This window comes from Cupressus sempervirens, chromosome 6 (genome assembly GCF_028749045.1).
Source record: "Cupressus sempervirens isolate cs-2001-9-10 chromosome 6, ASM2874904v1, whole genome shotgun sequence".
Taxonomy (NCBI): domain Eukaryota; kingdom Viridiplantae; phylum Streptophyta; class Pinopsida; order Cupressales; family Cupressaceae; genus Cupressus; species Cupressus sempervirens.
The window spans coordinates 304,295,945-304,368,033 of record NC_143123.1 but is presented as its reverse complement, the minus strand read 5'-3'; the positions used below and the strand labels follow the sequence as shown (position 1 = coordinate 304,368,033).

General features: G+C 32.9%; 1 protein-coding gene, 1 long non-coding RNA gene and 1 pseudogene across 2 annotated transcripts; all 3 read right to left on the bottom strand.

The window, feature by feature from the left end:
* Positions 1 to 21,995: 21,995 nt before the first annotated feature.
* Positions 21,996 to 42,579, bottom strand: LOC149552415 (zinc finger/BTB domain protein). The gene is made up of 3 exons (XM_089787969.1): positions 42,314 to 42,579; positions 42,102 to 42,216; positions 21,996 to 22,385 (listed from the first exon to the last, which is right to left on the bottom strand). Exons 1-3 carry the CDS (start codon positions 42,536 to 42,538, stop codon positions 22,312 to 22,314), a joined length of 414 nt encoding a protein of 137 aa, XP_089644095.1. The 5' UTR covers positions 42,539 to 42,579; the 3' UTR covers positions 21,996 to 22,311.
* Positions 38,996 to 39,455, bottom strand: LOC149552416 (uncharacterized). The gene is made up of 2 exons (XR_016352922.1): positions 39,331 to 39,455; positions 38,996 to 39,238 (listed from the first exon to the last, which is right to left on the bottom strand). It is a non-coding gene; the product is annotated as an uncharacterized LOC149552416 (long non-coding RNA).
* An 11,534-nt stretch (positions 42,580 to 54,113) lies between the features above and the next one.
* LOC149552414 (protein SOSEKI 3-like) lies at positions 54,114 to 55,868 on the bottom strand (annotated as a pseudogene).
* Between the last annotated feature and the right edge of the window lie 16,221 nt (positions 55,869 to 72,089).

Sequence of the window (72,089 nt, the reverse complement as noted above, 5' to 3'; positions counted from 1 at the left end):
CAAAACTCATCCCTACTACTAAAAACTACACCTATACAAACCATTTTAATGTCTTAAAGCTTGGAGATATTGATGTGATCCTTGGTATATAGTGGATAAAGCAAAGAGGTAGCTTCAACTTTTAACTACAAATCTTCACATTCAAGGTACAAAATCAGAGATAGACATTGCATGGGCTGCCAATAGATAAAAGCCCAAGGAATTGTAGTCCACTTCTGGGAAACCCAAGCCTATCAATCCCGCACATCGGAACCTTTGTAAAAGCAGCCGCCTTAAAAACATCATCTCGAAACTAAAAGAGATCACATCCAAGATAAACAAACCACAACATAAAAAGATGTCTCACCAATCGACAATTGAGGTCTTTAGTAAAAGAGATGGAACCACTAGATATGCTTCAACTATGAAAAGCCATCAAGATCAGAAGTATTAAATGCTTGTGAGCAAGCATTTTTGGAATAGAGGAGACTCCGATATACCTAAATTTGAATCATCTGCATTTTCAAATAAAGTTTTGGCAAGGTATAGCAAACCTTGTATCTTGTATATAAGATGCATTTGTAAAATTAGGAATAAAACAAAACATAAAATGGATTGTGATTACTTGAGTGATTGAAGTGCATAGACAATTGCCATGTCATCAATTGTCCCTGTCGCCAGCACATTTATGATGCAATTTGTGAGTGACCTACATGTTCACTTATGAATGGCACCATGTCGAATCAACTACATGAAGGACCAGTGACACGAAGGGTGGACTCGTCATCATGTAACCACCTTTCATGTTTGTATTTCAATATATTGACATATACTGCCATATCACGTCCATTACTTCGGCTTATTTCATAACTTGCAGACCATCATATCTCATACTTATCCATTTGCATTTCATCATTACAATCATTTCATTATTTCATCATATCTCATACTTCTAGTCATGATGAAAAGGTCTATATAAGGGCACCTATTAACTGGAAAGCAAAAATGTTAATGACACAATTTAGAACTAGTTCACATCAGCTGCGATGTGAAACTGGTAGATGGCAAGTTCCAAAGGAAGAGTGGGCAGACAGAACATGTTTATTCTGTAATATGGGAACAGTTGAGACAGAGCAGCACTTTGTCAAGGAGTGTCTGGCTTACAACGACATCGGATCTGATTATACAAAAATACTGCAGAACAAGGACTTCAACTATTTATTCGAAGAAGATCAAGTGAAGAGAACAGCGGATTTGATTATCAAAATTCAGAGTAGGAGAGACAAGTTAGCCAAAACTTTGCAATTGACTAGTTTCGCTCCTGCCTCGGGAGGGTGATTGCATGGGTCCCATAGACTACTTTAGTCTCGTGAATGTCATTAAAACCTATCATATCATATCAGTCTGCAATCATTTCATAACCACAATGCAATCATGCTTCATGCTTCCATTGAGTCCCTGCTATTCACATTAGCATATTCCATGCGTACATTCGTAGCAAAATTCAGGTGCCATAAGCAACATCCACGTGCCATAATACATATATTTGTAGCAGTATTTGTATGCCATAGTGCATACTTGATAAATCAGATCACACAACAGCACTAATCAGACATTGCATTTTGCTGTTGCGTATCAGCGCCATACAATCATATTTCCTATTTGCATAAACAACTATTACCCCAGTTGGCATTGTTCCTTTACAAAAGAGTCATTAACAGCATGAATATACTCGATCGGCTTAGTCAATTTTTAATAATGTATGATGCGTCACGAATTAACAAGTGGTTATGGCATTAACAATTCACAACTGAAGAAGCGCAATTATACAAATGGAAGTATGTGTCTCGTCCTTATATTCCTTCATTGGAAAATGTAAGAATGTAGTGACAGACGTCTTGCCCTCTACAAGAGCATTGAAGGAATTATTCTTATTTGTCTATATGTATGTCAGATCCGCACTGTTTTAGTGATCAGAGAAGGCACACAGATTTGCATAAATATATTGTTAGATTATGTTTGGATGGGGGAATAACTAATAAGAATATGGGAATAGGAATACGTAGTGTGGAATTGTTATTCTAGAATAGAAAATAAGAATATGTATTCATGTTCTTGTTTGGTTGAAATGGAATTTGATGAGGAATTTACGGACTCAAAATTTTATGTTTTCTAAAATAAATAAAATTAGAATAGGAATACATATTCCAATTCCACGTATTTAGGTGGAATTGCAAATGCTCATTTTTGGCCAAAATTGGAATACATATTCCTATTCACAATTTCGATTTGGTGCACCCAAATGGATAATTTGAAATTTAAAGAATTTACATATGCTTATTCCACTCATATTCGTGTTGGCAAATGGACAGATACAACATCAATAAGCGATACATTTCTTGGTGTTGCATTTATTGAATGTTAATTAAAGAAATAGCTAACTATATTGCAACACAATATTATAACACATTTAGATTTGCAATTATTCGAAGAAGCAAATTAGAAACAACATATATAGCAAAAGTATTTCAATCCACTTAAACATATGTTTCATTGTGTAATACATCCACTATTACATTTGGGGTCAAAATGTGACGGTGGTATAATTTGTGTGTGATTTTTGTGGGTTTTTTCAAGTGTCCTCGACGCCATCGTAATACCGACAATGTGGTCATTATTGCAATGCTCGCATAATTATAAATATATTAAAAAAACATTTCTCATTTTCCCTAAATGTTGGGAAGCATGAATAGAGCTAGGGTGAATGAGCCAAGAGGAATTCCTCTGCAAAAGATCGGTGCCACAAATTGTGCTGCTCAAATCTAAGTGGATAACTTTTTTGTTAGGGATTGATAGTGTTTTTTGAAGGACTTGAGCAATATGCAATACAAATATCCAAAACCCGAAGAACGCCTCCATGCAAGAACCTATCATAGAGAAGAATAAGTAAAGAAGAGGCAAGGATTTTGCTCTAAAAATATAAGAACTATATTATCAAACTGAAAAGATGAGAGATGATTACAAAAGATCAATCCTTATAGAAGGAGATCAAAAACCTAAAAGGGAAACCCTAAGACATAAATGATATTTAATAATTACTAATTAATTATTAAATGAAAATGCAAAGTGCATAAAGTGAAATCTTAAGAAGAAAGTAAAGGTAATTTAATAAATTAAATTAAATTAATTTTTTACTCTAAATTTTTGTTTTGTTTCAAATAGTATTTTTTATATGTTCTCCTGTCTTTCAAGTATGATTTCATTCCCCTTCTTCCTTTTGATCTTGATGTCTTAAGTATACCTATAACCCTCATCTTGTAAATGGAAAGAGATGTCTCTTTCTATAGTTATGTTTGTTTGCAAAGTTGTGCATGTTCATTGTATTAGTGTTTCCTAACTAAACAGGTTGTTGCTTGTTACATTTGTTTCTCCTTTATGAATGATTGCTCTTAATAAGATCACTTCATTAATATCAGATTGTTGGTTTTGACTCTAAGTGCTACTGAGCTTGTACAGATTGTTGTTACTCTTATCATAGATTTCTGATTATTATTCATGTGCTAGAATAAATTGATTGTCTCTAGAGTTTGTTGCCTTGTTTCTTAGTCATGTCAGTCTATCAAATACTACATATTATACTGGCCTCTATGATGATGTTCTTTTGCTTTGAGATTTCTTCTGTTATAGCATATTAGAAAACAAGGAAAAAGGATATTAAAACTATTGCACTCAATGCTTACCAATAGATTTGAGATTGGACCTCTTGAATAATTCTTCATTGTAAGTTTATGTAATCAATTCTTAGTTTAGAATAGTGGATCCCATTCCACCACCTCATAGCTTTGTAAAAAATAAGACTTGTGTTGTAGGTTTCAAAACCTAAATTTGTGTTACATATTATATTTTTCTTGAAAATTTGTGTGCTACAGTAGTATGATTGACTTTCATTTTTTTGTACAAAAGCTATATCTGCTAAAAGATTGGAAATGGAGAAAAATACACTATAGGTGATTTTAAAATGGTTAATGACAATTTTGTAACCATTATTTCAATTTGAAAAGCTCATATCAAATTTTCTATTGAGATTAGTGATTTTGCTTGATTTTATGAAAATATCTAGTGATGTTTTTTTTTCTTGGGTTCATCATTGTCTTCATTCATTTCAACTTGTAAAGATTTTATAAGGCCTTGCAAATATATATAGATTCATGTTCATCATTGTCTTCATTCATTTCAACTTGTATAGATTTTATAAGGCCTTGCAAATAAAGTATCCACTAAATTGAAACAATAGTAATGGGGACTAGTGTGGTGAGAATACTTGTAGTTATAATAGTTTAAGGCAATAATATAAGCAAAGATAGGGAGATTATGAAAGAGTTGTAATTGGTCTTAGGGACATTAATATTGTCATGAGAGCTCTTGTGATAACTTAAGGGTAAGAAACCAAACATGTTTCTCATTGGAATATCAAAGTCATTATGCACTCACATATTCATAAATTTTTTATTTGATGTGGGATTTTCATAGCCATCTTAACGTTTACTCTAGTAAATTTCATCTCTCTTCTTCTCATTATTTATGATATTTTAACTTTCTTTAAAATCATTTCAACTATCTCTATTAGTTTACATAAATAATAATAATAATTTGTGTTTACTAAATACTTATTGTCTACTCAGCCTATGTTTTTTGAATTAAAAAATGACATGAACTTTTTTACTTCTAACTATTATGACTATTGCAAAATCCTCTTCAACCTTCAAACCTCAAAAAGTTCTATGGTGCATTGCTATCAAGTCTCTACAATTCCATGCCTCAACATTAGTCAATGTTTCTCAATCATGACCATCTTTAGTGGGGATGAGTTTTCCATAGTCCATATAGTATGTGCCAAATGTTTCTGGACCAACTATGTTATCTGTAAACATCGATTAAAAAGTATACATCATTTATCTCGAACTACTTGGCATGTGACCCTCATTCTTCTTCATTATCATGCTACAATGGTAACAAACACAATCGCCAAGTTCTCCTATCCATGAATCTACCTACGAGAAGACCACTAGTCACTACTTAACCATTTACCTTCAGTCTTTGCTTACCCAACACTTCAATTACTAACTTCATAAAAACCAAAAAATAATTATTAAGAATTCATTAAAAAATATCATGTACAAATAGCTTCCCACTTGTACCACTAGTTAAAAAAATTGAATGATTGTTGGGACATTCACTACAACATTTGGGGTCAAATTGTGATGGCAATTTGCAGTGGCAGTGTGATTTGTGGTGATTTTCATTTTATTTTTTGCAATTATCCTCAACGTCGTCACAATACCGACGTTGACATTGTAATTGTGACATACATGTGATTATAAACAAAAAAAAAATACGACATAACTTATTCCCCATTTGTTTTGATTGTGGATAGCTCCGAATGAGGGTGGAGAGCTCTAAATGTTGTTCTGCCATTGTGATTGGTGAATTTCATTGTTGTGATCTCTACACTTCATTGTCATGCCCTTGCTCTATGATTTTGTTGTTGTGATCTCTGCATTTCATTGTCGTGCCCTTGCTCTACAATTTCATTGTCATAATCTCTACATTTCATTATCGTGCCCTTGCTCTATGATTTCATTGTCATGTCATGCCCTTGTGATCTCCATGCCCTTGCTCTGTGATTTTCTTCAGGGGGAGAAGAGGTACCTATGTAAATGTTCTTTTCTTTTCCTTCTAAATATGTATGTCTTTATATTTCCTTCTAAACATGTATTATTTTATATATGTATAGAGAGATCTTTTTTAAGGTGCTTATTACATATTAGCTCACAATAGAAAAATTGATCCAGCTCCATACATATTCTAGAATCTAAATAATAAAGCAATAAAACTCACTCAATCCATGCTAAGTGACTTAAGTCAAGATCCTGCACAAAAATAATGCAGACTAGGAAAAATGGATAGAGTTCACAAGAAATTTTACAAAAACATATCATAGTAGATATTTTTAGAACGAAACAAGTCATAACCTAGTTAAATTGGTCTAGTTGTTGATTAGTTGGGTTGATTACAATTTCTTTTAGAATTGTCATCAGATTAGGTACAATAAAATGAACAATCAAGTGTTCCTAGCTAGCAGGATCAAATATAGTTTTTCAAAGTGATAAAATTGCATATGCAGATGCATCACTTGCATTCTAGGCATGAAGTGCATTCACCAACTTATAAAAAATGGTTGGATATAAAGGCTCCATATGCTGGCCCAACAATGGAAGCCAAGGATGTAACCATGCATGTATTGGCACAGTCTCCTTGTGAGGATCCCAAGTATCTATTGTTGTTATTAATTTGGGCATCACTGTATGATCCAAAATGTTATGAAGTACTGAAGCCTGTAGTCACTTCTCCCATGTCTCCTAGAAAATGTAACATAGGTTCAAGGTCCCTTGGCTCCCAAGATTTTTTAGCAATTGTTCTCACTGCTAAAAGAATAACTTTAGTGAAGAATTGAGTGTAAGGAGTTGAAGAAGCAAGTTTTGCTTCTGTGTAAATGCCATAATCACAAGGCTCATTCCCTTGCAGAAGCCTCCACCACAATGACATTACCTCTAAACCATGCAAAGGATGTTGAAGTGGTTCCCAACCTTGAAGCACTCTTAATTATAGGCAATGGCAAAGCATATGCATATGCATATGCAATACACACGACAAATTGCACAACATGTAGTCCTCCTGATATTTGGACTGTAAATTCTCAAAGACACTTGCAAGTGATTCCAATGTCATAGTACCTACCACAACATTTTTCTAGATTCTATCTAGTGCTCCCATAATATCCTCTATGTGATCTATTTATTGTTTCTGTCGTGTAGTCTCTTTCTGAAGCCGCTCCTCCTTTTTGTATATTGCCACAGACTCTCTATCGTGCCTTAAATTTTGATCAAACTTCTGAATATCTTCCTCTACCATATCTAAAATCAAATTCACATTGTATTGTAACTCTGGCATAGGTGTTTGATCCTTGATAGCTTTCATTTCAGAATTCAAGTTTTCAATATTGGTTAACACCCTCACTTGTGGACCTCTCATGTCAAGCAATTTCTATATTGTTTCAAAATGTTCTTGCTTCTGAGCTAACAGTTCTTCAGATGCATTTTCTTGTAAAACATTAATTTTGTTAAACAATTGTAAACTCTTAGAAAATGCATTCTTGATTTCTATTACCATTAACGAGCTTCCCTTGAACAAAATCAAAATGAAGAGGCATAAATACACCAAATTTTTCTTAAAACCATATGTGCAGATATAAACATTAAGTACATCTCTAATATTTTTGCAGATATACACATTAATTACACCAAATTTTTCTTTTAAAACCATATGTGCAAATATAAACATTAAGTACAACATGTTCAATATTTGTATAGATATACATATTAATTATACCAAAATTTTCTTTTAAAGCCATATGTGCAGATATAAACATTAAGTACAACTAACTCAATAAGGGTACAAGAATAAGTTATTCCCGTGAAGAAGGATCATGTCAAATAATACAAGGGAATTTGATCAAAATAGGAAGACAATCGCTAGATTGTTGTCTAACTTTCAAAGAGAAGGCAATGACAGATGTTATTGTCTTTGCAAGAGTTGTTATGGCTTAAAGACAAGAAGAATCAAAATCAAAACAACTAAGAGACATTGTAAGGAGAATGGTCACACTGAAGAGGGGTTTGATTATCATCCATTGGCAAGTTGTTTGTTATATTATTTTTAAAATTAATCACATATGAATCACGAAATTGGGGTTTGATTATCATCATTTTTATATAGGTCAATCTCCACGTGGTAGTACGTGATATGGACCACCACATCTCGAAGGAACATGGAGGTGTGAATATGGAGGTTTGAGTATTGAAGGAGAAGATCATGATCCCATGGAATATGACACTATTATTGGTGATGATGATTATGATGATGAGGATGACATTGAGGCTATCCATGATATACCTCTACTTGAGATGGCAAACACGGACCTTTACGAAGGATCCCAATCAACTCTTCTCTCTGTTGTATTGTTGTTGGTGAATTTGAAGGTTATAAATGGTTTATCTAACATAACAATATTCTAAGGTTTGTGATATATGTCATTGTAGTCTATAAAAGGTGAAATATATACCATTAATATTGTTTATACTAATGACTTATATTTTTTCCTCTAGATTGATAGGTGACTATTTGTTACCACCATCAAATGTTCTCCCTCGCTCGTACCAAGAATTATGTGCCACTATGAAACATATTGGAATGGAGTATCAAGCAATAGATGCTTATCCTTAAGATCATGTAATTTATCATAAAGAACATGAAAATGCAACTAAATGCCCTGAATGACATACAAGCAAATATTGAGATGATCGAGTGACAAAAAAGGTGTCTCGCAAAGTTCTTTGTTACATCCCCATTATTCCATGTCTTAAACGATTATTCAGGTGCAGTAGTTTGGCACAATTTATGGGTTACCATGCACACAATAGAAGTTGAGATGACACTATTCGAATGTTTGCGGATGGTTCAACATTTATGGACATAGAGGAAAAGTGGCCACACTTTAAAGAAGAACCTCAAAATCTTAGGTTTTCGAATGGTTCAGCATTTATTCTAATGAAATGATCAAATTACATAATGTGATTCATTATTATGATAATCATATTTGTAAGAAAATAACTAAAACCTGATAAGTTAATAGATATCTTGGTTTCATATCGATGTAGAATCTATAAACATGTTCAAAACACCACATATTGCTTCTTAAAAGAATATGGCAATTCATCCAAATTGGTCTCCAATGCATATATGACATCATTAAAAGAAAAAACATGAAAGGCCATTACAATCTATCAACATACAACATAATAACAATAATTTATATTTTTTTTCATATGTTTAATAGATTGTTTACTTTGAGAAGTTCATGAAGTCTCGTAGAAACATAGGAGCAAAGCAATAAAGAGATTGGTTGTAGTATCTAACTTAATTTATTTTGAGAAGTTGAAGAAGTATCATAGTAGCAAGCGAGCAATATCAATAAAGGAGGAGTAGATTAATCAGAGTTGGGATAGCAGTAGTATCCTCACCCATCAAACTTTCTCTTCTTGTAGCACACATCCTTATGTTCCTCACAGTCACCATATGTGTTGCACAAAACGCCACCGTAGGGATCAATGTAACAACAATATCCCAACATCTTACCACCACATTTTCCCATGTCACAACATACATCAATCTCCTTCTCACGATCACCATCTTCATTGCGTACAACATTTTTGTCACAATGATCTTCTTGAGCCACTGTCAATATACCTATCATACACACTAAACAAATAAGCATCACTGTAATGCATAAAATTTTCATGAATGCTCCCATTCTCTTTTTCTTTCTCTTTCTCTTTTATAGTATGTTGGCACAAACTCTTCCATTCGAATTTATAACCATCCAAAACCTTGCATATATCAAGAAATTTGTAGAGTTATGAACTTTGGCTATAGTTATTGCCTTTTTGGAGAGGGCAAGAGTGGAGTCTAAGAATATTATTGTTTGAGTGTGTTATCAATAAAGTCTCCAAAAAATTTGTTCCAAGCATCATTCTCCTAGTGTAGTTATCTATAAAGTCTCCAACATTATTGTTCCAAGCATAATTCTCTCAATGTTGGTATCTATAAAGTTTTGTCCTCCTAAGCCTCGATTTGATCAATAGGTTGCATTCGTCATGGTTGAGAATAAGCATCCATCTATTATATTTGTCTTGGCTCATACAAGAAACAATAGTCATAGGAATCCAAATACAGATTAGAAAATAGGAAGGGATTGCACCACCAGAAGATCTACTATATATTTGTCTTGGCTTGTATGAGAAAGCAAAAAAAAAGATAATGTCAAATTATAATTCAACGTTTGACACCAATTTTTTTTTTAATTATTCAACAAGTTATCACAATTGCGACAACTTGTCGTCGCTCCCATAGCATTGTCATTAGATTCATGTCACCATTGCGATGGACTAATCTGATGGGTAGTCATTGCTCCCATAGCATTGTTGTCGCATACCTGTTGCAATTGCGACGATAGACTAAAAATTTAAGTTGTCATATTTGCAACGATCTACTGTCATAATTGGGATGGTGTGAAGATGAACTCTTGCCCTTACCTTCTTCCAAATTGTGATGGCTTTAGGCATCACAATTGAGAAGGATGACCTTGTCATCGCAATTTGCGATAGCAAAAGTCTGACGCCCATCCAATGGAAGCCAATTCATGGTATTGTCACTTGGGCAATGAGTTTGCATCACAATTCAAACCCAAATGTAGTATTGATTTATACAAGTTTTGATAATTTGTAAATAATTATTAGCACATTTATGCATAAATATTAACAAATTTTGAGATGGTTACAATACGCAATTATTGCAATCACCAGCTTTTTAGAAACTAAAACAACAACTTTGAACACACGGTTGAATTATATATAGAAATTATATGAAAATCCATTGTATTGTTGAAAAGTGTGTGCGCATAAAATTAGCTATAAAAAAATACTAACACGCTTCTACTATATTATGCTGATTTCTATCTAAAGAAGCTAGATTTTTGGTTAGTAGACAAGGAGAAAAGATAGATAAAAGTGGTCTTCATATTAGATTTTGAATGGACGGATTGAATTAAAGAGAAAATGAAAAGAAAAGTTGGGTTTTTGGGTTAGGTCTCGAATGGACAGACGAGAAAATGAAAACAAAGATTGGACTTTTGATTACCTTGAATAGGTAGAAGACATTGAAAACTTCAAAAATCTGCCCTAGTTTCTTACACTTTCTAGTGTTTCTATCAAGCTCATTTGCTAAGAAATACCATGATTGTCTGGTGCTTGAGCATGACTGACGCTTGTGAGTTTCACATCAAATTGTGGCATTGAACCCACTACCTTAAAGTGATCATGCTAATCATTCACTCTAAATGAAACCAAGGAAATAATTCATACTAATTTCTACGTCAGACGCATTATATTTAATTGTAGCTTGAAATTGGTCTATGATCATTGGCATTTTGCTATGAAAAAATATATGTTAGTCACATAAGAAGAATGTGAGGCATTTGGTTTCAATGGCATGGCTATTACTAAAGTTTCCCGCAACAAATATGAGTCGTGTGCCCTCTGTATACTCAAACTCCTTGACATGCTCATCTGCGTTGGTGTTTTCCTACACATGAACACAAATAGTTTTTATTCATATACCTTTTCGAATTAACATAGCACTTATTCATAACTCCACGCATGTAATTCTACGAAGGCAAAATAGGTGAAGAGTCTTCTTATTAGCCATTATTCTTCCCAATTCTTCTTTAGACCTTGTTAATTTTTTACTTTGTGAATGATCCTCAATTCATATCATTCTAGAATTCTAAAAATCTTCAGGGTCTCTCTATTGAATATTATGGTGATATCTAGAGTACATCTTATTTGTTCTGAAGAAGTCTAATGGTGGTACTCATACTAAAAAATCAAAATGGGTAGAATCCTAACCTCATTCAAATGAATTGAATGTCTCTAAAACACAATCCCATCATGTTTGGTGGGTGCATATCATGTCCTCTAGTTTTTGGAGGCGAAACGAAGAATAATGTAAAACAAGATCCTATAAATGGTCGCCCAACCAAGAAGAGATGTCAAACTTACACATTTTCTCATTTCATTTGTACTGATTGAAAAACTAGTTAAAACATCAGAGCGATACAAGATACAAAATACCTCGTCCCTGTTGTAGTTGTAGTTGTAGCATACATCTCCTGAATATTCATTCATGATCATATCTTCATAAGAATACTTGATTGTGGAAATATAATGCATCCACTGAAAATATGATGGAATACACTCTCGTGGAATGAAGAAACCACAAAAGAGATAGATAAGGCAGGAATAGGGGAGTTAAATTAGTAATTGGATCCATTGATAAGTTTGTGAAGTAAAACATTGCTAAATGTTGAAAAAGACTAATATATTATTTTTAATAAGACGGGAAATGGTGAAACAAGGCATCTAGATAGAACATACCCTTATAAGTTTATTTTTTGTAATTACCAATGAATGTGATGTTTATTGTTAATCAATACAAGACATTACTTAAATTTTAGTCACAATGAGGTGTTCACAATGCACAATAGACATAAATTTTAGGTAAATATGAGCAATCACCATGAAATATTGAAGATATTAGAAAGGAATAGATTAGTTGTTCGCTTTAGTACAGAAGTTCCAAGGCTAGCTAGTGAGGTTCTAATTGTTTCATTTCGTTTCCAGATGAAATCTTTGGATAGTGGAAATTTATAATAATAAAAATACTTTGGTAGGCATAAAGCCAGTTTTACAACCTCTTCCAGCATCCTCTCATGTTGTAGGAGAACTACACCATGTCATAGAAATGCATCAAAGTATAATTCAAATTTATTTTTTCTCAATAGTTGCTAGTGCCTTAGAAGACATGTATCTGAACTATGGAAGCATAGAAAAGCCACACGAATTGTTTGGCAAAAACACCCCAAAGTTGTCATTTCATAGACCAGGGAAAGTCTAACAAACAAAACCAAAACTTAAACCACAATAGGATGAGATCCCTAAACCTTTTATTTATAGATTATCTCTAAGACACTAAATTATTCTAATGTGTGAGGCAAGAAAAATCATTTTGCTTGGGTACCCCAACTTGCTTAACATATGGAAAAGACTTCTATTCGTATTGAATTCATCTTTAAAACACCAAGATCTTCAAAGTAAAGAACATAAGTTATAGATAAAATTCTTCTTGCTCACAATGTTATTTTGTTCTATTGGCTTGATCACAATATCATTTTCTTCTGTTGATGCTTACATTGGCACAAATGTTCTTCTTTCTTACAATGTTATTTTATAACCCTAAAATTGAACAATATTCATGACCAATGCAATCTTAGAAAAAATGTAAAAGTACTTGATAAGATCCCAAAATTATGAGTTGATCAAATATATATTTATGATTTTTGTAGGGAATCAATGTGTTTTATGTTGGCTACATATAATATCTCAATGTTGTTGCTCGATTCATTTTTATGAAGTGCTTGATACAATTTGTTGGTCACCCAAAGTCACTTAAAAATATGCTATATATTAGAAGCTAGAGAAAATTTCCCATTTTCATAATAGTAGTATAGTAGATAGTAAATGAAATGGTTGCTTCCAATGATTTCTAGCTTACTGATATTTGTAATCCTCGTGTACTTTCTAATTGTTGAGTTTGGTTCATCCACTAAGTCAATGAAATCCTCCTCTTTTCAACTAGCCAAGCCGCAAAAATATAATGTTTACTCACAAAGTAGTTTTTATTCATTGTTGGTTGGTTTACTTGAATTTTGTAAAATCTTATGCTATAACTACTAGAGTTCAGTTCATGTTTTTTGATGGCATAGTTTGATGTGAGGTTTTTCTATTTTCTTTGCATGTAGAGATTTTCCTTTAATGTGAATTAATCTATGTCTCCTAAATCAAAGACAGGAGACTTGAGCATTATAAATGGAAAAGCTATAAAAGGCCCACTATATACTCAGTCTTCTTTCTGCTTTGGTTGTTCTTTCATGGGTTGCTACAGTCAACATCCCCTACAAGGAAAATAACTAAATATTATGTGATCAATTTTAATACATTCATGAGGTAATATGTATGCATATTCTCCTACTCCCCCATAGAAGGCAGCAAACCTTGTTATTCTATGCAATTATCGAGAATTCATAAATAAAACATCTATCTCTTTTCATTTTTAATTTTTTATTTGTGAAGAAAATATGTATCCATTATGATAAACTTGTCACATCACTACACCTTTGATCTAAGCCTCGCTCATGATATAATATTAGTCATCCATTTAACATATTTATGCTAGTCCTTGAATTTACCTCTTAATGCTACTATTTTTAGAACCTTACATCTTTTAATTTCTTAATTGCTATTGAATTCACACTTTATTTTTTCATGATCGATCCTATGACCAAGTTCTAGATAGTAGTCACATTCTTGCACACAATAACAATTTCAATAAGGTGGGTTGGAAGAATGATAATGAATCATCCCCCATAGTCCATTATGCGTATAGATAGGCCCTCTCGACCAAGCATCCTTTGGAGTCATCATTTGCCGATTATTAGTTAACAGAAATTGGGCCTCTATAATCTCCACAAAAAATTCTAGGGCAAAACAAGATTTCTTCTTGAAAACAAAATATTACTACAGCTCCAAAGATGATACCCTAGTCAATAAGGAACCTCCAACATCAGAAATAAATGATTGGATTTTTGTTCTAAAGAAGGAAAAACACAAAACAAACATCAAAGGAATTTGTGGCTCCAAAAAAAATTATATATATATATATATATATATATATATATATATATATATATATATCTTCAAAAAGAAAGGAAGCGGGCACTTTATTCGAAAGACAACAGTCATCTGTGAAAATGGAATGGATGATTTACACATTATTAGAGATTATAGAAATAAACCTTCATAGAGCACTAATCCTCCATCCAACAACAAGAATCCTTCACCAAACACTATAACAAATCACTCCAAAAATCCCTATCAAGCAATGCAACAAATCTTGAAAGAAGAAATCAGGTCTAATACAGAACAAACTAAGACATTATGGTCTAGATATACAGAACAAAGTAAGGCATTATGAGTTAGATAATGACAACAATTGAAAAAAAGCAGGAAAAAACAAGATTGTGAAAACAATCTTTTTTTCTATTTTAGAAGAATAGTTTTTCTCTTCAAAAGGAAACTTTAAGTTTTTTGAGAAAGAAATCAAGTTTTATTCTATGTTGAGAAGTTTTTCTCTTATCTTCAAGAGGTTATATCTTTCTTCTTTGTAAAGGCATAAATATTAATGTCTAAATAGAAATATTGTAGCAGCAACTATGAAGTTGAAGATGTAATGAGCTTCTTCTGAGCAATAAGAATAACAATACTTGCCCCGTGGATGTTTCCTTGACATATTGTCAAGGTTTTACTACGTATATATGTGTATTGTCATTTCTCTTATTATTGTTATTTAGTTATCTTATTATTTCTTTGCATCTAACTTGCGTTGTAAAGTATATTGTTTTTTGTTAATGCTTTCGCTTCCATAACAAGTGGTATCAGAGCAATTTCTTTTTTTATAGTAGTTGTGTTAGAATTTGATGTTGAGTTTTTTGCAGCATCAAATGGCAAAGGTTTCGAATGCAAGATTCAAGTTGGGGAAATTTAATGGAAAAAACAACTTTGAGCTATGGAAGCTCAAGACACGTGACTTGTTAGTGCAATAGGGATTGCATAAGGCATTAGCTAGAAAGTCAAAGAAACCGATAAATATGACAGAGCATGATTGGGAAGATTTGGATATGAGAGCCCTAAGCACAATCTAGTTGTATTTCGCAAATGAGGTTCTTTTTAATATTGTTGAAGAGGATACAATTGTAGGTTTATGGGGTAGAATGGAGAGTCTTTATATGACAAAATCCTTGACAAATCGAATCTACTTGAAGAGGGAACTGTATAGCCTGCGAATGAAGGTATAAAAATTGATGATCATTTAAATGTTTTCAATACTCTAATTTCTCAATTGGGTAGTATGGATGTAAAAATCGATGATGAAGACAAAGCAGTTACACAGTTATGTTCTCTATTGAATCTTGGAATCACTTAGTTACTTATATTAGTTTTAGTACAGCTGACTCCCTTGAATTTGATTCTATTGTGGGAGCTTTTTTGTTTGAAGAGGTGTGAAGGACGTCTAATATAGAAACCTCCACACCGGAAGCAATGGTGGCTAGAGGTCATTCCACAGAAAAATAGGAAGGTTCAAGAGATAAATCCAGATCCAAATCAAGAGGCAAAAAGAGTAAGGGAAAATCTTGGTATTGCAATAAAGCAGGGCATCTCAAGAAAGATTGTTGGAAGAGAAAAGAAAAGAATGATGAATCCAAAAAGGAAGCAAGTCCAGCTAAGGCAAATTCAGGTACAGTTGGTGAAGTGTTATCTGTTTGTAATATCTTATAAAATCAAGATAAATGGATTTTAGATTCTGGTGCTTCTGATCACATGTGTCCACATAGGAGTTGGTTTTCTTCTTACCAACCTATTGATGGAAGTGTTGTTTTTATGGGAAATAATGCTTCTTGTAAGATTGTTGGTATTGGGAGTATTAGAATCAAGATGTTTGATGGTATTGTAAAGACACTAACAAGGGTAAGACATGTACCAGAACCAAAAACGAATTTAATTTCCTTGGGTGTTTTGGATTCTGGTGGTTATAAATTCTCTTGTCAAGGTGGAGTTCTTAAAGTGTCTGATGAAATTTTAGTGGTGATGAAAGCTACAAAAGTTGGAAACCTTTATAGGCTAGAAGGAAGTATAGATGTAAATCATGCGACAGTGGTATCTAAGGAAAGTGATGAATCTACTTGTTTATGGCATCAATGATTGGATCATATGAGTGAGAAAGGGCTAAAGGTACTGGTAAATCGTAAGTTGCTTCCAAACTTAAAATCTTTGAATTTGAATTTTTATAAGCATTGTGTCTTTGGAAAGAAATGTAGACAGAAGGTTAAATCTAGTAGCCATACAAACAAAGGTATTCTAGACTATATTCATTCAGATGTTTGGGGTCCATCCCCTATAGTTTCTTTTGGAGGAGCGTCATATTTTGTGATATTTATAGATGACTACTCAAGAAAAGTATGGGTCTTTTTTATTAAAAGTAAAGCTGATGTGTTTGGTGTATTCAAACAATTTAGAGTTTTTGTTGAAAAAAGTACAAGAAAATCAATCAAGTATTTGAGAACAGATAATGGAGATGAGTTCACATCTTTCGAGTTCGAGAACTATTGCAAAGAAGTTGGGATCGTAAGGCATAAAACCACAGTTTACACTCCTCAACAAAATGGTGTTGTTGAATGCATGAATAGGACTCTTCCATAGAGAGCAAGAAGTATGCTCAATAATGTCAAATTGCAGCAAGAGTTGTGGGTAGAAGCAATTAATACAATATGTTATCTAGTAAATTAGTTACCATCAATTGTAATAGATTGCAAGATTCCTAAAGAGGTATGGATAGGGCATTCGTATGATTTTTCAAATCTGAAAATATTTGGTTGTGATGTTTATGCTCTTGTTTCTAAAAATCAATGTTCTAAGTAAGACCCCAAATTCAAGAAATACTCCTTTGTAGGCTATGGTGATAGAGTTAAGGGATATAGATTGTGGGATCCTACTACCCATGATATCATTAGCAGAGATGTAGTATTTTATGAATCCTCTTTAACAAAATCAAATTTTGTAGAAAATAATTTGGAATAGAAAGAAGTACCACAATATCAACAAGTTCAGTTGGAAACTCATCCTTCTACAGAAGGAAAAAGGCAAGATGATCTCTCTAAAGAAGGTACAGATTTAGAAAATATACAGGAAATTGTGGAAATACCACAACCATCTTTTAGAAGATCTACACGAGCTAAGAATCCTCCTAAAAGGTACGATGATTTTGTTTCATCAAATGCTTTGATTTATAATAATGGGGAACCAAGTTGTAATCAAGAAACAATAAGTAATGCTAAATGGAAAATAGCAATAAAAGAAGAAATGAATGCCTTAGAGAAGAATAAGACATGGGACTTGGTAGAACTTCTGAAGGGTAGAAAGGTTGTTGGCTGCAAGTGGGTCTATAAACTGAAGAAGGGTATTCATGATAAAGTTGAAATGTACAAGGCAAAGTTGGTAGCAAAAAGATATTCTCAAAAAGAAGATATTGATTTTAATGAGGTTTTTTCACCAGTTGTTAAGCTTGTTTCAATTTGGATTGTATTAGCATTGGTTGCATTACTTAATCTTGGTTTAGGGCAACTAGATGTTAAAATAACATTTCTACATGGAGATTTGGATGAGGATATATATATATATATGGAGCAACTAGAAGGATTTGTTCAAGATTGCAACAGAAAATTTGTTTGCAAACTCAAAAAAATATTGTATGGCCTGAAACAATCACCCAGGCAATGGTACAAGAAGATTGATTCCTTCATGTTGGTTAGGACATTTGATATGAAGGTTCTAGGAGCAGCAAAACAAATTTTGGGTATATAGATACATAGAGATAGGGAACATGGTAAGCATTGGTTATCACAAAAGAAATATGTAGAGAAGATTCTCATCAAATTCGGTATGCAAAATGTGAAACATGTTAATATCCCTTTGGCTTCCCATTTTAAGCTTTCTTCAAGTTTATGTCCTAGTACTAAGGAAGAAAAGGATTATATGTCTCGTGTACCTTATGCAAATGCAGTGGGAAGTTCAATGTATGTGATGGTATGTATAAGATCAAATATTTCACATGTAGTGGGTGTTGTCAGTAGATACATGGCAAATCTAGGTAAAGAGCATTAGGCAACAGTGAAATGGGTGCTTTGATATCTTAGAGGCACAAGTAATTATTGTATAACCTATAATGGTTGTAGCGATTCAATGTGTGGTTATGTTGATTCTAATTTTGCAGGTGATTTAGACAAAAGGAGATCCTCTTGCAGATGGAGAAATTAGTTGGATGTCAAAACTCCAAGCGACAGTTGCTCAATCTACAACTAAGGCAGAATATATGGTTGTCTCACATGCACGTAAAGAGGCAATTTGGTTGAAGGGTTTCTTGGGTGAGTTTGGAAAAGTGCAGGATAATGTGATTATATTTTGTGATAGTCAAAAGTGTCATCCATTTGGCTAAAACACCAACTTATCATAGTAATACTAAGCATGTTGAGATTAAGTACCATTTTGTAAGACATTTATTGAAGAAGGTGGAGTATCTTTTGAAAAGGTCCATACACCTAAAAATTGTGCAGGTATGTTTACTAAACCAATGCTGGTAGGGAAGCTAAAGTAGAGTGTGGCTTCTCTTGGTTTGCAAAAGGGGTGATACATGGGCATGGGCAAGTATTAGGTAAATTGTTGTCAAGGTGGAGATTGTTAGATAATGACAACAATTGAAGAAAAGCAGAACAAACAAAATTGTGAAAACAATCTTTTTTCTATTTAAAAAAAAAAGAATAGTTTTTATCTTCAAAAGGAAACTTTTAAGTTTTTTGAGGAATAGATCAAGTTTTATTCTATGTTGAGAAGTTTTTCTCTTATCTTCAAAAGGTTATATTTTTCTTCTCTGTGAAGGCATAAACATCAATGTCTGAATAGAAATATTGCAACAACAACTGTGAAGTTGAAGATGTAACGAGTTTCTTCTGAGCAATATGAATACCAATACTTGCCCCATGGATGTTTCCTTGACATATTGTCAAGGTTTTACCACATATATCTATGTATTATCATTTCTCTTGTTATTGTTATTTATCTCTTATTATTTCTTTACATCTAACTTGTGTTGCAAAGTATATTGTTTATGGTTAATGCTTCGACTTCCATAACATTATGGTCCAAATGCAAGGAGTCGGGTCAACCAATTATTTGGGAGGGATCAAGCTCATCAATGTGGAAGATTGTAGACTGTGTAGATTCAAATCTCTAAAGAAATGTAAGTACAACAACCCTTATGGGAAACTCTATTTATGTTAATGCCCTAATTTAAATCTTGAAAAGAACTTCTAAATGGGGAAAAGTTAAAATCTTGAAAAGAACTTCTAAATGGGAAACTCTATTTATGTTTATGAGGGTCGTATATTCAACTTCTTCAATTGGTTTCCAAATTTTTACTTTGAATCTTGTTCAGGAATCACAAGGCTAAGATGGATTAGTATTCAAAATTTTCCTATAGAACTAATGCATCATAGTATAATAAGGAAAATTGGGGAAAAGATTGATATCTAGTGCAATTTGAATAATCCTTACTTAAAGATTCAACCATTAAATTATTTTTGTTTTTATATCTCCAAATAAAAGAATTCAACCCTATCCAAATTATCACAAATCAATCAATCTATACTTTGAAGCAAGAGATTTATAGAGATAAAACATTCCTACTCAATTTTGCTCATGTTCATTAACATCTCCTTTAGACTTTCACATGACATTTCCTGACGACAAAAAATAGACAAAGGAAGCAACTAAGAATTCAACCCTATCCAAATTATCACAAATCAATCAATCTATACTTTGAAGCAAGAGATTTATAGAGATAAAACATTCCTACTCAATTTTCCTCATGTTCATTAACATCTCCTTTAGACTTTCACATGATATTTCCTGACCACAAAAAATAGACAAAGGAAGCAACTAACTCTGAGCCCTCCCATAAACTAAAAGAATAATGATTTTCTGCAATCCAAATGGCATTCAGATCTAGTGATTGAGGAAGGCAAAATAGTGGAAAACCAACTTCAGAATCTCAAGTAATCTCCTAATGTCGAACAATATCCTCCTAACAAGGAATTTCTCTCTACATTGGGACATAGAGAATCTAAAATCCGTTCCCCTCCATTAGAATCATCAAATTTTGATCTTAGGGAACCCTCGACCAAACTATTTAAACAATATTTTTAAAATAAAACCTCCCCTATTCCTACCTTATCCTTTAGAGCTGGTCAATAGAAATCTATGAACAAACCATACAAACAATGCCAACCATAATGTTTGCAATATTTATTTTTAACAATTCAACTAGTCGTCGCAATTACGACAGACTTACCTTGAAAGCGACAATCAGTTCCGACAGATATTTGTCCCTTGCACAACATAGTTGTCACAAAGCATCATAACTACGACGACATGCTCCAAAGGATAAACGTCACTTCTACAGCACAGTTGTCACATTTATGTCGCAATTGCGACAACAGAGTCAAAGTTTCAACTGTCATAATTACAACGGAGGACAATTACAATTGCGACGTCATGAACATGAACTCTTGTCCCTCCCTTCTTCCAAGTTACGATAGTGTCTATCGTCACCATTACGACGAACGCCCTCACACAGCAAAAGTCCGACGAGAGCCGACGAGCGAGTTTATCACTAGGGCGACAAATGCACATCGCAATTACAACAGTTTACTGTTGCAAAACGACACCAAATGTCGTAGTGATCTCAGACAACAAGTGATTGATAATTATACTTATTTTGCTCATAAATTGTCAAATACATAACTGTACTTAAATCAGAAATATAATGATAAGTAATGTTAAGTCATAGTTTGCAGACTCGGCGAAAAGCCCAAATATTTCAACATGACAAAAAAATCATAGAGAGTACTCAGCAACTTGGGGAGCACTCAGAAAACTGTGTTAAGTAATTGCCTTTAATATTGAAAAAGGGGGCAACGCAGCAAGTGTTTCTTCAAATCCCGAAGTGACATCTATGGTGGAATTCTAAGCGTTGACTCTTGGTCCACTTGTTGACTTCTAGAAGAAATTTCTATGTTATTGCACATAAGAAAATCAATATTTGTATCAGTGGGCTCGGATAAATAGATGAGCTATATTTATAGACTACAAAATAAAAATTAGAATGTTAGATCCAATTATGGTGTGACATGCATAGATGAGCTATATTTATAGACTACAAAAATAAAAATTAGAATGTTAGATCCAATTTAACAAGAAGAATTATGGAGTTGAAAAGTGGAACTCGATTATAAAAGGGTATGTGACAGCATTCAATAATTTTCATGAGAATCTGGCATGCCTGCTTATGTAAGATGTGAGATCTTATAATTGTAGCAAACAAGAAAGATACCCATCATTATAAGGAGTCTGCAGCTGTACTTGCTAATGTTATTGCTTAGAATCAACATGATTTTACAACGCGAAGAGTTATTACAAAGATCCACGTAGACAAAACAGTTTGGAGCTATGTACGGATGCTTCAAGCAACTTAGTTTTTGTTTGGACTATTTAATTTTTCAGCTTCTTTAGTATAAAAATGTCACTCGACACACACTTCAACTTACTCAGAGTAACTTCACCCAATTTGATGTGGATTCTATTAAGTTTATGTAAGACTACAAATTTTGAATCTTCTCATGGTTGCTTGCTTTAAGCAAATTTCAGAAGTACGAGTATCAGAAGCATTTTATTGATTCTTGAACCGAAGGCAAACATTAAAAATGCAAAGAACATAAATTATAAGTAAAGCCAAACATCAAATATCTTGTTGATGATGCCCAACTCGACCAGTGATAAGTATGGTCTACTGTAGGTGACTATTGGTTCTTGGAAACATGAAAACATCAAATATGCTAGGTAAATTTTGCATTGTAGATGTAAAAGCAGATGATCAACGAACTCTCCTTATTCTTTCCTCCTTTCCTAGCCCCATTGATCTTTGGGCCTTCTCAATGCCCTCTGGATCTGCAGAAAGAAACACATTGACAGTTCAAGAAATTTTGCCCATTAAATGGACTAACTGAACTCTATTAATGCTCAAAATCTGATATGAATGTCAACTATAATATTTGCATTATATAAAATTACTACTGAAAGACTAATTTATTTTTCTTCAGTACTTCCTAATTGAAAAAATAAATATTTATAATGACTAGAGAAAAACGGATACAGGAAATAATAAATTTTATTAACCCACTATATATAATTTTGTGTAGCTATTATCCAATATATATGTGTGTGTGTGTGTGTGTGTGTGTTAAGTAGTCAATATTATCCAAGTACTGCCTGTGGATGCCATAAAAGTCTGGAACCTAGATGCAATTTTGAATGAGGTCCAAACTTGGAAATGTTATCACATATCAAATGCAAACATTCAGAATAAGGGTTCTGTATGAGTAGTGTTTCTGAATACGTCACTGCATATCCAGAAATGTTTCTAACGTATTTACTTCACATCTGTGCCTTCAACTGAATGAGATATGAAGGATACACAATGTGAAACTCTTCCCAGAGATGTCTTTAAGAATTATTAAAATTTCAGTTGTCATGGATGTAGTTAGTTACACTGTGTTAGGGTTATCTAATGGTGAAGTTGTCCACCTATTGACCACGTCTTGCTATAACTAATTGTAGAGAGAAGCTGATTTGGATGACAAAATAGGTCAAGTTACAACTACTCACCTCAGTATTCTACTGTCTTTTGAAAACAAATACATCTCTGATAGATGTAGCATCCAGCCAATATGTAAATTATAAAGCTAACTCAAAGGGCAGAAACACAACAAATATTTATCCAGAACTATAATGGCTGCATACTGGGGCTTCATTTGTCTGTGCATTTGATAAACAAAATCTATTGTAGTATTGGCTATCTTTGAAGGGAGACACCCCTATACTTAATTCACCTTCATTAAATAAACTCTTTCCATCTTTCATTCTGTCTCATTTCTCTATGCTATATATCAATCGATATGTTGTATATTCACAGTGTTCCTCTAAATTGTAGTGATGGGGGAATGGGCTTCAAGAATAGTAACTCTTTTTTTCAGATCTTGCGGATAGCAAGGGGTAGCTATTAAATAATACACTGCTACAAGATTCTTCCCTGGTGGCCAAGGGTTCTGGTCTGGTCAGCTCCGGCCAAAATTCTAGTCCAGATGTTGTCATTCTAAAATTCACGCAGGATCCTGCAAATTCTCTGTAGGTTGGCGGTGAAGGACCCAGGCAGAATTTACAAGAATTTTGAGCTAATTTGTGCATAAGCAGCAGAACCTGGGATTTTATCTATTTTAAAGTTTTTTTTCCATCTATTTTGGTCAATTTTGACCATTTTGATAGATGTAGCATCCAGCCAATGGATAAAGCTAAAACCAAGGGTAGAAACACAACAAATGTTTATCCAGAACTATAATGGCTGCATATTGGGGTTTCGTTTGTCTGTGCGTTTGATAAATAAAATGTATTTTAGCATTGGCTATCTTTGAAGGGAGACACCCCTATACTTGATTCCCCTTCCTTGATTAAATATACTCTTTCCATCATTCATCGTGTCTCATTTTTCTATGCTATATATCAATATATTTGTTGTATAATCACAATGTTCCTCAAGTTAGGTGATGGGGGGTATAGGCTTCAAGGATGGCAACTCTTTTTCCAAATCTTGAGGATAGAAAGGGGTAGCAAGATTCTTCCCTGGCACCCCAGGGTTCCAGCCCAGTCCAGTCCAGCCAAAATCCTGGTCTAGATGCTGTAATTCTAAAATTTGTCCAGGGTCCTGCAAATTCTTTATGGGTTCACAGTTAAGGAACTAGGCAGAATTTACAAGAATATTTAGTGAATTTGTGTGTAAGCGGCAGAACCTTGGCAGAATTTGGCTACTCTTGATCACTTTTTAGAACTTTTTAAAAGCTTTTTTCCATCTTTTTTTTTTCTACTTTTTAAAAACTTTTTTCCATCTAAATTGCCACAGCAGGACCATATGTTTAATGACTTGCGATGATATTAAATCAGTGATCGCTGATTGTTAATTTTGACGTTATTATTTTTTAACTGAATCATTGATATTATGGTGTATCTTAGCATATTCCTATATAATTTAGTCTTTGGATGAAAACTTCAATATATATCGTGGTGTATTTTGATATGTTGCTTTACTAGTAGCATAGTGCTGTATAAACTTGCTGCTATATAGATATATATCCACACAAAAAAAAATGTTTTTGTAGGAATATACCCAAACCCGAGCCAAAAAAATTGAACGAATCTCAAAAAGGAACTAGTACTGCCAATTTAGAAATAATATATAACATGCTATGTTTGAAAAATTAATTACAAAAAACAAAGAAAGATTTGTGAACATTGATGTAAGCGATATCAATGAAAGAAGCTGTAATTTCTACAAAATTGTATTGTGGTACAACTTTTTATCAGGCAGCAAACCTAATAGGGTAATTATTATTAGGTGTGAATTAGAAATAGAAAAAAATGGAAAATAAAGAACTCTGAAATATCACAAAAACACTGTTATTTCAAGTCGAAGAAGAAATCTGGCACAGCCCATTTTTTTTAATTTTTTAGCTTTTATAAACTTGAGCAGGATCTGGGTGTTGCAGTCATGGTCATTTTTCATTATTTTTAAACAATGTGAGCATCAAGGCTGATGGAGAAATCATTAGAGATTACAGACATGATTAATGTATTCTGAAAAGTTGTGCCCAATTTGCCAAATGCAACGATAATATCTTCGCAGTGCACCTGTGCTAGTGAAAATACAAATTTGAAGTGTGAAAATTAGGAAAAGAGAAACAAAAGTATTCAAAGACAGAAAAGTGAAAAGGAAAAAAAAATTGGGGTTCTTAACCTGTTTGATTTTTTAGAACAATGGATTGAACTAACTTTTTATGGATGCCAGGGATGGTCAAAGGACATACGTACATCCCTATGCTATTCTAGGGGATATAGGGCATCCCCAGACATTCCTCCCAAATGGGAACGTCCCTAGAGATGTTTCCACCCTCTTGGTCATTGTGAGCAATTTCGTAATTTGCTAAAGCAACGCCCAAGAACTCAGACCCAAGTCCTGGTAAACTTGCTGAATCCATATGGGAATACTCAGTCATTGCGAGTATGTGAAAATCAGAATTAACACAGGAAAAATATAATAAACAAAGTGAATAAATGAATAAATTTTATTTTTGTAAAAAAGGAACAAGTAGAAGGCAATTACAAAACCTCCACAAGCCATTCATACCATTTGCAAAGCACAAATAAGGTAAGAACAAAAACATTGAAGCAATAAACAGCAAGTCTATTGGCAACATATGTTGGAGCTTGAGCTTGAGCCGGTTGTAGCAGCACAAAGGAAGCCCCTGGTTTTAATTTGGCCAAGCCAACAGTTAATTTAAGGCAGCTCACTGTCAGTTTCAAATAGCCCAGTGTCCCATTGCATCAAATTTGAAAAGGCATTTTGAATCTTCTTTTTATTTCTTTTTTAATTTGACACATCTTCTACATTCACTATTTTCCAAGGTTACCAGGAGACTGGGGTACTTGGAGACCTTGGAGACTGGTACTGGTACTGGTACGGCTAATTTTCAAAAATAGGAGACGGGGTACTTGGAGACATTAATTGTTGTTTAATAAAGAAATAATTATACATCATTGACAAGTCTTTCTAGAGGCAATTAAGCAAATTGATTGGAAAACTATAGTGGCTATCATTATAATTACTAACATATATGATATAAGTAATAACAAATTTTTAAGGGGTGATGATAGAGGATAAGATTTAGGAGTTTTATGATGCCTTATGCTCAATATTTTTGGTGGGAGACATCAATTGTTGGTTGGGGGACTTTGGAGATGGCAACCAAAACCTCGTGCATCCAAACATTTTTGGGGACGTCTCCGGTACCTAGAGACGTGTCTCCGGTACTGGGGGTCTCCGAGACACGTCTCCAGGTGTAGGAGACGGGTCTCCTGGTAACCATGCTATTTTCTTTCCATTTCAATTTCATGGAATTAAAAAGAAGAGAAAAAATAAATATAATGTATTGTACTTTTTTTTTATTAATGAAACTTGTGTAAGCCCAGTCCTTATTCTTATTTCCCAATAAGACCAAAGCAAAAATAGCATATCGAGATGTTAGTGGAGAAAATATAAGTCAATAAAGTAACCTAATAAAATAATTTCATACATATGGGGGCACGGGTTTCCAGGATAGGCTGTTGTAACCCCAAAACCCTGCAATTTACTCAAGACAGATTCTATGAAAGCTCATTAAAAATGAGTTACAATTGGCATTCATTACAAAGTTGGGGATATTTTAGAGTGAAACTCATTAATATTCTATAAGATAATGTGAGGCTAGTTTTTAAAAAGAGCCTCAATTGATTTCTAATTTTTCAAGGGAAAATGGAGCATTGGAATTGTGCCCTACTGGTGCTACATATTGAGAAGCTTGATGGCCTTCACAGAGACAACCAAAATTCAATTTTTTGTTCAAAGTTTGAGCCTTGTGTTTATTTACAAGATTCAAGGACAATTATTTTTTTATTCTAGAAATTGGAGGATGAAAAACCTTTTGACTTCAAAGGGCAATCTTACCCACAGGTTGTATTTGTACTTTGAAAGCTTTGTTTGGATTTCACTATATATTTTTAATTTTTTCTTTGCAGCTATTTTTGTTTTTAAGACACTTTAGCATTTTGTGGAAGCATATATTTTGTAATCACTATAGCAGCAACACGTTGGGGAGGAGGCTTAATTCATTATTTTTGTGTAATCCATTTTGAAGCTTCTAAAATATTTATGTTATTTTACAATCCATGTTACATCTTTCTGGGCATTGTTATTATTAGAAATTGTATATTATTCATCCACATTTGTTATAATCATTGTCAACAAGCAAGGGATTGAGTTAACAACATGTCACCCCAGGGACTAAACAAGAGGAACTGGCTTGCAATTAGTGGAGAATACATTAACCACTTGAAATTGCACCTTGAATGCATATCTAAACTGGATGGTTCTTTGTGTAAGTGCCTCTTGATGTTGTATGCAAAGTAAAAACTCAAGAAAAGTTCTTCGAAGATAAAAACTCCACTTGAAATCACTCCTTGATACATGTTCAAACTAGATGCTTCTTTGTGCAAGCAAGTGCCTCTTGATGTTGTATGCAAAGTAAAAACTCAGAGAGTACTTTGGGGATAAAAACTATGTAAAAGAAAGGAAACAAGCAGAGATAGCAATCATAAGCTAGATTCAGAGGAACTCTTCTACTTTTGTGATTCCTTCACCACCTTCAACTTCAAAAACTACTGGAAGAGTTAGGTTCAGAGTTCAAAAATACAATTTAGATGTGTATACATATCATGCACTACTCTAGGTTCCCAACCACGGCTCAAAAGAAAAACTTGAAATAGACACAAGTATAAAATAATATTAAGTGCAGCTGGACAATGTAGGTTCCATTGTTCCATTCATTTCATTCAGCCAGGAAATTTGTTTTTCTAGTTGCTGCCTATATATATGCAGGAAACAAATGTTTTTAGATGCCCTCAGTTAATTAATATTTATAACAAAAATTATTCCACTTCTAAAGTTTATAGTTGTTTTATTTTAAAATTAATTTTTATTTCATAATTTCTTTTTTTTTTATTGGTTAGTCTTAATTTTCCCAAGGGTTATTTTAGTTTTTCAATGCAAAAAATAGCAATAGTATAATATCTGGAAGTTTCTCAAATTTTCTGGCAAAATAGGCTTCCAAATTTGGATTTTGCATGTAGTGTTCCAAATCGTAGCGATTCAAGTTCGTTGTGTGAATATGAAACTGGGGCGTGCAGAGCTGGCTCATATGATGTCTCTCCAGATCTGTATGATATCCTTCCCATGCTTCAACAAGCTTATGGCTCAAAGAAAGAAAGAAAGCTGCAACTATAGTCAACACTTTCAACGGGCTTGAATCAGAGTATGTGAAAATATGAGGAATCCACGGGTAAGGCCGTGTGGAATATAGCTTTCCCTCTTCACAAACCTCAACAGTCATTTGGATCTCAGGCTTTTCTTCAAGAGAGCAAATAAAAGCCCTGGCCAGGGGGGCAATTGAGGCCTGTCTTTCAAGATATGAAGGTTGCTGACATATGAAGTTGGCTCTTTGTTATTATCTACATTGATTTCACAATTCATTATTGACAGCTATTTCAAACTTACTTCTTATCAAGCATATTTGTGCCAACGCATAGCAAACTCAGGGAAAACCCAAGATACTTGTAATATAATCCAATTTAGGCTTATTTCAGTTCAAAATCAGATTGTGCAGTGTAAAACATGGCAGCAATTTCCAGTCAGTGCTCTAAATAAAGTTTCGATCACACCCACTTTGAAGTTAAGTTATGTTCTTTATCTGTTTGTTTTTCTGTTTTTGTTATTGCTGAGAGATGTTGATTGGATATAAAACCCTGAAGAAAATTATATAGAGAGAGGCATAAAAAGCTTGGAAATCATCAAATGGGGAGAAAAATTTAGTCACATCCACATCGAATAAGTTCTGTACTTGCCATCTTGTTTTTGAAAACTTTCATCCTTCAATTGTGTGTTTTCTGAGTCACGGTGGATGGAATTCGACATCCAATTAGGTGGTGCAGGCGTAGAAACTGAGAGAAGTTTCATGGAAGTTATTGAAAGAGAACCAAGCTAAGTAACAAGGTTCAAATTCGAATTCACTGATCATAGAATTCAGATGAAATTTGGCAAGGGTAAATATTCAGAAAAAAATCGACATTAAGATTAACTTACATAAATTTATTTATTTTTAATATAAGTAATATGTCCAAAAAATTGTCAAATATAGTTTGACATTGCTAAATAATTAAACTAAATAACTCAATATTATTCTAAAATAATATAATATCATCATTAATAACAATATTATATTAAATATGGGCGGGGGCCCTAGCTCGGTTGGCTAAATCTTCCCTGTTGCAAGGGGTTGGTCACGGGTTCTAGTCTCCCCCGTCCCCGTGGTACCGGTGGGCGCGAGCGCTACCGGTCACGTTAAAAAGTTTATCCGGCGCACTGCAGTTTATAGGGGGGGCCGTGCTGCACCCGATTCCTGCAGTCTAATAAATATATATATATATATATATATATATATATATATATATATATATAATATTAAATATCATTAAATTCGGATGAAGTTCAGAAAGGGTAAAACTAAAAATTTGCTGAAATTTGAACTTCATGGATGAAATTCGGCGAATCCTGTGACTTAGGAGCCAAGCAACCAGTCACATTGTGAGGGTCCCTGTGGAAGTTTCTGGACTCGCCCTTAGAGGACTTTGTTGAAAACCAATATGAAGAACTCTCTAGACTGCCTGTGTCTACCAATGGCAATCTGTGCAACGGCCTGAAAACTTATGGTCCATGCACCGAACTATTTGGAAAATGAAAAATTGTTTTTTTCAATTGAATAAAGTTTCCGTAAGTTATAGTTTGTGCACTGAACTATTTGCACTAATTTTATCTACATGGCAGGATCCAGTGGAGAATATTTTGGGATAATTTTTTTGCAATGAGGATAATTCTTTTGCAAATGAATCTTATATGGCACACAAAGAATCAACTTACTTCTGTAGTGCAATAATTGTTGCGAATGCAAAATAGTTGAAGAAGTTAGTCTTTAATTTCTGGTTTTAATACAAACATAAATTTATTTTAAAACATAATTAAATTATAAGTAGATCACTATTTTAATTATAAGAATAATGTATTAGAGGATGCTAACTCCATTGTTAATGCTAACTTCGGACTGTTAATAAAAAAAAAGTAGAAGATTTCTTTAAAATATTTTCTTTAATAAAATAACACTGATGCTTCATTGTAAAAGTTATAATTTTGTTAAAATTATATATAATATTATTCTTAATTAAAACTAATAAGATTTATGTAACTTCATAAATTAGTTATTTTTTATTAATTATATAATTATATTCTATTCCAATGAAAGTAAATCATAAAAATATCTCTTAAACCAATTTGGTCGATAAATTCTACAAGCTTTTATAAAGGCCATTGAAATTCTAACCATTGCAGTTTTTCTTTTTAAGCTATAGTTTTAGATGTCTATACATTTCAAAGATTCATAATTGTCCACATTCAATTATTTTGTTTAATTTCCAAGTAAAATGCAATATTGACATCTACAATCATTATTTGGTCTAACTATTCTTTTGCAAAGGCTATTGGAACTCTAAAAGTTCTAAGCATTTTCATTTTTTCAAGTAAAATTTTAGATAGCAATACAAAAGAAAGATGTCTAATTATCATGTACATTTGATTATTTTGTTTAATCTCCAAGATAGTGATGTTGATAGGACAAGGTTCAAAGCCTTAATGATGAAATTAAAATTTTGAGTGAAAAGGTAGCTGTGAAGGAAATGAGATATGAAGGAAAATGGGTTGCGCCGTTATGTCTAATAGTTGGGCAAATGAGAGAAAAATACATTACCGAATTTCCTTGTTTATCCCATTTGTGATATTGTTTTTCTAAAATCAACTTATGGTTTAGGAAAGGTTAGTAATGTAGACATCCTATGTTGAATTTTAGAGGAAGTCAGTCATATCCCCTCATTTGAAACCCTAAATACATCAAGCCCTTTTGGAAATAAGGTTTAAAAATAAACAACCAATAGAATTAAAATAAATAATAATCAAAATATAAATAGATAATATAATTTGGATAATATAAATCTAATTATAATATTTAAAATATCATCATAATATTATATATATATATATATATAATAAGTCATATCTCATCATGTACATATATATTAATTAAAAATTTACCATTAAAATATATATAATAATATACACTAAATATTACATTATTAATAAAAGTATATATAATAAATATTATATATCAAAGAGCATATATTTAATACTTAGTGATAATGGTTATCTCGAATAATAGTCAAAACATTGAATTTGGGGAGTCCTGACCCCTGTCCTTCCCCCGCACATATCAGTGGGCAATAAAAACGACAATGGGGGGTCAGCTATTATGTTATACACATCAGGAGACCAGGCATGGATTCGGGAACAAACATATATGTCATAGTCAGCAAATCATTGCATTCAGACAAGTAATAGTAGGCACTAGCCATATACAAACTAAGGTTGTCAAATAGGAATTTGGACATCCAAATCAGCACATTTAAGAATACAGTCAGTATCCAATCAGCATTAGAAGCCACAATTACATCATGCAGGGGAGGAAGGATTAAGTCTGCAGGCAGGGAGATATACAGAGTCGTATGTCAATAGTCATATTAGACGCCATGTGGAATATATTAGATTATTAAAGAAATATTCAAAATCCTGCAAGCATACACAGATATATAAAATCTGGAGTAAGCAGCATTATCATTGAAGTCAATTCATTTTTTAGCATTCACCTCTGTGCACTGTCAAGTCAAACGCAAGAACTGTTGGTAAAGACCTTTCCCCAAGTTCAAATCTGAACAGGATTGCCTTGCCAAAATCCAGATATTGATTGAGGTAGTTGCAGTACATGCGCAAAACAGATATACACTATTGGGTTTGAACTACTAACTTGGTTTAAGAGCCATTCATCAGGTATGTCATGGTCTTATATAGAAGCCAGAGTATTGCTGGTATAGAAGCTAACTGATTCCAGGCACAGTCACAACAGTTATTCTGAATATACCACTACTAGGTACTATTCTGCATCAATATATCTCATTCTTATTATCAGACTAAGACATCTAGTGCACCAGTATTTGAAGCAGTGGAAATATAGACTGAAAGAATCAGTGAGGAAAATTAGAAATTGTGTCCTACCTGTTGGGGACATTACAGTCATGGTTGAGGTAAGTGAGGCAAACATTGTGCAGGTCATCACAAACAATCTACTAAATTATGTTGTTGCAAGTAGAATTTTCATAGAGAAACCCCCATCTATATTTTGGACTCCCTATTCCACTCATTGCCTTGATTTTATACTGGAGGATCTTCGCAAACTCCCTTAAAGGAGTTGTGATGCATCATAAAAGCTAACACATTCTGAAACAGATACAAACGTGATTGTATCCCCAATAAAGTGATACACAAACAAGGACTTGACTTGTCATCATGTAACCCACTTTGCAATGAATTTTATTATATTGCAACCTTTGCGTTACTGGCAGATTGCCCTAAAGTGCATGTTTCTTGGTAATAAACAATGTCAATCTTCATAGTAGAACCAATGCAAAAGCTGACAAATCTTTGTTCTGACAAAGCAGTCAAGTCAGTTTTTTCAATTAAGTTGACTACTGGCATAGAGATTGTGGATGTCAAATCTTATTTCGTTTCTCTTTTACTTATTTTTAAGTTTATCATTTATAGGACTTTTACAAGTTTACTAGTTATGTTCCTTCTCCAATCCATTACCTAGCTAATCACTTACGTTAGTATCAAGAGGTAATTCCCAGAGCCTTAGGTTTTCCTCTTTCATATTGCTAATGAGGGGAAGCCCACAGTGAGTTGTGTATGAGGGCATGGGCAAGAAGGAAGCCATCAGTGTAAGATTGGAAATTGCCTACTTTGCAATCCTTGCCTTATGTTCCTACAATCATATATTGCTCATCCTCATCAAAATGTTTGATTCATTTTGTATATTCCTTGACCAAAACCCTTCTCTGACATGTTTTATGTGACCCCCAGAACTTTTTCACCTAAAATCAACCCAGAAAGATTTAAGACAAAAGTTCAATTCTGGACGTTTTGACCCAAACATTGGAAACTAGGCCACGTGGACACCTAGATGCTAGGGGTCTATGATGTCAAGATTTGACAACTTTATTAAGTCCTAACTCCAAATTTATCCTACTAAATTTTCTAACAAATAATGCATGCCCACGTCATTCTATAAAAAAACTCATTTTTAAAATTCCTCATTTTGAATCCCCTTAGGAGAAGACAAAGATTATACTTTCATCATACCATGTTTTTACTCCTCAAGAATTTATACTAAGTTTTTAGAACTTCCATATCTATATGCTCTCGTCCATGGCTGATATCTAAAGATCCTCTATAGATGAAGCTCCTTTTATGATCTCCATCATTTCGCTTCATCTAGGATCCACATCTCATTTCTACACCCTCTAAAGATTTCCCATTTCACATATCCTTTTCATCAAAACCTCCATTAAGCCAAACATCCTCTCCAAAACCCTTGTTGCAAACTCCACCAATCTTGATTCTCCTCCAAAGCACATTAATGAAATTTTCATCTTCTACATTGTCTCTCGTCACATAAGCTTATGCCAAGTCCCATGTCTTGTAACTTTGGTACTAAGCCTTCGCTCTTTTGCCACAATTCAACCACGTTCCACAACCCACTCTAGATACTTATTCGAATTGACCAAGTTCTAGTCTTTGATGCCATTATACACTCCATTGAGTGTAGGAATATGCAAGAACACACATAATGATACACTTCCATCCATGTTGCATTTAAGGAAAATGAATAATAATAAAATTATTACGATGGAAATGTTGTTGGGAAATAGGTATTGTACACCTTGAATTATAATATTTATTATTGTAATATTTTATTTATTATGAAATGATATACCCAAGGGCACCCAAATGGACGTACATTTAGAAATTATTTTGGAATATTCTCAAGATCACTTGATGTTGTATTACTACATTGTAATATTATAATTGTTGTAATTATTTAATATTAAGAAAGATAATTAATAAAGTAAGCAATATTAAAAGTGGGTAAAAGGGTTGGTTGCACATGGTTTATGTAATACCACTTAGTAGTTTTAAGGAAACTTGTCTTAACAAAAGCAACCACAAGGGTAGTCATTAAGGTTGGTTAGGTTTAGCATTTATGAAGATTGGAAGCATGGCATGGGATGTGTAGTTGCATGCTTGTTCACATAAAATTCTTGTTGATGGTTGAGGTTTTAAAGGCTTTCATGGATGTTATCGTAGTGTTGCATTGCTGAATAATAGATGGATGATGGATGCTTTTGGAGGCTAGGTTTTTCCCTCATAAGGGTTTTTACAGGGTATATCATGTGTCAAATTTTTGTGGGTATGTTGTCTATTTTCTTGCATGTAGATTATGAACATGGATATGATTGCTTTATCATGTGAATTATGTAGAGATTGTCATTGTATGGCTGAAGGTTTCCTTACAAGTATTAGAGTCATGCTTTTGGTGTTATAGGACTTGAATCTATGGAATACATGAAAGAATGAAAGAACTGGCAAGATACTACCTTAGTTTTTTCCTTTTTCTTTCCCTTAATACCTCCTTAAATCTTATGCTCCACTCTCTAGCTTCCTCTTTCCCTTTTTCCCCCAAATGATATTCTCATCTCTCCTTTTATACCTCTCATATGAGGGAGACAACTTTTCCATTCATGCCTTTTGACTTTTTGTTTAACTAACCTAATATTTAATTATTTTTAATATTATTCTTTTATATGTTTGATTTAATTATTACTATTGTTTCAAGAAGGGGACATGACAGGGAATTCATTTTAGAAGCTGAGACCTGCCAATCATTATCAGTATTCTTAGGAGACAATTGTAACTGATATATAGTAAAGATTGAAGTTGTTGAAGTCACGTTCACAATATTTTGCTTCATTTTATAATCATCCCATTAATATCATGCTGATTATCTTTATTTTCTGAGGCAAGTTATTGGTTTTTGTGTGTTAGTCATCCCTTTTGAAGTGATTTTGAATTTTAGCCCATTAAACTTTCTAGTTACAGCAGTACTATTGGTCTCTGCAGTCCAAATGTTAATCATGTTTACAGTTGGATAGAATGAAACTTGCCCAATGGACTGAAAGCTGCCAATAACACTTTTTTACACAGCAAGGTGACTAGCCAATTAAGAAAAATGTTTTTGAACTTTTCTGTATACAGGGAACAGGCTGAAAATGATGCTTAAAGTGTCCATGTATTTATTAGTTCAAATTCCTCCAACTAATTAATTAATTCAACTTATTTTTAGCATTTTTTTGTCATTTTATATTTCATAAGTTATTGTTATTAACTTATTTTCTTTCTGTCATTTTCTCTACCACACCTTGCACATGAAGCACTTGTCCTTTTCTTGTTCACTTTGCACCATAAATAAAATGTACTTTCTTTTGCACGAACACCACCACATAAAAAACTAAAAACATCATCAAATGGTGGACGGGGAAACATTTGAAGATGGAAAAAAAATATGGCTTTTGTGAATGCCAGCAAATAATAAATTCAAATATATAGATAATACAAAAAATAAATAATATTTAAAACAATAATACATAGCTTTTCAATTAAATAATTATACCATTACAAATTAGTAAGCATCTAAAGAGGTCAATCAAATTGAAATGAACTATGCATCTATCACATTCAACATTCAAAATTAACCATTAAAAGTTGTTATGGTAAATCAGTGTTGTATTAAACAGAGGAGATGAAGCCTCCTTGTATAGATTTACAAAGACAATGTTTCTAAATGAAATAATCGTGAGCTGAAGACAAAAAGAGAAACCATCTATAAACTAAAGAGTAACTCAAATGACCATTAAAAAAACATTGCAATATTCTAATACCCTCATTTAATGGTCATTGTCTAACAATCCTGCAAAAGACTACATGTCTTGTGGTCAGAACATTCTTCTGTTGCTGAGACCCTCACTGCATCTGCAAAATGTTAATGACCAAGAAGCCATCCAATCTAATGTGGGGTGACTAAGGTGTTACTCTCTGTAACCACAAACACTAAGATGAAACTGAAATCACAATTTTGAGAAAAATCATCAAACCCTTTTTGCAAATGGGCAGTACACCCTAAAACAGATTGCAGGATGACTCACCAAGAACTCCTGGAGATGAGCACTACCACTCAAAAGGACTGCAAAAAGCCATGATATTTTAGGAGAAAAATCAGAAAAACCAAACACAATTTTTAAGGTGAAAATCGATCAAAATCAGATAACAAGATCTGCGACAGAGGCTTCATTTTTTGGGAAAAAGTAAAACCCAGCAAATAATTTGAGGAAAAAAATTATTAAAACCCACCCATAATTTCCTAAAGAGAAAAAAAGTTACGAAAACCCATCAGAAATTTATGAAAACCCCACAAGAAATTTTTTAAGGAAAAAAATTATGAAATAACATCAAAGAACCTTTCAAGCTCGAAAATATGAGACTTCGTGTAATAAAAGTGCACATGCAATCAACATGCAACTCACAATATCCACATGCAACAAACACGCAAGTACTTGCAATCCTCAAAAATCAGAGACTTTCACTCAAACCAGGAAAATTGTGTAATCAAAATCATCAACTGAACTCATGATTTTCAGCAAAAATCTTCAAAGATGAGCCACAAAATTTCATAAAATACCCCAATAATTTCTAATTTTAAAAAAATTGAAAATCAAGCTTCTCGAAAAAGCTCCAAATCAAAAGACGCTCGAATTTTTCTTTAAAAAATTGCCAGATTTTATAAAATCTCATTGATCCACTCTAATACCATGTTATGATATATTGATGTTTTATCAAATAGAGGAGATAAAAGCTCCTTATATAGATTTAAAAAGACAATGTCTAAAAGAAACACATCAGTAATAATCTATGTTAGCCCAAGTTTCAAGACACACATCCATCTCTATGTCGGGCACAAGAATGCAAAGTAAAAATAGAACTTTGATTTATATATAAAGTTATAAACTAAAAGTACTATAAAATGTAAAAACTTTTATTTTATAATTTATTCAAGTCTTCACTCCAACACATGGGGATCACAAGGAAAAAAATCATTTGTTACTGATTTTGTGGTCAAAATATTTTTTTAATCAGAAACTTTTAGCAGTCCCTGAAACGGCCAGGAAACAAAAAATCAATCCTTGTGACGATTAACAAGTTTTAGAAACTTGTTGACCATTCCTAAGTTTTGGGGACGCATTTTCGATTTTCTTGGCTAGGTGGGGACCCCTCATCGTCCCCCTATCCCCGTTTGTGAAACTCGGGGCTTAGGGGTGGAAACGCATCCCTAGGTAATGTAGGTGACAATAGTCCACACCATACAACTTGTGGGGGGCAGGGCATGAATCAGTTGTGTGCAACAATTATAAATTTCAGATTTCTTAAATAAATCACCAACCAAGAATATAACAATGCATAACAAGATGAAAACCAACACCATAACACAAAGATTTTTGTTTTCAAGGAAAACCCTATTAAGGGAAAAATCTCGTTGGGGATGATACCCATAAGACCATGCGCAAATATGAAAATGTCTCTGTTAGGAGACTTGACCCGATTAGAAGTCGATACAATACATTTAGTACATTTGTCCTTTTTGAAAGGACAAGTCCTTATAAAGGATCAAACCCCAATGAAAAGGTTTCCAACCTTGTTAGGAGTTGATGAGAACACAAAGGCTCACTGCCAGAACACACTACCCAAAGAGAGAAGGTTAAGCCCACCTTCAAGAATTCTCGTTGTTTGAGTTGGGAAGGTTAAAGCCACCTTCTAGGATTTACAAATCCAAATGATGAACCGACTAATGACAATACACTTGTCTTAACAGTTCCAATGAAGTGCACTTAGGAATGATAACAAATTCCACTCATGCCTCTATCAAAGCATCTGAGAATCCTTCAGCTCTGCTCTAATATCCAGCATCAAGGCCTGTGCACATAACATTCCACTCCCATACCATACAACCAAGGAAATTACTTTTCTTTATACAAGTTAAAAACAAATAATGAGGTCATCTTGTTAGGACTTCCCTAATGCATAAATAATTAAATAGACCCATGCTAAGATGCACACGGCACCTTTTACAATTATACAACAATTTACAATTATCAAAATACACGCCATGATCCATAACTAACACTTGCTAAATCAATCAACACACTACACTATCCTGTTGGCTCCCAAAGGCAATATTCCACATGCAAAACGCTAGCAAACATTACAACATGAACCAAATGACCCACAAATACTGAAGTGTGCGCTATTACAAGTCTTCTACCATGCTTTATGCTCGCAAACCTTAAGTCCAACTTGTCAACATATTTACCACAAAATACTACAACCACCTCTAGCATAATTTTCTATCACTAGCATGCAACCAATCTTCACTAAAACATCTATAACTTACTCGAATCATCACATAAAGAGCTGCAACCATAGACATAAGGTCTACACACTCTTGCAACACATTTCCAAGCTCACATACTCAGGAATGTTTACATTGGCTGTACTATTTCGATCAACTGCTTGTAACATAGAGAGTAAGTCTATCAAACTCCTCTCCAAAACTCTTGAATTGACATCAATGACAACACCTATGACAAAACATGCATGCCAACAACAATTCCAACTAAACAAACTCAACAATCTCCTTAATACTCAACACAACAATCGTGAGCTAAAGATGAAAATAGAAACTCTCTAATAAAGTAAAGACTAACTAAGATGACAATTAAAGAAACATTGCAATATCCTTATAAAATCGAACTCAAAATTTGAATATAATGCTGAAATATATAAATATAGAATTGTGAACAAGATTATCAAATGCTTATTTTCACAAGGATCATGAAAAGATCTATTTGAAAATACCTCACTTTTTTTTTAATGTTTTCAGCATTTCTAAACAATTGGTGTTATGGATGACATCAAAAAATTGTCGTGCCATTTTAAGCAAAATTGAGACATCCCATCATGCCATCGGGTCATCAGGAATAAAACATCCAAGTCTCTCCATCTACAAAGAAAACTCATAAGATGATTAAAAACAATCCAAAACATACCATGGATATGAAAATATGCACAAAATATATGAAATGCCCTCCTCACCTCAATGTCCCGGAAAAGGTGAGGTCTAAGGACAGCCCTAGCAGGTGTATCACTATTTCTTCTTGCAATCCCTTCAGTGTCAAATATCATGATAAAGGCTCCATAGGCTTCTTAGTCCTTGAATCTACACAACCCAAGTTCACAGTCAATTCCACATTAGCTCCCCTCATGTACCCACTTCTTCCTATACACCCTATCTCCTTTCTAATACTTGGGTCCAAACTCACACAATCCTTTGTCACCCGCTTGCAAACACTAACAACATGGCTTCCGAATTCTGTGAGAAATTTGACCGCTAGAAAATTTGTGCTATCAATGGTTCTTAGATAAATGTAATATTTTCAACGATGCAGATTCTTTGAATGCCATAATCTTGTTTGGCACTTACAATATCAAGGAAAATAGGTAGAGATTGGAAACGTAACACAACTACAAGGGTGATTCCTTCCTTTAAGCACTCAGATCATTAAAGAATGGAGGATATTAAGATTTTTGCATGCATTATCTAACGCATGCGTAATCATTCTCCTCATTCCAAATTCATACAACCATACTAGTTTATCTTCATCTTCAATCAAAAGTTGCAAATAAAGTATTTGTGCTGCATGAAACCTAATTGTGCAATACAAGCATCTGGAACAAGAGGGATTCTTCTTGTCATTACACATTGTTAGAATTGAATCACTAAATTCCTTTCCCAAAAAAGAAACTATCCATTGGCACACACTTGTACGCATTGTTAATATTAAGACACTTACAAATTGTTAATATTGAGTCACTAAATCCATACCTAGAAAAGAACCTGTCCATTAGCACAACATTGTAGGCATTGTTAATCATGAGTCACTAACTCCTTTCCCTACAAAGAATCTTCTCTAAAACAAACACACCCTTGTAAGTTTCCCTATTTTAACTCCTTTTCTTCAGTCCCAACCCTTATTTTATCGTCTTTGGCATCTTCTCTCTCAAGCAAATCTTTTTCTTCGTGTGAAATCATTTGTTTCTAAACATCAACCTTTATTACTTACCAAAGTGTTGAGAAGAAATGCCCAAAAATTGTTTAAAAATGAAATTGTCTTCATCTTTAGTTGGATATAAATTCAAATTTAAAGAAAGAAGCTGCAGACACTTCTCCTGAATCTTTGGGATGAATCGACACATTGTCTTCTAGAAGGTTTGCATATATTGACACACAATAACAAAATGCTTACAGTTCACACTCTGTGGAGTATATCACCCCTATATTTAAGGTTCCTCTATGATCATTAATGGTGAGTTCTTGTTATCCTAAAATACTTTGTTGTCACCTTCAAAATTAGAATCTCCAACAATGCCATTATTTTTACTATTAGTAGCAATATCTTCCCTATTGTCTACCATGTTATTGATTATTTCAGCTGGAAGTTCATGATATTTCCCATCTGGTGCAAAAATGAGCAAGCAATTTTTTTTTTTTTTTTGAGATATTTTCAGAAACTGAAAGATTATAGTAACAAACAATAAATCAACTTTGTTCCACCCAATTCTTTCCATCAACGTAATCTTTCAGAAAAAGCAGATTTGTATTTCATTCCTCTATAAGTTCCCCTAGAGAATCAGCATGCATCAAAGTTCATGCTGCAAACAGAAGAAGTCAAATGAGCATGACCATGAAGAGACAGAACATTGCTACAGTATTGGCAGACGGATCAAGGTTTTCATCTACTGCATCTATCACAAACTTTTATGGTGTTTCTGCTTCATGTTTTTGTTATTCTTAACCACAATACATAATTCTTCAAGGAGCTGAAGAATTCATTTCTTGAAGATCATATTCTAGACCCTCTTCATGAATGGAGAATTCTCCATCACTGTGATCACCAACATTACCTTGCATCTAGTTCATAAGTGTAATTGAGATATTGTGTCGCTTCATTGATTCCTTTTCTCCAAAGCCACTATCATCTCGTTTATGAAATTCTCAACGATTGTTGTAGTTTTTTCAATCTTAAAATACTTCAAAGTGCTATGCAATTGCAGATATTAACTTAGACCCTTCCCTGCTGTGTGCTTGTGTCATTCATGTCATTGCAGAGTACAATACAGAGTTTTGAAAAGGTAAATTTCAATCTCTAAATTGTTTGGTAACCGGATTCAAAGGTAATTATATGTATTTGACCTGTACTTAAAGACGGTAAATCCATTAAAAAAAAAATTGCTGTAATGAACGAGAGGTGGAGACAGAAAGGGCAATTGTTGCAATGATGACTTGGGAACAAACATGGAAGGACACTCAATTAGGTGCTCTTTGTGTTAACGTGGCCTGTGAAATTCGGTAGAGGAGCTATCTTATGCTAAAGCAGTTAGCTGTACGGGGCCAACTCTCTTATAATCAGCAGACTTGTTTAACCCGGCCCAAAAAAAAATCACCCTAACTGCACAAATGCTATGTTCGATAATGGGTTCCTTCGAAAAGAACTTTGTCTCCTGTGAAAGCTCATCTGAAGCCCTTCAAATATACGGTACTTCTGCAGAATGGTAACAAACTCACCGCATAAGTTCTCTCCATATTACTTGTATCAGGAGATCCCATGTTCTAACAATATTACAAACTTGCAGGCCATTTCTCTTCAATAGTTTTAGCTTCAACAATTCTTAGTTGGTGCTCTCAATTATTATAGAACGTACTAATTAAGATAACATGTATTAGATAAAAAGTTAAGTAGTACAAATTCCAAGCTCTTACGTGACTCCGTTAATTTAAATAACAGTCCAAAGAATAGAAGACTCACCGAAAAACTGAGTGAAGATGCTTGTGAAAAAGCCCAAACTGCGTCCAATACTCTGCCCTATTGGTGCAGGAAGAGGTTTTAAATAAGGGTCGACGCTGAAAACCTTCCGAATGAACTGCAGATAATCAAAAAGGGTAGAACCAATTATAAAATGTAAACAACCTTAAGGTTTAGAAAAAATGAAATTGATATAAGCTTAAATGAGGCAACACCTGAAAATTTCTTTGGAACGTATAGCGGAGTTCAGGGTCAATGATATCTTCAGTTGGATTCCGTTCGTAAGGGTCGGAATCGGATTTAGAGGGCACGTACATGGTGGACTTATCACCATCTTTGGTTGCTCTTAATTTGGCATGGTCGTACTTTCCCTTTTTCTTTGCCTTCTTCTTCACAGGCGCCCGCGACGAAACAGGAGCTGTATTATCAAACTTCCACATTTTCCCCTGCTGCTCCACTGACCTGCAACACGATAAGATTTAGGGGTAAGAGATTGTCAATGGGATTAAATGAGGAAATGAGTCCATGTTAGAAATCATTCGGTAGTGTTTTTTCCCCGTATAGCGCCTCAATTTTTAATTTTTAATTTTTTAATGGAGGATTTTATACAAATAAGGGCGGCGTACAGTTAATAGATCTTACATTCCCCCTCATGGGACTGTACCCTTAATTTTGTTAGCAACATGTGCTTATATTTTTTGGCACGATTTTTATGGAGTTATTGGCCACATAAATTGTAATATTTACTACATAAAATATTATTTTCAAAACAGATTTTTTAATCATTTTTGTAAGCACATAAAAAGGGGATGAAAAATATATGGTGAAGACATGTGTCTTTTTTTCCAATAAGTGCTTATTTCTAGACCCACATCTTTTTCCATAGCTTATTTTCATTTGCTAAATTTTTTTTTAAAAAATTTGATAAGAACAAATCCACACCGCAGAACATGTAATACCCATCCTTTGCTACCATTGTAGACTTAGTTGTTAAAGTTTTATATGACTCTTTTATACATGTGTTAGCCTTTATTTGATATATGAAATGCAATACTTTGATATGTTGAGTAATTGATTAGGTCATATTGTAACAATTTTCTACTTGTAGTAATGGTGTTTTAATTGCTTTTAGTTAGTTAATGACATTACTTCTATGTTGATGTCATATGGTGTGTTTTAGAAAGATGTTTATTATGTCTTCATAATGTTGAGATATCCATGTTAGAATATATTGTCATTTATATTTAGGATTTACCATTGGTACTTACCCCATACTCGCATGTGTATGGTGTGTGTATTTATTTTACTTTTCCGTCTGACATGTTTGATATGGTTGAGGGAGGGAATCGTAGTCATTCGCTAGTTGAGATCTACACGATGTACCAATCCCCATTATTGTTTGTTTAGCTTAGATATATATGCACATATACATGCTTATCTTTTATACAGATTTACAGATGTTGAGCATCGACTTCCCTAAATTGCCAAGATGAGTGGATCTTATTGCAATGACATAATAGTAAGAATGGGAAAATAATGTTCAGATCTTATCCTAACCATCGCCTAATTACTTGTCCTGAGAAGGAGGATATGTATTTGACTTTTTTTTAAACCCATGAGTTTATCTTTTCCTATGTTGTTAGCACCTGTCGTAGGCAGGATACTATAGCATCCAGTGCATGTTCTTTTTGGCTTTTGTTGGTGGCCAATGAAGTCATTTGATTTTTTGGCAATTGCTTTTTCAAAAATGTTTCTATATTGTTGTTTCATTTTCTGACTTTTTAAAAAATTTGTAAAGCATTTTTGACATATGATTGTACATTGAACAGTCAGTGTTATGGGATTTTCTATCATTTTTTTATAGTTTTAAAAAAAAAATCAAAAGTTGTTGCTTTAAGTTTTAGAAAGTAGGTAACTCTATGGATTGTGACTAAAAAGCATGAAAGGACTTCAACATTAATTTCAACACATAATTCAAGTCACCCGTGCTGATCATATTGGTACGATCAAAAAATACTTTGACAAATGGAGCTGTTGTATTCTAGGCACCATACATGAGCAGATCAAGATGCAAGTCTTTCACAGTAAAAAATGTAAGATAGTCCCCCATTAAAAAGTCATATGACGGATAGCACAGTTTTCAACCGTCAATGGCAGCCACTCCCATTGAACCATGTCATTTATGTCATTTTCTTGTACTGCTTTTCCATTACGTATCGGAGTAAAAAATAGTCCGTATAAAAATCTCGGGCTCCCTTTTCGAGTAAAAAGAGCAAATACATTATGAACTTCCAGCAAGCAACCTTATTATTGCCTATAAAATATTTAACATGCTTTTATTTTCCTTATTAGCAATGAAGATGAAATTACGGGCATAGCTTTCAGAATTTTAGAAAATATGTTCATAAATTTACGTTGATTTCTTGTATGGTATATTTTTCTATTTTTTAAATTGTATAAACCAAACTGTATGACTGAGCCCCATTCAACTCTTTCTACATGCATAGAGCATCTTCCTTGCATTCGTACTGCTTTTCAATTCGCAGTTCCAGACAAAGCCTTAAGTCTTTTAGCGATATTGTTTACTATTATAAGATTTTTTCCATCATTTGATACAACTTTTTAATCCTAATTAACTATAATGTACGACAAAATAACTGCTACGATATTTAATGTTTTGATTAGCTAGCCTGGTCTACTTGAGAGCACCTGGAAGTCATGGGCATAGTGCATAGAAAACCCAAAACAATTAATGGATGACGATTTTTTAGGCGAGTCTTTAGTTGAGTTGATGGAGTTGCATACATCTAACTTCATTATTTTGAGCAAACAGTGTAATGAATAAATTTTTGAATCTGCAAATCCCTTAATCGACGGGTGATTTTTCATTGTTCTTTGTAGATGTCGATGCCCACAGGTTACAAATACAAGGTTGAGCAAATTTTATGGTTATGCAAACCAGAGACGAGACACTATACAGGGTTTCTTTCTTCTCAGGTAAGCATGTTTTGCTTTTGAGACTTAGATTTCGATTGATGGATACTATGCTATCTAAGTCAGTTGATTTGGTTGTTTCTGTGTTTGGGCATTCTATCTTCAGATAAAAATGAAGGACCGGATATAAATAAAGAATTTGTTGTGTTTTCTAAAGTGTTTTAATACAAGGATTGGTATCCCTTTCTCTTTAGTGGAGCCATAAATAAATCAGTCCCTTAGCTTATAGCTTTTAGATAGTTTTCTCAAATTTTGGAACCTTTCGTAGTAGGCTATGCAATACTTGCAAATTTATGATTGCTGGTATAGAGGTGTAGGCGATGGTTCAACAAATATTTGCAAATATTTTGATCTTCTTCATTTTATGCACCTAGGCTGGCAGTAAATATCATGTAGTAGCCTGTGCTTAGTTTTTGCTGGACGTAGAAACTAATGAGATGGATGGTTGAGTCAAATAGTTTTTACTTGATAGGATTCATTGCCAAAACAATAAAACTTTTCACAAGGTCTTTGCAAGAAGGGTAAGCCAGTGTGTTCATTTTGCTAAACTTCACTTGTGTTTTTGTGTTTGAGGCATGTTTTCAATTAAAGCTATCTGCAAAGTAGGCCTTTCCTTGTTTATGATACTTGGTTTACATTCTTAGAATTGTTCACTTCTATTTGTTCATCACAGCACGTGTTTTTCATATATTCTTTTTCTGATTTCATTTAAGTTTCTGCTTCTAATGGTAGATTATGCATTTGATTGTTACTGGTGTGCCTCACCATAATGGATGAGGCTTGTTTTTGAGTTAAGCAACTTTGCTTCTTTCCACTATAATTAAGGATTTTTGAATTTATGTTTTTTCTTGTATCATAGTTGTGAGATTCTGAGCGAGTCATAATTATAGAATCCTTTATTTTGAGTAATTACCAATCTGAAATGGTTTGTCTTTCGGCTCTCTAAGTTCTGAGGAGTGTGGATTTTGACAAGACTCTTTTTGTTTGAGAGTTCTCTAAAGAAACAGAAAACAAAACTGTCATTTGAAGTGGTGGAGTCTTCTGCTTCTTTTTGGCTAAATTTGTGCTTTGATGAATACAACTTTTTTGGTTTATTGGCATTGCTACAATTCAATTCTCACAACTAATCGGCAATACTCTTGATATAAAATGAACCTTCCTTGGGAGAAAATAGAAAAGGAAGAATTTCGTTTCCACTCAAAAGATCTCATTTGGAGAGTAGATTCTTTTGTCAATTTTGAATTGGCCATTTTAAGAAGTTGGTATCTGTTTGGTAAAGCCATTAAAAGTTATGTCACAAGAATATTCACAAAGAAGACTTCTTTAAGCTTTTATTAAAGCACCTGGCTTTGTCTTTCCAGAAATATTACTGTAGAATTAACCTAAATGTTATGTGAGATTTTGTTCAATTTTGATTCAATTTGTCATACAGTGGAAAATGAGGTGCAGATGTTGATAAGTCAATGTTCACAAATCATATATTTTGAAATATACTGAAAAAATCTCTAGCAATAATTAGAAAATATCACTGTAATCTATTCTTGTGAAAACCTTAGAGGCCTAGTTCTATGTATTTGGTCAAAATCTCAATTGATTAATATGGGGGAGACTTTACATGCCACTGGCAATCCAATCTGTTTGAATGCATATGCTCTAAATTTTAGTGGGAGTATAGTACGGTATCTTTGCGTAGTACCTGTATAGTCCAATATTCAGATACAGTTGAATAAAATAAAATATTGCATTGATTCAAATCTTACGCCATTCTTGCAATAAATCTGTTAACGCTTGTAGCAGAAATTCCATGTACCAATGTGTGATATTCTTCCTTAACAGAGTAGTGCCTTTACTCTTATGGTCATAAATTGGTCAATATAACAAACATAAGTCCCTCCTTACATGCACTTATGTGTCATAAAATCATCATTTGATTTCTTGCACATCATACAATGTAATAAGGTATCAAAAAATATTAAATAATCTTACAGTATCTTAGATCATACAATTTAATGCACAGTAAATAATGTTAAAACAGTATGGAACACCTTTTTCCAAAAAAAAATTACACAACTAAAAAATAAATATTAAATCCATCATAGGATTACAAGGTGTTTAGCATGCCTACCCTAACATTTGTCTCATAACTCATTAGCATTTATCTGCCCTTTTGTTCAAAACTTCTCTTTTCATTATTGTATAAAAAGTAGCGTATTCTACTATATTGCATTTATTGTCTATTTTTCATGCATGTTTGTACATCTGTCATGACTTGTGGCTGTAATGTCCCCTACTAGGTGGCTGTCAATTTCCAATTATTAACATACACTACTATTCGTCTAAATCAATTCAATTCCAGAGAACAATGAATAGTTCGTAATACATCAGTAGTTAGCATATTTAAGCGCCATTTCCTTACTTCTCTCCTAAACTCAATCCTACAAGGTTGTGGATTTACTTGTCATAGGCAATTGACACCAGATCTATGATCAGGTTCCCTCAAGGCTTTAGGATCTCATCCCTATTCCATCTTTGGGATTTACCTACCTTGTATGGTTTTACTCTGCCTCTCCCTACACAACACCGACTATTACCCTAAGGGGCTATAACGAGAGATTAAAGTGTAGGCTGTAATTTGTTTCAACTCCAAAGGAATTATAGATAGTTAAGTATGAAATACAGCATATGTTTGCATTTGCAATGCCATATGACTATACCCCTGATGTAATTTGGCGTGCCTTCTGCAAGGAGTACATGTAGACCCAAAAGCTTGCTTTCTATCACGGAGTGTAAAAGCTTCTTTCCTCTCCTTACAAGAACAATGCTATAAAGTTGTAAGGCAGCATGCAATCCAGAACTTGTGTTTTCCCTATAACAAAAAGAAAATAATTTTGTGGGTTAATAATAAATATTAAATATCCATAATTTATATACATTGTTTGCAAGTTACCAAATTGATGCATATATCTAAATTTCCCCATTTATCTTCTGTCTACGCATGGAGGTAGTTGAACTTGTGATGACAAGTGAATGATGCATTAACTTTTAGTTGGGTTCTAAATCCCTATTTTAGATGGGATCTACATTTGTATTTGCAATACCATATGAATATATTATTGGGGTAATTTGGCAAAGGTGACTAAATAAGTGCTTTTTTAGCTTTAATGATTAATTAGAATAGATATTTCATTACTCAAACACAAAACTAGAGAACTTGCTCCCATATAATTGCTTGATGTTTATATGCAAATTACATAATGAAAACAGCCTTTGTGTGTACTATTTTTAGTTGTTTAAGTGTTGAAATGTGAACAAAATTCACAAGAATGGTTGTCACTAAGAACACATTAGTAACGAAGCATACACAAAGAATTTGGTCTGGAGGGTACCCAAGGTGGGTAGGAAGATTCAGAAAGAGTGAGCAATAATTGCCTTTGAGCCACAATTGTTTCATTTTAAAAAAAAAAATCACATGTCAAACTGTACAATTGAGTTATTGACTTCTATATGTTGTCCCATTTGTATTTATCCATTTTACCTCTTACAGTGAAGGATCAAATCTAAATGTGATTTCTTGTTTTAAATTTTTAATTAACGAGCTATATTGAGATGCTAGGCATGTTCTTTAGTATGCCAATAATGGGTCAAATCTTAGAAATCATATTTTGATGTCCAGTGGCTACCTTAGTGGTGCTAAAACTTTTCTAGGGATTGGGATTTGCAATTTCTATAAGTAAAAATACATCCCCTGACTTGCTTCGATTCTGAGAAGAGGAGGTCACAGTGTAGAGACCTTTATTTCGAATGCATCTTGTCTCGTGACTTTCTTCCAATTATATGTGTGTGAATAATAGGATATGCCAGAGCTTATATAAATTTGTAGCCTTGTCTGTCCTCCATATATGTCATGCAAACTTCTAGAAAAATGTGATTTAGAATACCGAATTGAGTTGCTTGTTTGAAATATGGAATGATCAATGCCTAAACATTGGGAATTTGTGCTTGCGAAATTGAGTGCTAATTAATCGGGGTGATTTTTATTAAGTCATATGAGGCTTCTGCTCTCTTTCTCCTGCTGTTAACATAAACTCTACTGGTTTTTAGCTTTAAGAATTGATTGTTGGTCATTGTTTCTATTGTTCAAAGTTTATATCAGATATTCACTCTTGATTAGGGAGCTTTGAAAAGCTTAGGTTCTTGTATTGAATTTGCAGAAAATAAAACTTTAAAGACACTTGAGTTTATAATTGTGTTATATTTTTCAAATGGCTACATTAGACATCACAGTATATCAAAACCTTAAGAAATATTTTTAGGTTTTTGCAAATTTCCATTCCACATATGTTTATTTATTATTCATTGTTACATGCAATGCTTAACTAGATTGGTTATCTAGAAGTTGTTAATCTTTATCTCATTTTTCATAGAAATTATCGAAGAAAATTAGTCTGATAAACAATAGAGGAACTCATTAAAATTATTTCAATTTATTATTTTAGATTATTGAAGTTTTAGTTATTATAACATAATTATATTATTTTATTTGTATTTGAATTTAAATAATATTATAAATATTTTAATTTTCAGAGAATTCTAGAAATTGTTGTCCAATTTGATTTTGTAACATATATTGAAATTAATTATTTTGAAATTTGATTTTGTGACATATGTTGAAATTATTTATTTTTAAATTTGATTTTGTAACGTATATTGGAGTCAAATATGACTTATGATTGGGTCTAACATGTAATATCCAAAATTTCTATTTGCCATTTTTGCGAATAGAGTAAATGTTACTCCCACTTTAGCCACTAATTTGTTATGTTGCCCATCACTAAACTTAGGGACAATTTTAGTAGCACATGGAAACTATTTTCATTTTTTTTTGTATGATTTACAGTCTCCCAACTTTTATGCCTAGGACACCAATAACTTTGTTTCCAAAGAAGCAGATTATAGCAAGTCTTGGGTTTATCTTCCTAGCATGGTATATAAACATTATTTAATGCAAAAACTTTAGTCATGTTGCTGATCACTAAAGACCATATACATAGGATACATATGGAGCCAACAACTACTTGCATTTGCTATAGCCAGCCATTTTTCACGAGTAACTACTACAGTGCATTCTAACAAGGCAAAGAGTTAAAAAAAAATTACATTATGATTAGGATTCAGACTAGATCAAGTAAGAATACATTATTCCATGTCTACAAATATATTTATTATTGTCTATAACTAAATTTTTTATCTAATTTTGTAGTCATTTGTCACAGATTTGGAGTTTCAGAATGTCTAATCGAATTTTTATTCCATGCCCAAGTCCTCAGTGGAATTCTCCAATTGTTGGTCCAATTGACTCAACACATTTGGAGAATGTGTTTGTTATTGAATGTCCAAATGTTGACAGATCTTTGCGCATAGTTCTCAATGAAGAATTCTTGCAGAATAAATCTGGTTCAACATACTATGCAGACATTGTTTCTAAATTCTTGACCAATTGCATGGACCTTTTAGAAGATATACAAATTGTGAAGCAATTAGCAAATGCATATGTGAAGGATTACTTCAAGCTTGAAGAAGACTATGATCGATACATTGATGCATATGTTATAGAGATGAGTAATGACCTTATAGGTGGATTGTTCTCCCTAGAATCTTTAAGTTCATGTGCTATCACAACCTGTGTGTATAATTCTGCAAAAATTGCAATTCGTAGTAAATACAAAGCGATTATAGATCATGCCTTGCATGCGCATTGTTCACAATTTTTGGACCAGAGTGCTTTGAGAATTTTAGCTGTATGCAATGCAATCATATTCCTCCAAATGCATATGTCTCCTCCTCCAATGAAAACTTATGCACAAAACAATTGCCCCTTGGCATGAATGTACTTCTTAGTCTACTAAAATCTCAATACATTACTGGTTATCATAGATCAGTTGTCATGACTCTATGTACATAGTCCATAGCATATGTAATTTGTATCGAATAATTTGTATGCAATTTTGTAACATTGTTAGATGAATGAATTCAACAACTTTGTAAAAACCTTGCTATATATAGTGAACTATTATGTTTGCACTGATGTTTAACTATGTCATGTTTTAAGTAAAAATCAATGATCATTAAATTAAGTGCATATACGTTACATAGGGATTTATTATTTGATTAAGAATAGTATAGACAATGCATTTTAAATTATGAACATTTGAAATAAATAAATTAATTCACATGTTTCTTGTGCGATAAATGTTGTGTGCGTAGTTAGTAATATTCATGAACAGTGGTTAAAGAACTTCAAGTATAATAAACTATTCTCATAGAAACCAAAAGAACATGCAATGTTTTCATTGACTTTATAAATGATGTCTAATTGCATGATAAATCACATTTTTGTTGTATATTGTCATACTTTGTTCAAGAAGATGCATTCTCATAAGGTGAAAATGAATTATTTACAAGTTCTATGTTCTATACTGCTGATTTTTTTGGCCTAAATTTCATAGGTGCTTGAACTGTGGTAAGAGTTTTGAGATTTGTGGATACAGTTGACATTGCCAATTGCGAGGAATCGGTATGTTTTGATCTTGATTTTTGAAACTAGAACTCTAGATTTTAATTCAAATTGTAATCATCAAGTAGTGGTAATTATTATAGTAATTTATGAAGCAGTGATATTTCATTACTGTGGATCTTTTTGCAAATTTCCCTATTTGGTCTTGGTTATTCTATTCTAAATTATTGATTGAGCAATATTTATTTTGATTCTCAGATAAAGAAAGGAATCCCTATGTCAAATTTGCATTCTTTAGACATCATGAAACATAGTTGCAAAATATTTTCCATCATGTGTGAATAAAATTATATATATAAATCATATGCACGTCCATATCCATAAAAAACAATGTCTATTTTACTTAGTTTTGATATGTATTTAGGATACTAAATACCTTGTGTTGATTAATAAATCAAATGAAAACTAATTGGAAAAAAGAAGCATAAATCATACCTGCTTAGAGGTGTCAAAATTTAAGATAAATAGATGCATAATTATTTGAAAAATTAAATTGATTAGTACTTTGTACTCTATAATGAAGTTAAGGTATACCTTAGAATTCATTCACATCTACCAAAATCTAAGAATTCTTGGCCATTTTTGACAAGTTTTGTCTACTTCAATTGCATGCCCATGAATTCTTTGAATGTATTTGGCATAATAAACTGCCCAACAGATCATGAAAATCCATAATCTGTACTCCTTGAAAGAATCCAACAACTTCCAAGTGAATGTCAAAGGAATATATTAGAGAAATATTTTTATGAAAATCATGATACAATGTTTCAATACAATGGATGGGCAAACATTCAAGCAATACTAGAGACCAATCAAATTCGTGTTCTATCTCCATTCATGACAAATGCAGAATTGGCTTACTTTAAATATCTTGTGCAAGTATATAGGGAAGCTCATGTCATAGTTCACTGTCAAGATATTCTAATCCATTTTCCTTGTGGAAATCATACCATAGAAGAATTAACAATTGTTTTTACTCCAGCATGCAAAACATTGTTCTGTGAGCTATCACCATTTAAAGCCCCTATTGAAAGTGACACACTTGCATGCATAATAAATCTTCTCACATCATACCCAAATCTTTCACTTGAATGGATTATAAGACATGAGAATATACAGCTTTTAGGGGAATGGTATAGTAATGATACAGGAGCCATATGTACTAAAACCATAAAGCACCACTACTTGTACCATTATTTGTTTGTATTTTCAAATAGTGACATCCCATCTGGCATTCATCTCATAGCAGATATTGGAAGATGGCGCATCCTTTATGGATAAATTGATTGTTATATTATGATAATTGCAAAAAGTATGTACATGTGATGTATAAGAGTATGTTGCATTGTGGTACAAAGATACATTGTTCTATAATTTGTACAATGGAAACTAGTGATCAAATAACCAATTTCATGTAGTGTTTTGATTCCATGCAATGAAAGTTGTATTCATGTTTATTTCTCTCTGAGATTTTCATTACCACTCCACAAGATTTCCATATCCATAAGTTTATATTGCCATTTGCAATATGTAAAAAATACCAAATAGCACACAATAGACTAGGTCAACCAACTTTTAGAGCAAGTGATACAAATTTGTACAATGTCTTTGTCAGACATAATTATTGTCCTAGTTTGCGAAGCATGTCAAGTTTGCATATGATCTATAATGATTGGTTTCAAGTATCATATGATACTTCAACAATAATAATTCCAATTACTTTATGACAAATTCATGCAAATTGAAAATTGGTTCAGGCAATTATAGTTGTCCTCTGTCTCAAAGCCTCAATGGCAATTGTACACAATAGCTAGATCTTTTGGACCATAAGGGAACTTGAACGTAATCTTTTATACTTGTGTACTAATAGCTTGAGATTAAGCTACAGCAGAAGAGGAATATAGGATCATGATACGAAACCAAGTCATCCATTGGTTAATAGAGAGAGTCAATGTCTACAACATTCATGTTTCCACCCTGCTATTGTACAATAGATTCACAGCTGTGATATTGTGAAATCATCAGCAAAAGTTGCAAAAGAATCCTTACTTTGTTATTTTATTCTTATCTCCTCAGCAATTGCAGTTTAATTTGGGGGTAAAAGAACTGTAAAACCATGACACCTCTTGACATTGAGTTCATGGGTCATTGTTTCATGCTAGCAATTAACTACATCAATTACGATTTAAGTTGCATAGTTAAATGTATTAAAGAGCCAAAATGCAGTTCAAGGGCTATTTTTTTGTTTGGGATGTTTTGGGACCATAGTTGCAAACAAGAGTATTGTCAAGTTTTATCTTCTAATTGGATAAATATTTCTTCTTCCAGGTTGTTTTGAATGTTTTTTGATATTTTCACTACTAGTTTATTGACTAATAGCAACTCTTCGAACTCAGCTGCATAGTTACAATTTTTAGTGGGCTTTCAGCTTTCATGGACATCTTTCTTCAATGCTTCAATCTTCCAACGTAATTTTTCATATTACCCTTGCCACAATTGCCCTTCTCAATAACAACATCCATGTCTACATTTGACTCTTTGCAAAGAAAACACTCACCAATGTAAGCAAACCTTCAAATGATTCCAATTGGGTTCCTTTTTAATCTAATCCAACTTCTAACATAATGGGGAACTATTCACAAGATTGCTAACTTCACTTTTAAAACCTTCTTATGACATATAACATACCTTTGTGCATCGAAGGAAGCCAACCTAGTGAGAATAGGATCCATCGCTTCAGCATGAGCTTTTATTTCGACAATATTCCCACTGAAATACTCCTTTTCTACTCTTTGTGTATTCATGATGTGTAGATCCTCAAGAATACAATCCAATTCCTCTCCAAGAGTTCTATCAACAACCTTATTACAACATTGACTTTTGTTCTTTGAATTAGTAAATAAAGACTATTTCTTGGCCTCTGCAAATTGATCATCTTTCAGAGATGTAATGCTTAGAATATTATCACTTTCTACTGCTAGAGGCCCACAAGAGATGAAGTGCAACAAACTAAACATGCTCAAGGATTCACTGATATTTGGCTCCTTTTCTCTCACTGTCTTTTTTCTTTTTTTGCTCTGACTCGCATCATCTTGTGCTTTTGTTGAGCAAGGGAATGTTCATCATCAATGAGACTCTGTGGAATTCTATGCAGCTTCGCTTTCTTTTGACAATTGTTCTTTTTCTTCTTCTTTGTTTTTTTTTTTTTAGAGTCACCAAGAACTGTGGAATCAATGAACTTGGGGTTAAAAGCCATTTTCTTTCTGTTGGTACTTATTATTAAGTTGGGTGATTTGTTTTTTGCTGTGATGTGATATTGAGTAGGCTTAGATCTTGTTTTTATGTTACCCATGTCTTCATTTCTATTCATAACTCTGGTGCATAATGCACACACTTTATGAGCAACTTTGATATTGGCAAATTGTAACTCATTGTGCGTTGGATTTTTTGCTTTACAATAATTCTTTCTTTTTGGTGTCCCACTCTCAAATTTTGTTATAAACATTGTTCTATCCTTGTGTTGTACTTTTTGCACTCACATTGTTTATGGAATCTAGATTCTTTTCTGATGACATAGACACAATTATCAATAAATTGAGAGCAAAAGAGTTCATTTGGTAAAAGGAAAATTTTATGCATTATATGTAACAGAGCAATCCTTAAAGAGCTCTGAAGCCTTGACCACACGTTCAACTCCCTCCATTGGGAGTATGATGTCATTCTCAGATACCTCGTTCCATACATATCTACTTTAGAACCCCTTGCATTGGCAAGCAAGAAGTATTTTGAAACAAGAGTCGAAATGCTTGCCTTATATTCTACAAAATGGAATGTTATGTTTTCTCCTTTGAAATGTAATATTCAAAGAATACATCACTTCCTCTTTTCAAACTATGTTCTTCTTAAAAATTCATTTTGTGCTTAGTGTATATGAATTGCAAATATATAAACAAAATTCAGTACAGTACACAATTATATTGCCTAGTCCAATGAGTGCGCTTCTGTAGACATCACTGTATTATTTATGTAAGCATCATTCAAACTTTCCTTATCAATTTCTTTTGGTTTCTTTGGCATATACTATGTATTCATTTTGAAGAAAAAGCTTTCCTTGTTATCCATCTTCAGACCTTGGTTGAAGTTGAAAGAACACCGAATGCAAGCATAGTTGCAAATGGTGGCTTTATTCTTGCCAATTGCATTTGGATTTGTTTTTCAAATGTTCATAACTTTCTTTGTAACCATTGAAAGACAAGAATTTATCCGCTCTGACTATTTGTTATTTGTGTGCTATTTATATAATTTTTGTTGCTGATATCTTCATTTCCATCCTTTCTAGCAAGATTTGAATCCTTGTAAGCCATAATTTACCTTGTGATTGTTAGTATTAATACAAAAACTTAGGCAATTAAAGTGGTACAAGTTTTATTAAATTAAAATTTGATTTCAACCATTAGATCATTTTGATGTGTTGAAAGTTGTTTTAGTTAAAAAAGAATACTATAGTTTTGTTTGATATTATTTATAACTTTGCTAACATGCATTGCAATGCGCTCGAAAATGTGCAAAAGTAGCATGAAAACATCATAAACATGATTATATGAAGTATGTGGCTAAGACCAGCTAAGGCATTGCCCAAGTTCAAAGTTTGCTACAGAATATGCCTATTGTAGCACAACAGGTGACTCCTGTGACCCTGAATTGCACCATGATTGTATCGCTTATGCATTAGGTAGATACCAATTGCCTATTCTGTATTTCAAAATCCTTTCTTCTCAGTGTTAAAAAAATAGCTTTGTAGAACACTTGAACACATGATAGGAAAATTTAGGTTTCAGTACATACTAATAATTCTCCCCTGCAAATCTGGTTACTTGGTGCTCCAAGCAACTGTAGAAAACCCATTAACATAGATTGTTGAACTGGTTACATTCCTCCATAGTTTAAATCGGCAAAAAGCAATTAAATTAAGTCAAGCTAACTTAGAACCCTTAATAATTCTGTATGATCATTGTCAAATTCCATCTTGAGAATTGGTATGTTTCTCTACATTTATATGCTCAGATTCAACCAAATGTCAATTGGATACCCTCAGGTACTTGATATTTTGATAGGGGAATGCAACTAATTGGGTGTTTGACATTTATTGATCATTTGGCTTGATATTCACAATTTAGCTCAAGTTGCAGACCTGATTTTGATTATAGGACTAATTTGAGCTTGGCAAGAAATGCTAGGAATTGGACTAAGGGGCAGCATGTGCCATATAACAACTTGATATAGCATCAACCTGTTTTGATCTCATATTTTTTCATTTTATTTTATATAGTTGTGATCTATTTTATTCTATATGGTAGGGTGCACAAGCTTTGCAAACATAATCAATTTACATAAAGTTCAAGGTCGCATATACAAACAATTTCTCCAAAGGAAATTGTTCTATTGATTTCTGAGAGCACCATGTCTTTACCTGAATTGTTCACACTACTTAACATATGCATTCTCTTAATGTTATATTTTACTGTCAAGGAAACACCTTTGTTCATATTCATATTGGCATTTGACGTAATAATTTTTTATGCCACTTTGTACATAATGGAGAAATATATGTAATATGTAGAAGCTCAAAGGAGACAAGATACAAATAACTATACATTTAAAATGCCAGTTTCAAATTTTGAATTATAAGCACATATGTTATCTGAAATATGTGCGATATGATTTAATCCACCTTAGAATTAGACGCTTCACATGATGAATCAAGCAATTACTATACTAGAACTTATTTTGCATTTATCAATCTATATCATTGCCTAATTTAGATTTGATTTCTTCTACTAATTAGACTATTGGGCAATGATAATCAGCCATTTGCAATTTCTTTTCATTTGCAAAAAACTATTTTTATTGCTCTGATTCGTTGTCCAATGTAGTTGGTTTGGACATTACCGATGCAATTAATAGATTTCATTGCTTTTAATAAAATCTATACTACTATATTCAAAATAACCAAATTGTGTTATACATTTTGTATTCTTCTACATAGCATTAGAGTAGGAAGATTCTACTCTATTATCTTTGCTTCTTTCATCCACTCAATTCATGTACTTTGTCTAAATGGTGAATTCTTTTTACAGAACCAAGAATATAGATGGCTTGTTCCAAGGCAAAAACAATTATAGATTTGGAGAATGAAGACACGTCCACTTTTAAAGAAAGCAAAAACTTGTCTACCAGGTACGAAAAATGTCCAAGGCATAGGAAATACAAGGGTGTCAGGAGACGTCCTTGGGGTACATATGCTGCGGAGATAAGGGATCCACAAACTAAGCATTGCCACTGGCTTGGAACATTTGAATCACTAGAAGAAGCTGCAGATGCATATGATAAAGCTGCACTCTCTATGAGAGGAGTAACAAACTATGTAGATTGCTATAGGAAAACAACGATAGAAACCAATGATGCATTATTGCATATTAAGCCACTGAAAATGGAAAATCCAATCTACCAAACCCCAATCCATGAAGAGGAAAACATAAAGCCTCATTATGCAACATTTTCTAAGATAGAAGATGGCATAGTATCACAAAGACCGTCCTTAGATCAGATCCCATTTGATGGCATGCTAGTACCCAATCTACATTGTCTAATGACACCTACAAATTATAATTTTGATGCAGCCGAACAAAGCAAACATTGTCAATCATCAATAATTTTTCCTAATGAACATCAAGCTAGTTATCTACCACCATATATACATGCAACATCAGGATTAGTACCAAACATAGTTGCCCATAACTCTATTGGAAATGATGGCATCAATGATGTATACAAACTGGACAATACTCCCAATGTGCATTCAAGCTTTCAAGGGAAACAAGCCTCAATGTACAATTCCAATGTTGGAGGTTCAGATTTATCAAAAAATGCTATTGGAATTTGGAAATCTGAGCACTTTCAATATAAAGGACTACAACAAGAGAGTGGTATTTCCTTTTACCATTTTTTGTGCATTTTCTAATCATAGTCAATGCAAAATATGAGATAGTCTAGTCAACTAATTAGAATCATTTGCACAAATAAACTTTGGTCAAATACATTTGAATATGAAAGATATCTAATTGTATTTTTTTCAAAAATTGTAGGGTCTGACAACATGAATAGCGGCAATCTAAAACCAATTCTCCCATGGAATCCAAAAAGTGGATTCAAGGAATTAGATTCAAGCACCTATGATATGAGCTTCCATAGTATGAATGAGACAGTCAACTATAAAAGCAATTTTGTAGATGCAAGGGAACAAAATACAGGTTGCAAAGCATATGGAACTCTCCTCCCAACAAATAATATTGATAAGAAACATTTGTCAATCAATGAGAACATAATTTTGGAAATTGGTATTCTAAAGTCCAAGTTATCTGAAATTGAGGATGTGATAAATAATATGGAAGACACACTCCTCAAAGATATAGTTGGATCTGTGCATCCACCATAGGATGCTTGTGAATACACAAAAGTGTTTGCACATAGAGAATAATGCTAAAGATACTTGCACACATAAGCAAAAATCTTCAAGCATTCTATTGAATTCTCTATACTAAATTTCTATAGCTATATTGTAATGGTTACTTAGATATATTTATATGTTACTGACTACAAAAATTATAGTGTGTATCATTTGTTGTAAAACAATTTCCCTTTGCAAACTATGTACAACCTTGGTGTCAAAATCTAGGATTTCAATTATACTAGGATAGATTATGAGTAGTACATGTTGAAATGTGGCAAACATAAGTTACCAAGTATTGTTAATTAGTTGAAAATATTTGGTTCTAAAATTTTCTAATGTCTCTTAAAATATGAACATCTACATAGTCTTGTCTCTATGTTGCAAAAATGTATACAAAATTATTAGTCAAAAAATTGTATAGGCTAATTAAACAAAACTAACAAAGTATATGTGTCTAATGTACAGGGCGAGACATTGAAACTAGAAATTAACCGAGGTGTTAAAAATTCATAACAAACATGTCTACTTTCATAGAATGCATTTATTCAACTTCTTATGAAGAGCATTATCATATGTTAGAAGTTACTATGTCTGAAATGCATTAAGTACAAGTGCACATTATCAACAAATATTTGTTAACTGCAACTTGTGATGATCAAATGTTGACATTGTCAAGATGACTGATAAAAATTGATCATGGAACATTGATATAGAATTGGGAAACCAAGGACTTTGTAGACTGCAAAAATTCAAATACAATGTTGGCGACTGCTTATTTGATTCTATCGAATACTTACTTGACTTTACAAAAACCTCCAAAGAACTACGAAATGGTACAATAGACTATTTTTCCATGTGCCTTGCAAAAGCAGATCTAGAAGCATTACATGCATATAATCATGAGTTGCACCCTTTGCTCATCAAAGACCTCCATAACGTAAATGACAAGAACACTTACTTGCGATGAATGCGTCTGTCTGCAAAAGAAGTAAACAATAGTAATGAAACTGGTTTATGGGGAGACATATTTTGCATTCACTGGCTTTCCAAGTGGTTAAACATTTGTATCTGTATCTTTTCATTAAAAATAGGAAAGCAATACATAGACTTTAATAAAACACTGAACACAGAACCTTATTGTATACTATTTCATGACACAAATCCTCAAAATGGCCATTTTGAACCTTTGCTACAATTGCAATCGGTCCAACGCATAAACCATATGATCAATTTTCATAACTTTAGAGAATTTCCTAGTAAGAATACAGACACCTTGAACAAACATAATATTACAGAACAAGAAATGAACGCAAGCCATAAAAACAATACAAAGCAACAAGATATACATTTTGCCAACAAAATCATTCCACAATCACTCAGAAACACAAAAAAATTCATTAGAGCTAAAATGCTAAGCAACGAAAGTAGTCCAATATTCAATAAAGCTAGTTTGAACAATTGTCAACAACAATCTAATATCAATGTTTTTCCTATATCATTAACACCTATATCACCAGTAGCTAACGACTTAAAAAGAAAACAAAGAAGACCAAAGAAAACAACAATAGAAATATATGAACTTGAAATACAAGACACTCTGAAATATACTTGCACAATTTGTCACACTTTGCATTTTAAAACAAATATCAAACATATAACACCAAAGGAAAAAGACATATACAAAATGTTGACCAAACATAATTACCCAGATGAAAATGCAAACATATGCAAAATGTGTCACAAATCTCTCAAACAGTCAAAGCTTCCAAATTTTGCAACACTAGAAAACGTTGGAACAAATAATCCTTTACCACATGTAAAATGTCTAAGTCAATTAGAAGAAAGACTAGTGTCCTTAAGAATTGTTTTTGCTCAAATATGGGAACTAGGACACAAAAGATCACAAATGGGCCCAACCGGATCTATCATAAATGTGCCTGTCAATTTGAACATTGTACAAAATGCTTTGCCCCTATCACTGAATAATACGTCAACTATTGCAGTGTCACTTAAGTGATGACTTGAATATAAAAGTGCCTTTCAAAAATGAATGGTAAGACCTAATATTATTATGCAAGCTCTTCATGAATTGGCAAACACAACATTGTACAAATCAGAAAGTGTTGAAATCAATGATGCATGGTTACAATTATTAGAGGAAGAGCAACAAGATAAAACATTAAGTCAATCTGTGCCATTTGATTCCGATTCAGAAAGTGATAGCAACAATGCTAACCCATCAAAGACACTAATACATGGATTTATAGATTCAAGAAGCATATGAAACATGGATGACAAAATTATTGAAATAGCACCTGTTGAAGAATCTTACCCAATAGGAATATTCAAAGACAAATATGCAGAGGAAATGAATTTTCCTACATTATTTTTTGGGGAACCACGCAATAGTCATCTCTTAGAAAAATTAAGTTATCAAAAATGTGCACAATGGGAAGTCCTAAACTGTCATTGTAATTTTGCACTCCATACAACAAATCTTTTTTTCAAAGCAGTGAAGATACTAATACACCAAGTATTGTCAACAATGTGGATTAGAATAAGAAAATGTCAACTTAAAGGAGGGAAACTCATTGCAAGAGACGTTAAAAACAAGCCAAATTTGGGAAAGTTATTGAAATTAGACATTGGATATGTTGACTTCAAAAGAATACAAATATCTCCAGACTATTGCCAACATCTTAAGAAAAATGCCTTTGCTATGATACGTCAATTGGGACCACCAACTTTTTTCCTTACCTTTACAAGTGCAGAACAAAATTGGGAATCATTAACAAAAACTCTACACTCTTTGCACAAAATAGGTAAATCGAAAAGAGACAACAACGAAGGAACTTGCGAAAGTAATATTGACACAAATACATTCATTCACAAAGACCCAGTGACATGTGCACGTTATTATCGACATCGAATAAAAGTTATGTAGAAATTAATAATGAGTGACATGTCATTCTTTGGTAGAGTTTCTGATTTCTTCTCTATAACAGAATTTCAGAACAGAGGTAATGAACATGATCATCTTTTGATTTGGGTAGATAGTGCACCAATCTATGGGAGAGAAAGCAATATGGACCTAGTTAATTTTGTCAATAAGTAAATAAGCTGTAGTACAGAGCATTTAGAACAATGTCTAGCAAATTTGCAAATACATCATCATACAAAATGATGCAAAAGATCAACAAAAAGAACATGTCGATACAACTTTCCTATCCCTCCCTTTCCACAAACAATGATACTTGAACCTTTAGCAGAAAGCTCTGATACAATATCAACAAATGCAATAAACATATTCTCAACACTACAAAAAGCAAAGTATGATAGTTCATTCACATATGATATGTTTTTAAATGAGCTGCAATTGACAAATTACGACTATGTCAACTCAATTAGGTCAACATTAGATAGGCCTACTCTATTTTTGAAATGAAAACCTTGTGAAATATGGAACAACAGTTTTTCAAAGAAAATGCCAATGTTGTGGAGAGCAAATACAGATGCACAATTTGTGTTGAATGCATATGCTGCAGCTATGTATTGAAGCTCATATATGGAAAAAGTAGACAAATCAATGACAAATGCATTCAAACACATCCGAAAAGACCACCAAAGAAATAATATAGATGCACTTCACATGATAAGAAAACTAAGAAATGCCTTACTTAACTTGCAACAAATGTCAACACAACAAGCTGCACATTTAGTCCTTTCGATGCCACTCAATCAAAGTTCTCGAAGGTGTATATTTATTGACACAAGACCTGATGATGACCACATTTTTGTCCTTAGATCTTCGAAAGAGTTGAGAGAAGAGCCAGATGAATCTGAAAATATAATGGCAAAATCTGCACTACATTACTATGTTAATCGTTTAGAAACTCTAAAGCACATATGCTTTGCTGAATTTGTTTCAGAATACTATACAAGTAAACATTGTACTAGAAAAAAATTAAAACCTGCTATAATACGTTTTATGAATTACAACATCCATACTAATCCAGAAAACTACTATAGAGAACAGGTCCTCCTATATGTTCCATTTATAATAAGTATTCAAAGAATCTTTGACAACTTCAGTTGTTGGCAACTAGCATATGCACATCATGAAACAACTATTATAAGTAACCGTACAAAGTTCTGCCCCAATATCAATAGCAAATGGGGAAACATTGAACAAGAGGATAATGAACTACATTTCAAAAAGTCCAACAGACAAAACTCAAACGAATAGGAAAAAAATGACACAATACATGAAAATTATGACATATCAATAGATATTCCAATAAATTCATATAAAAACATGTGTACATCATCATATGTTGGATTTGAGATTGCTAAACGCCCTCAGATAATGAATAACACTGACTATTTCAACTTACGTCGAACACTTAATACCGAGCAACAAATAATAGTTAAAGACATCATAATCAAGAAACAAAAAGATAGAGCCGCACCAATACACCTTTTCTTGATAGGTGGTGCTGGCACTGGAAAAAATTTTATAGCTAAAGCTATTTACCACACACTTCTACGTCTATATAGTAATGACATTAATGATGATCCTAACAAACCAAAAGGATTGATAATTGCATATACAAGAAAAGCTGCCTATAACATTGGTGGTGTCACCATACATTCTGCATTGCACATAACATTAAATAAGTCTGAATTCATCCCTTTAAATAGTGACACACTTGACAAGATGTGTAAGCACTACTGCCACCTTAAAATCCTACTCATAGACGAAATATCCTTAGTGGGATCCTCTTTCTTGAGATACATCGACTTACGTTTGCGTGACATCATGCAAAAACTGACAACTTATTTTGGAGGATTAGACACAGTCTTCTATGGTGACCTATACCAAGCATTACCAGTTCTAGATTCAAATGTTTTTGAAAGAAAACCAACAGGTAAAGAATTGATGCCCTATAATTTCTGGAGTGACAATATAAAATGTTTCTCTTTAAAAGATACAATGCGTCAAAAAGACCCTGTGTTTGTTGACATTCTAAATAGAATCCGTATAGGTAAACAAACAATAGAAGACATAGAATACCTTAATGAGCATTACATAAAACCAATACCAACTGACCCTAGTCTTTCTTTCCTATTCTTCAGGAGATCAGATGTAGATAAACATAACAACAAGACATTATCAAATATGCCTGGAAGCACAATTACATTAAGAGCAATTGATCACTTTGAGGAAAACTACAATGCATTGTGACTTTATGCTCATACAAAATCCCTCCCTACTGAAATAAATGTAAAGGAAGGAGTTCTCATAGAAATCTATTCAGGAAACTATAACACACAAGATGGTATTGTCAATGGCTCTGACGAAATTTTCAAATTATATACTAGAAATAATGACCATGGCATTGTATGGATCAAATTCAATGATACAAACATAGGCCAGAAACAAAAAGAAAAGTATATTACATATTACAATGACAAAATTGAACAAGATTGGGTACCAATTCTACGCATTGCAAGACCAATCCTTAAAATGACTTCAAATAAAAAAATAACAATACGAAAACAATTTCCAATTCAACTTGCATGTGCTCATACTATCCATCGATCTCAAGGAATAACAATGGGGGCACTTGCTTTTGATCCAACAGGAGTCAAAAATCATGGCCTCACATATACAACACTTTCACGAACAAGAACAATTCATCAACTATACTTGCTCAAGCCGCTTACAATGAAAAATTTCAAAGTAAAGCAAAAAATAATTAAAGAGATGGAACGACTAACTACAATTGCACAATGGAAGCTTCAACATGGTGACATATGCTTCAAATCATCACAAAATTTGACCATTTTCTCATTAAACACTCGCGGATACTGTGCACATTTACTTGACCTCTCAAATGACTATGACATCATCTCTTCTGACATCTTATGCCTACAGGAAGTCAATGAAAAAATTAATGACTCCATATCTTTGAGTGACAAATACAATGGCTTTTTTATTCATGGTATTCATGGTTTACTAACTTTTGCAAGAAAAGAATTATTAGCAACCAAGGTCAAAGAACACATTACAGAAAATGTAGAAATACTGACAATTAGAATAACAAGCTTCAACAATCAAATTAATATTACCAACTTATATGCAAGGCCAAACACCAATATAGACGAGATACAAATAGCTCTAAATTATATATTGAATAGCACAGACCAAAATAACATATTGTACATAGTGGGAGATTTCAATATAAATATGCAAACAAGCAGCATTCGAGCTAAAACTCTTAACAATTACATGCAACACCACGAACTCAAATTTCTCTTACAACATATAGACAATATTAACACCTCACTTATTGACCACATTTGGTCCAATACAACTACAAATATATGCAACCTCTACAAATTAGAAGCATACTGGTCTGATCACCTGACAACAGTGCTCAAAATCCATCCAACAAATGACAATTTCAACCAACATTACTAAAATTACTAACAATCCATCCAATTCAAATAAGCAAATCAGATAACAACTCCTTTTGCCATTTCTTGACACTGATAAAATTACGTACTACAACAAACAAAATATCCAATATTACAATGTTCAAAATAAAAATATTTAGAATAGTCCATGGCAAACAATTGTATTAATAATATTGTACTAATTATTGTATTAACATCAAATTTTAAAACTCAATAACCGCTTTAGACAAATTACAAAATATTTGCATCCTAACAAAAAATATAATGCACTAAGCCAATTTCTCCTACCCACAATTTATGTACAGGAATCAATGGATGCAAACAAAAGAGCAGGAAAGGCTACACAAATGAGGCAAGAACTGTCTACAAAAAGGTAATCTTTGTTTCTTCTCAAAAAAATTTCAATTTCATTTACACATCGAAAATGCACTAACATATATACTAATGCAGGACAAAAGTCAAAACTGTTGATTGCATTTCTATAGAAGACATAAATGCAAGAGAACGAGGCAACACATTTGAAGGAGATGTCTTAGTTGTATACAAAGTCAACCTTGACAAAGTCAACAAAACATGAGAAGTTCTACGAGTAGACTTGACAGATATCAAAGCAGAGATGATAGTAACAGTGAGTGTCAATGAAAACTTAATTCCCCAATATGAGGACAAAATAATCCCAGGCATGGGTGTTTCCATAAGTGGATTTGAAATTCAATCAAAATCAGACTATGATAGAGGTGATTGTGATTGCATTCTTGTACTAAAGGAAACAAGCACTGTCGAAACAGTCAATCGCATATGCAATGACTACAATTTCATCCCTAGCACTACAATAAGGAATCTATTAAATAGAACAAGCAATTACCCTATTGGAACAGTAGGTGCATTGGTCATTGTAGCTCAAAAACAAGGCAACATCAACATTCTAGAAATAAAGGATGGTCATTCTGACGAAGATAGAGCACAGGTAACAATTACTACCAATCACCTCTTCAATCATACTTTTCCAAATTATTGGAGCATTTACTATACAAATACTCAATCCAAAATCTTAAACTCTGTCTACATATTTTATGCAATTGGAAATCCATCTAAATTTCATTTAGCACTACATCTCAGCAGAAGAACATCTTGCTCAAAATGAAACACCAACATTTATTTTTAGAAACATTATAACAAGGAAAGACAGAAAACAAACACTTCGTACAGGCCTGTCGACATTTATCTGCAAGTTAAATGACAAAATGACATTGCAAATATTACATGACATAATATAGAAAACTAGAGAGGTAATCGAAAACCACTGTTAAATTGTAAACAATTGCTGCTATTAAATGTAATTGACACTTAGAGACTGTACTTTGAAACATGTCAATGGCAAATTGAAGATTGCAAATCCATTCTCCAATCCATTTGGAGCATTTTGCCCACACTGCCAACACAAATTTGAAGGATATGGAATCCTTGAAGAAGAAACTGCACACTGTATTCGATGCAAGCAAAATGTCAACTATGTCCACAAGTTACAACTAAAGACATTGTTTTTTAGTCAAAACAAACAACCAATCCAATGCTTCATTAACAACACAATGGTTGAACAATTAATCCCAGCACTTCGCAACATCAAGTATGAGGAATATATGCAGCAAAAATCCAGAGTTGTATTCATCCTAAGAGAGCTTTGCATTGAAGGAACTTTCACATTGACCCAAGCCAATGCAATTATGCATGTCAATCTACTTCAGACCAATCAAGCAACTGAAAAGGTAAGCCTACAAATACTTTAAGCAAAACACTAAAAATAGAAATTATTGCACAAATTTTTCATATGCCAATAACAAATATGTAACTTGATTTTTTTGTTGACATTGCAGGACAAAGAAGAATAAAAAAACTACAGAACACTATTTTAGAAGAAGCTTTGTTACAAAGTGCATCAAACTATAATAAACCACATTGTTATATTGTAGATATGCTTACAGACAATATTCCACTGACAGCTTAGCTTGAATACTATACCAAATATGACTGTAACTATGTATCTTATTTTCAGACATATTTGTAAATTGTTAATCAGGGATCATTTCTTTGTAACCCTCTATAGCATTGTATCTATAAAATTAGTCTAGATGGCATGAAGTAAATAAAAAAATGAAACAATTATTTGTTGCTGTCATATGTGATATATATGCATAAATTTTACTATTCTCATGCATACATCATGCATATGATATATCAATAGAAATTCTACTATTATGATGGATGTGAATGGATATCATGCAAATGCTTCTTTGTTAACTTTGCACAATGCTTTTATGATTGTTTCGATATAAATTATGTAATTTGAAACAGAATCAATGGTGAGTTTCATTTTCAGATAATGCACAAAAGATTACATATCTAAATTACGGAAACAAGATTTGCCATATTTACATTTTGTTGAATATTTTTATGATAACAAGCACTGCTCAAATACTAGAAACAATAGTAATGAATCATGATTTAAAACATCTTCTTAATCATTTCTCCAAGGTTAAGCTACAATTAACATGTTCAATTCAAAACTATTGTTTAGAAGATTGATTCTTTTAATTGCCCTAACCAATACAAAATCAAAGAATTCATATCTTCAAATTAGGTGAAAAAAATATATACAAAAAATCAACAATTGTATTCTGTTGCACAACAACTTAATTCTACCTTCTTAGTGCTTGATTTATCTACTCAAATAAAAAAAATGCAAGAAAATCGAGTAGCAATAATTACCAAAATTAACAAGTTCTCTCAACTCAACACTAAGCTAAAATTCAAAATACATGACGGTAGGAACTAGACGCTTTGCGTCCTTGTTTAATTTTGAGTTTTGGTCAGTTTTGGTAATGTTGCTTTTATGTGGATTTGGTTATGCAAGTTATATGGTAAATGATTTAATTATAATATTTCAGTTAATCATATAATATTGATGATTATTAAATATTATTTGATTAGAGAGAAAATATTAAAATATGAGAATATTTAATTAATTAAAAACTAATTAAATATGTGCTTTAATTTACAAGACTTAATTTGGAAGTCTAATTTGAAATTTTGGCTAAAGAGAAATTAACATATGATGATATCTAATTAATTAGAAATTAATTAAAAGCATTTCAATTTAAAATATTTAAATTAACAATCTAATTAAGAAGTTGGATAAAAAATAAACAAATGAATAGCGAAAAAAATAGTCTTTACAAAAAAAGAAGATTATGATAAAAAAGTAGAATGTCACTCTGTGGCAAACATCCACGATAAATTTCAAAACCCTAATCAAACTTTTAAACCTAGAAATCAGAGCTTGGCGGTATCATGTGTATTAAAGAATAGGAACAACTTTGAAGTATTATCAACAAAACAGGAAGGAAATCGATCCAACAAATTAATAACAAGAAAAAATGGATTTGAAGCCCTAGTCTAACTCCATAAAGCATGAAACGTAGCAATCTCTAATAGCTAGAAGGACAATGGAGATCAAGATGGAAATGATTGGCAGAAGGTAGTAAATTGAAAAATCAAAAGATCAAGCAATACCCTAACAAAGGCAAAGTTAAGAACACTCTAAAAAATAGAACCAGATTGATTGAAGAACCAAAAACTTCTTCAGCAAGATAAAATATACAAAAAATGGGGATTGCAAGAAAAATTCAGCCTTACAGGGAAACATCTATATACAAACAGCGAGTATATGCAACATTCCCTGACCTATAATCATCTCAAAAATGAATAATATTCCTTTAGGTCCTCTTAAATCTAATCCCCTTCAGCTATCTAATCAATCCAAAGGGCAAAGTACTTTACCCTCTAGTTTTGTTAAACCCCCTTGTCTTATCCCCCCTCATAGAAAACGACAGTCAAATCCTTTCAAAAATGGAGAAAATAGGAATACCCATCCTAAAGGAGAAAATTCTGATGATAACCATGACATTTTAATTATAAGTAATGAATCTAGTGAAAATAGATGCTAGGAATGCTCTACATTAGGAGTATACATACTATGGAATGGGCTAGAAAGCTGGTAAGAAATTTAGCAAAAATCTGCGATTCCCAAGTAAGTATCACTACTTATGCTAATCATTTATTGTATCTTCATTGTCTAAATATTATAATTAGGAATGAATTATTTGGATTATCAAGTTATTTTTATGAAGGCTACCTAGTTAAATTCATGGCATGGGAACCAAATTTCAACAAAATCATCAACAAGAAACTGCAAATATCAAAGTTGCTTGAATGTGAAAACTTCCCACCAAAAGTAAATAAAATTGAAATCTTAAACAAGATAGGGCACTCTTTAGGAAACCTAATAGGAATAGAATCAAACTTTAAAATTTTAAGCAATATCAAACTCTTCATCAACACAGAGCTAGGTCAAATAGAAATATCAAATTTTTAAAAAATTAAAAAAACAGATCAATCTATAGATTAACCTTTACTAATTATGAAGGATTAATACAAGGAATAGTTGAAGAAAATATTAGTTTAGAAAATATTTATAATAACCTCAAAGAGACCCTAAGGAATATCAGTATATTGGGGGAAATGCATAAGCTAGAAAGAAGGAAGGAAACCTAATAAGAAGGAAAAACCCAGAAGCAATAACAGAAGGAAGGGGTAAGAGGAAGGAAAAATATACAAAAGTAGCAACGCAGATGATCAAATAGAATATATAAAGGGATTAGAAGAATCAATAGTAGGACTGAAGAAAATTCAGGAAAATCAGTACAAACTATCAAAATTCAAAAAATGTGAAGGATGCAAAAGAGAGAAGGAAAATCTAGAAGATATGGACATCAATATGACCAACTTGACGATCAAATAATAATAGAAGAAAAAAAACATAGGGAGTACAAAGGAAAAAAACTAAAGGATATTAGAAGAAACAATAATAGAAGCAGAATGAGACTCATCACAATTTAAAGGTAATGTAGAGGTTGACATCACAAATAATCAGGACATATAAAAAAGGAACCAAGATCCAGAAGCAATCAATAACAATAGTTTAGAATTAGAAAAATATAAGTCAAAGGGGAAGAAACAAATAGATTCATAAAAAAGAAAAAACCAAAATACAAGCATAGTTGACAAATATTCTAACAATAACATCATAACATTGGAGTAAAACCTATAAAACCTGATTTTGGTTCTACTTATCAGTAGGTTTAAGGGCTCTTTCCTATTGGATGGCTTGTTTTTTCCTTTTTTGAGGATGTGAAAGGGTTTCGGGGTCCCTTAAAAACCTATTTTTACCGTAATCTAAAACATTGGAGTAATATCACAATCGAAAAAAAGCCAAAGAAAAAGAGCTATAAATTCTAGCAAACACCAGCTAGTGGAAAGGATTTATTTGAAATTAGAAGGGAAGATGAACACCAAATGGAAAATAATATCGCAAAGGAGCCTCTAATACCTTTGGAGATAGAAACAATAATTAGAGAGCCATATTTAAAGATTAGCCAAATAGGCACCCAAAGGGAAGATCAGGAAGACCAATCAGGGAACAACCAGATATGGGAAGAGTTTGGAGTGATGAAGGAGACAAATTAAACCTATGAAGAAGAAGAAGAGAACAAAGGCTACAACAAAGAAGGCAAGGACCCAGAGAATGAAAAAACAACATTAGAAGATCATATGATCAGAGAATTACTAGAAGAAGAAGAGCATAAGGCAGGAGATGTAGATTTAACCACAACAATCAATGAGCAGATATCCTTGGATAACCTAGGAATATCCATTAATTGGGAAGGACTTAAAACTCCAAAATTTGGCATACATAAATCAAAAAGAGGAAGGAAATCACTAAAAGAATTAAAAGAGGCAACAAAACAAAGATTAGTGAAATCCTACATGCAGGCAAGGGGAAGATCTTTCCCATAGAGTAATGAGAATCACAACCTGGAATGCTAGGGGACTAAATGCCCCTAGCAAGAAACACTTGTTAAAGAATAACCTCACACTACTTGAATCTGAAGTCATACTATTTCAAGAAACAAAATTAAATATAGAAGAAGGGAACAAGTTAGGACTGAAACTAGGTCAATGGAAAATAACATTGAAGGAATCAAATGGGGCTTCTGGAGGATTGGGAATTTTCTGGAACCCTTGAAGGACAGATATAAACATAATTACTATAAATAAAAACTAGATGGGGTGTAGAGTTTCTAGTCTAAGAAACAACCTCCAAATTATACTACTAAATGTCTATGGACCTTCCTAAATAGCAGACAAGGCAATAGTTTGGAATGAAATCAATTCTTTCTTGGGAATTTATCAAAATGAAAATATTTTTATTTGAGGAGATTTCAATGCAATACTAAAAAGAGAAGAAAAATACAAGGATGCACAGACAATTTCATGAGTTCCAGTGGATTTTAGAAATTGAGCAGGGAACAATAAT

Excerpts from the sequence above, each read along its gene's own strand:
- LOC149552415 (XM_089787969.1), bottom strand. The coding sequence starts at position 42,538 with ATGTGGAAGTTTGATAATACAGCTCCTGTTTCGTCGCGGGCGCCTGTG. Across the intron at positions 42,217-42,313 it reads CGTTCCAAAGAAATTTTCAG|TTCATTCGGAAGGTTTTCAG; the intron begins GTGTTGCCTCAT and ends GATTATCTGCAG. Across the intron at positions 22,386-42,101 it reads CATCTTCACTCAGTTTTTCG|ATCCAGAGGGCATTGAGAAG; the intron begins GTGAGTCTTCTA and ends TTCTTTCTGCAG.